Below are 72,089 nucleotides of genomic sequence, written 5' to 3' on the forward strand. Positions count from 1 at the left end.
CAAAATGAGAATCGCTTTTGGTGGTAAATTTTTTGCTTGCAAGTATTGTCGAACGCCCGGTATAAAATCCTAAAGAACAAGACGTTAGAAAAATAGATAAACAAATTTTGGTTTGAATTACATACCTTTTTGAACCAGTCAGCAAATATTTCCTGGGACATCCATGCATTATGTTGTGCGTAGTAGTTAAAAGAAAGCGCGTTCATATTTATCCCCTTGAAATAATGTGGTTTTTTTTGCTGTACCAATCAATAATAAAGGAAGGCGATGGTCACCACTTGCATTTGAATCATTGCTGAGATTCGTTGCTTTTGTGTTTTAAATCCGGGTGCATATTTTTGAGACAGTGCAGCGAGTGTTTTCGAGTGAGTGCGAATGCTTTGTAGTTTAAACCAGTTTCATCCGCATTGAACACTTGATCGCGTGTCAAGCCATATTCATCGATCATACCTGGAAACTTCTTTTATATTCGTCAACGACTTCAATACTTGCGGCGCACTTGATGCGATTTTTGAACTTTTCCAACTAACCGCTGCTTCCTTTGAATGAAGGATCGCCATTTAATTTCATGTTGAAAAACAACGCTTTTTCGGCAACAATTGGTCCAGACAAAGGAGCACTTTCTCTTCTTTTTGAACGAACCAAAAATACAGAGCCGTGTCGAGTGATTCATTTGTGGCTTTTTTCATTGTCTTACGATGTTTCACCCGGCCATCTAACGATTCTATTTGCGAAGCATACTTTTCAATTCCTTCAGCATTTTTCTTTAAATCATTGATTGTTGTTCTCGGAACATCATACTTTTGCTCAATGCGACAGCAGAAACACCTTTCGTTAGTTCTGCAATAATTTCTATTTTTTTTTTTTTTCAATTGACACAACACGTTTTCTTTTTGATTCTCGAGATCTGGAAGGCTCCATTTTTCAAAACTTAATTTATCAAACGACTAAGTAACATAATCAATGTTCGAATTTGAATCAAACTGAATTATGGTGACACACAGATATTGACTGTTATAATTATTGTACTGTGCGTTTTTATTTTCGGCATGCGATTATAAAAATAGAACTCTAAAAGCACGATATCATTTATCATTACCTATTTAAATTGAAATTTAATCCAGAGCCCTGAATAAGAACAAAAATTATTTTCATAAAAAAATGCGGTGGTGGCATAATTGCAAGTGTATGTTGGCTGTATGGACCCTGACGGTTAACAGAGGTGACGGTTAATAGAGAGACGGATAATCGAGGTTCTACTGTATTACTAATATACATATTCTCTCTAGAAACGACTTAAAAAGCTCCAATTCCAGCAAATTTTACCTTAGCTGTTTTGTTTCTTGTAAATATATTTCGTTAAATTCGCATTTTTTGCGTTTGTTGATTAAAATGTCTTAGTTGGTTTTCTTCGAAACATCGTCTCAGATTCTATAATGCATAATGTATTCCATTATCCTCATTACCATTAATAAAACAACATTTAAAATACATAAAATTACATGCGTTATATTTGAACTCATTCGTAGAATATTTAATAAATATTTGTTAAAAAAATCACTTCGAAGATAAAGCGATTTTAAAAATTAATTCCTCCAAGTCACCACCATATCTGCAAAATGTCGATCTCCTGTTTTTCGTTCTTCAATTTTTGTTTGACGAAATCGCAATCTGAAAAGCGAATATTCCCCAAGACACCGATAATTCAAGTGTTCCATCCACGACGGTTGGCACAAAACAGGTGTGAAACAATAGTTTCGCTAGTGCTCAGTATTTGAGTAGAGGTGGGAGATTCAAATCAAATTTTATTTTGACAAATCCGGATCACTACAACTGTTACGTTAAGTTATTACTGTTAACAATCATAGACACAGACAACATACAAGATATACTGACTGCTGCAATAATTCGCATTCCTCAAGTGCGATAGAGAAAACTGACGTAAAGCAGTCCCTGCATTTCTGTCTAATAGACCGTATTCTTATCGACCACGTAACCTTGTCGCACTGGGGGAACAGGCTGGTATTGCAACGATCAGTCTTCATTCATCTTCTTCTTCTTCAGCCTTAAGTAATCCAACTTTGGACATAGGCCTCCCCCAAATCAATACAGTGTCTTCTATTTTGCGCCACTTGCTTCCAGTTGTATCCTACGATCTTCTTAACGTCATCAGCCCATCTCATTTGTGGTCTCTCATTTGTGGACTATCAGTATTATATGTCTATGTCAACAACTGTTAATAATAATAACAAAAATAAATGTAAATGTGTTTACATCAAAATCAAACTATGATGAAGAAGATACTAAAAAATTATTTGATGATATTCAGTTATTTAGATAGAGTATTAGAGCAAAAAAACAAGATTTGAATATCGTCATGGGAGATTTTAATGCAGATTTGCAAAGGCAGCAGGAGGATATCCTAGTAAAACATTGTCTAAGATCAAAACTTGGACTTGTATACTTGGGCAGTGGAAACAGAAACCTCAAATTTTTAAGTAAAATGTTATTAAAAAGCGTTTATTCGAAAAACAGCACTTGTCCAAAAATTAAATTAAAATTTTGATTTTGTCGAAGCATTAAAATTTTGATAAATCAAGGAAAACTGCCCAGTTTTAATTTATTTTAAATCTTACTTTTACTAAAATATTCATTGGAAGCAATGTGAATATCAAAATAAATGTACTGGTTGATTTTATATTTTTTTCCATAGCTAATGTTAAAGTGTTTCTATAACAATTGTTTTGAGTAGATAAAGTATCACTTTAACCGCAAGGGTAGATAAAGTGACACTTTAACAGCAAAAGTAGATAAAATGTTTTAAACTTTTTTTTATTCAATAAAATTTACAAATTCAAACACATTAAGGATTAAAAACAAATGAAATTTTACAATTAACATTATTAGAAATATCTATTTTTGAGCAGCACAACTTGTACTCGTTTGCTTAAACACTTGATTCGAGGTACTGGATTGATTTTCTGGTCCCCCAAGTATACACTTGGATACAACAATCTTATTGCTTATTGACTCTTCAATGTAAGATTCTGCAACAGATGACGATTTCCATCAACCTAAACGTTTAACTTTTACTAGATCAGCTCCAGAATTTGCGAAGATAGTAGCTGAAGAACGACGGAAATAATGCCCCGTGTACATTTCTGAATTTGCAAGTTTCAAAAAATCTGCAATCTTCTTGGAGATATTATATATGTTGTTAATCCCCACCGGTTGAGTAGTGCACTTTTGCTGTCGGTAATTTACAAAACACTTACTGTGAGGTACGTTTTTGGGGCGCAAGGCAATATACTTGTTCAAATCTCTTTAACATAAAAGTATTTATTTACAAAGTAAGGTAATTTACAGGAAAGTCAGTTTGTCAATTCTCTTTATATCAGTTCTCCGAATGTTTAGTGGAATTAAAAATCTATTCTTTGTTCAAAAAATAAAACCTTTCTCTCAGAGACTACCTGACCGTTAAGTCGTACATTGTATTAAATGAATTCTAGGAGTTGCTAAACCGGTGATTTAAAGGGACTTTGTGGTCCCTGACTTGATGTTTGGCGACGATTCAGTAACACAAAAATATATTCAAGTATCGGCCTTCAGTCGTAACGGTTCGATAATATAGAGTTTCTCTCTCTGACTCTCACTCAAGAATAGTAAAAGGGCAGTCACGTCTCAGCCTTGAGTCATAGCGGTTCGATGATATAAAAAATTTTCTCTCTTTGATTTTCACGCGGAAATAGTGATCTGTTCGCGATCAACGACATAGCAAGAAGCATTTATGGTCGGCTTTTGATGATAATTATTATATAAAATCGCATTTGTTAGAATAGTTGTGATCAATAAAATTGACTGGTAGCAGATTCAATACTTTCTTTATTACCGGAAATCATCCTTACTTCGACCGAGATTATTTGGAATCGACGTCTTAATACGAAACCAACAAAACGCTTGGTTCCCTTTCTTATGTTTGGACGAAACATCACATCTCCACACATAATTTGGTACCCCTGGTGGGACAGCAAACGTCCTCTACAACACTACAGAAGCAAGGATTTCCAGTTAAAGATTTCTGACTCCATCACCCACATCGAGATTTACGAAGACGCTGCTCCAAACCCGTGAGTCGTCTTCAAAACGACCCTCTCCAACAGGTAACACCGTTTACAACAACGGTGGACTTATAAACTTTATTTATTTTCGCGTTACTCAGTGACTCTAACTCGATACAATTTCTATAAACAATTCTCACAGTGTTTATTTGTATTTTATATATTATCACTCACTATAATTTTTATACGCGTTCTCGTTTTAAGTAATACTTTCTTACTTACTATAATTTACGCATAATATGCAATTTTGAATGTGTTTATCAAAGTCGTATCCTACTATATTTATGACTAATTAAAAATTACTTATCGCATTCTTTTTTTTTTACACATTTATATAACTTTGAATTTGAATTTTTACACATTTTTTATAGTATAGTACAATTTCAATTTTCAGCTACGATCTTTTTTCTTTTTAATAACAAACATATCTTTCTATCTCTACACTGTACACTGGTGTTGTCTCAGTTTTGTTTTCGTTTTATTATCACATATTTTAATTTATACTAATTGACATGGATCTATTGAAAAGAGAGCGTGGCACATGCAAGTCTACAATCACTAGAATTTTAAATTGGATCAATAACTCCCTTGATATTCAAACTAACACCTTTGAATTAGATCACCGAAAAGCACATTTAGTTAATACCTTTAATAATTACAATGATATTTGCAATAAAATAGAATCTATTGATGCGGTCGACTTGCATACCGAAAATAGGGAAGAAATCGAGGATAAATACTTCTCTGCTATGTCACGAATTGACGGAAAATTATCTCAATTAACGCTCAGTAACTCATCTTCTTCCCCATCACATTCTCAATCACAGGAACCCGCTAGTAATTCAAATGTAAGGTTACCACCCATTTCCGTCCCCAATTTCAATGGTGAATACAGTAAATGGCTCTCTTTTTACCAATTATTTTCTTCTCTAGTAAAGGATAACAATAGTATCACAAAAGCACAAAAATTAATATATTTAAAATCTTCTCTTAAAGGTGAACCCTTAACTTTAATTGACTCACTTGAAGTTACTCACGAAAATTTTGATCTCGCAATAACTATTTTAGAAAAAAAATATGATAATAATCTCGCGATAATAAATTCGCATATTAACGCTATAATAGATTTCCCTACACTTTCAAAGAGCAATTATCATTCATTAAATGAATTCGTAAATGATTTGAAAAGACATATTGACTCCTTAAAAATTCTGCATGTTCCGATCGAATCGTGGGATTATCTCTTAATAAATATTATAATTAGGAAACTTGATTTTGCCACTAAACGGTATTATGGCGAAAGAAGGGATCGCGACAACACTCCCTCGATTGTCGAACTTTTTGAAATATTGAATGAACGGTGCAACATTCTCGCAGACCTAACATATACCTCTGACTCAAAAAGAGAAAAATCACACGGCAAATATAATGCTACCTCTCTCCACCTCAACGCCTCTGCTACACTCCCATCTCGCGTTTATATTAAATGTAATTACTGCAATGATTCAGCTCACAAAATATATACATGCAGAAAATTTTCCTCTCTGCCACACTCTGAAAAATATAACTTTCTTAAGGCTAATCACATGTGTTCTAACTGTTTGGGTACAAAACACACCCATGCTGATTGTCCTTCACGAACTTGCTCAATCTGTTCCAAAAAACACCACACTCTACTGCATCAAAACTCCTATGCGCAAAATACCAATTATTCTGGCTCTTCCCATTCTCCGCATTCCGAAAATTATCGTTCTAACATAAATGGAAATCATTCACGATTTAACCATTCAACACAAAACCCTTCGTATGATAATAGAACTAAACATAACTCTTTTCGTCAACCAAATGATGCCAGTCCAACAACCTCACAAAACACCAATTCTCCTAGTCTCTCATATCAACATAAAAATACCACGCACTCCACGGAACCGCTTCGGACTAATAATGTCCAACCTTCTACTTCTAACAATTTTCCAGACAATGGAAACGACTCCAGCGTTGCTTTGAGTGCTACAAATAAGTCCTTTACATACTCTTCAGTTCTCTTATCCACTGTTCAAGTTAATTTGATCGACAAATCAGGAAGGCCCTTACTAATTAAGGCAGTCCTAGACTCTGGAAGCCAAAAAACGTTCTGTTCTCAAGAGTTGCTGAGTAAAATCAATTGCAAAATTTATCACAGGGAATTACAAATTTCTGGCATTTCACAAGGCTCTTTCACCTCGAACTTAATGGCAAATATTAATGTTCATTCTCCTAATTTAAAATCTCAGCATCTTCACTTGAATTGTGCAGTTATCCCAAAAATAACTTGTCAGTTACCTCAATTTCATATTCAACCCAATAAGCTCAATATACCCAAGGGTTTCACTCTTGCTGACAAGCATTTTTATCAAAAATCAAATATTGACCTTTTGATAGGAGCAGATTATTATTATGACATTCTTCAACCAGGTCTCGTAAAGTTAGGACATAATCTCCCTACTCATTTCAATACAATTTTTGGCTGGGCAATCGCTGGCAATGTTCCAAACTACGCTCAGTCTAAAAATAATGTCTCTCTATTTGTGCAAACTCAAAATACCCACTCTTCAGACTCAAACCTTGAAGCCCTTGTTTCTAAATTTTGGGAAACTGAAGATTGCCCCGGCGAAAAAATATTGTCCCCCGATGACCAATTAGCCGAATCAAATTTCATTAATCACCTCAAAATTCTCGAAAATGGTCGATTTCAAGTAAATCTACCTCAAAAATCTCCATCTGAGCACCTCAAGCTTGGTGAATCATTCCAAATTGCAAAAAAACGTTTCGAATCACTTGAAAAGAGATTTAAAAATGACTCCAATTTATATAATGCATACAAACATTTTATAGATCAATACATCTCCCTAAATCACGGTAAATATGTTCCTCTTACATACCACAACTCGCTAGATGAAAACAAATATTTTCTACCCCATCACTGCGTATTAAAGGATTCAGCAACCACCAAATTGCGGGTAGTGTTCGACGGAAGTGCAAAAACCACTTCTGGAGACTCTTTAAACCAGATACTTCTTACCGGCTTTCAAACACAGCCAGATCTCTTTGATATCCTCTGTCGGTTTCGGCAATTTAAATTTGTTTTCATCGCCGACATCGAAAAGATGTATCGGCAAATTAATGTCAATCCCAATCAAACTTTTTTACAAAACATCCTTTGGAGAGATAGCCCACACGAACCCTTAAAGTGTATTGAGCTAACGTCTGTAACCTATGGCGTAACGTGCTCCAGTTTTCTAGCCACTCGCTGTTTTAAAGAGATAGCTACTTTAAATACCACAAAATACCCCCTTGGTTCTGATGCACTGTTAAATCAGACATATGTCGATGATATTTTATACGGAACCAACACTCTAGCCGAATTAGAAGCTGCAGATCATGAATTAAATTCCATCTTAAACGGTCACAGTATCACTCTTCACAAATGGGTTTCTAACTCGGCTGAATTTTCTGCCAAATATATTCGGTCATCTCAGTCTAATTATGAAATAACCTCAAACAACTTAAATACCAATAAGGTCTTAGGTCTCTCGTGGCACCCCTTAGATGACTATTTTACGATTTCAATTCCAAGTCCTCCCGCTGCTGATAATAGCTTCACAAAAAGAAACGCCCTCTCAGCACTCGCCAAAATATTTGACCCCATAGGTCTCTTGGGATCATTCACTGTCACTGGAAAGGTATTTATTCAAAAACTTTGGCTCAATAAATTAAATTGGGACGATCCACTCCCTGAAACTCTTGCTAAAGAATGGAAAAGATTTATTAACGATCTCACTCTCCTGGAGTCTCTTAAAGTACCCCGTAATCTTTTTAACAGCAGGCAAATCTCTAAAATTGAAATACACGGATTTGCCGATGCCTCAAGTAAGGCTCAGGCCGCTGTTTTATATTTTCGCACAATTTACGCTGATGATACTATCAGTTGTACTCTAATCGCATCCAAATCTCGTCTAGCTCCCTTAAAAACGGTATCCATTCCTAGATTGGAGCTATCAGCCATGTTACTACTGTCAAGGTTAACTAAAAAAATAAATTCCACCTTTGCAAATCGCTTGCACTTCTCCTCCATTAATTTGTGGACAGATTCACAAATCGCGTTATGTTGGATAAACTCTTCTGCCTCGCGCTGGAACACTTATGTAGCAAATAGAGTAACTCAAATTCAAGACCTAACATCAAATTTTTCTTGGAGACACGTTCGTTCTCATGAAAATGCAGCAGATTGTCTATCTCGCGGCTTGACCGCTACTGAATTTCTAAATTCCCGGATGTGGTGGAACGGCCCTGAATTTCTACTTAAAACGGACTTAAACCTAACGACATTTAACCCGAACTCTACCCTAGTATTATTACCGGACGAAAAGGTATCATCCCTTATAATCAGTTCAAAAATCTCAACGCAAGATGAATTTATCAATAATCTATTTTCAAGGTTTTCCTCTTACTCTAAATTATTACGCACCACTGCCTACATATACAGGTTCTCGTTTAATGCAAGAAACTCATCTGATAAAAAACTTGGTATTTTATCTCCGGACGAATTGCGATCCGCCTCTATATCAATATTTAAGGCTATACAATTCCTAAAATTCTCTAAAGAAATCTTGGAAATAAAAACCCAAGGAATTACATCAAATAAGTCCTTAATTACCCTGAACCCTTTTTTGAATGCAGACGGACTTCTCTGCGTCGGTGGACGCCTAAAAAACGCTAATATCCCCTATGAACAAAAACATCCAATATTGTTACCATCTAACTCTCACATTATCAATTTATTACTAACTCATGAACATTGTCGTCTAGGCCACGCCGGACCGCAAACGGCATTGTCCAACGTCAGACTTAGTTATTGGCCTTTAAACGGACTTCGAACACTAAAAAAAATTGTAAATAATTGTCACGTATGTTTTAGATTTCGCGCTAAACCTATGGAACAAATCATGGGAAATTTACCTAAGGTTAGAATTACTCCTTCTCGCCCTTTTCAAAATGTGGGCTGCGATTTCGGTGGGCCATTTCTTATTAAATCCTCTAAGTTAAGAAAGGCTCCAATGCAAAAACGTTACATATCTATTTTCGTCTGTCTAGCCACAAAGGCCGTTCACATAGAATTATTGTCATCACTCTCTACTGATTCATTTTTATTATGTCTAAAAAGATTCATTGCCCGAAGAGGTCTTCCCTCTCTCATATATAGTGACAACGCAACCAATTTCGCTGGTTCAAAAAATGAACTTAAGGATTTGCGCGATTTTTTTAAATCCCCTAGTTTTTCAAATGACATGCAAAATTTCGCTGCACAAAATTTCATAGAATGGAAGTTTATTCCACCTCATAGTCCCCATTGGGGAGGTATATGGGAAGCAGCAATTAAAAGTGCCAAATATCACATTCGTCGAATGATAGGGAATGCTTATTTAGTGTTTGAAGAATTCAGTACAATTCTCTCGCAGATCGAGGCAATTTTAAACTCACGCCCTATTTGCCCCTTGTCGAATGATCCCTCTGATCTACAATGCCTTACACCCGGACACTTTCTAATAGGCAGTAGCCTTACCTCTTACCCTGAAAAAACATTACTACACTTACCAATTAATAGGCTTAACTTCCTTCAAAGATGTTCACAGATTCAACAGTCGTTTTGGAAACGATGGTCTGTTGAATATCTTAGCCAACTGCATAGTCGACCAAAGTGGTCCAAAGAAAGTCAAAATATTAAGATAAATGATTTAGTCTTATTAAGAACTGATAACTGTCCCCCTCTAAAATGGCCTACCGCGAGAGTCCTGGAACTTTTTCCGGGGTCAGATAATCATGTCCGCGCAGTTAAAATTAGAACTGCTACGGGAGAGACTGTTCGACCAATAACTAAATTATATCTCTTACCACAATTTGATTAGGTATATTTTCTTTCGCGTTTTTCTTTCTATTACGCTTTCAATATTATTTACCCATTTTTTACATAGGTACATATCTATTATAACTATCCGCAATTCGCGCGGGCGAGCTTATGTTCAAATCTCTTTAACATAAAAGTATTTATTTACAAAGTAAGGTAATTTACAGGAAAGTCAGTTTGTCAATTCTCTTTATATCAGTTCTCCGAATGTTTAGTGGAATTAAAAATCTATTCTTTGTTCAAAAAATAAAACCTTTCTCTCAGAGACTACCTGACCGTTAAGTCGTACATTGTATTAAATGAATTCTAGGAGTTGCTAAACCGGTGATTTAAAGGGACTTTGTGGTCCCTGACTTGATGTTTGGCGACGATTCAGTAACACAAAAATATATTCAAGTATCGGCCTTCAGTCGTAACGGTTCGATAATATAGAGTTTCTCTCTCTGACTCTCACTCAAGAATAGTAAAAGGGCAGTCACGTCTCAGCCTTGAGTCGTAGCGGTTCGATGATATAAAAATTTTTCTCTCTTTGATTTTCACGCGGAAATAGTGTAATTAGAATCTTAAACGGGATATATTCACATCTGTTCGCGATCAACGACATAGCAAGAAGCATTTATGGTCTACTTTCGATGATAATTATTATATAAAATCGCATTTGTTAGAATAGTTGTGATCAATAAAATTGACTGGTAGCAGATTCAATACTTTCTTTATTACCGGAAATCATCCTTACTTCGACCGAGATTATTTGGAATCGACGTCTTAATACGAAACCAACAAAACGCTTGGTTCCCTTTCTTATGTTTGGACGAAACATCACATCTCCACACAATACTTTCTCAGAATTTCCAAGAAACTCAGTCCACTTTTCTTGTCAGTAATACAAAACGACCTTTCCTGCTTGGTTTTAGTATCGGATAATGAAACGATTATCACCGATTTTCTGTCGTCCACGTTAAACACTTCTAACTTGTACAATTCATCGGACCTAGTCGCTCCATGCACACCAAAAATAGCAATAACCTTCATCAACAAATAGACGTCATCAGGAGCTTCTGTTAGAAATTTAATAATGTCATCTGACTCCAGGATTTTGGACTTTTTAGCTTTGTATCCTCCACTCAGGTTTTTTAGTGAGGTGGTTAACTTGCTGAATTTAGAAATGTCACAATTTTGATTCACCAACAACGTACGCTTCAGCATCGAATAATACGACCATAATGACGATGGCATCGCTTTCTTCGACTTTTCAGAAAAATACGCCAGAATTATTTTTCACTCACGCCATTGATATTCTTAATGCTTTTCCACTTTTTAAAAGACTGGTATTCTTTCTCATACATCATCCTAGATTTTTGTGTCAACAATAAACTTTCTGCTTCCATCGCTGCATTTTCTACATCTGATGGCAGGTTTTCCTTTTCTTGTGTCAATTCTTCTCCGTCCATTTCGTATTTATTCACTTTGTACACAAAACGCAACAATATTCTCCGCAAAAACTAAAACGTAACATTTGTTTGACATTTGTTGACAGAGTAATTCATATCCCCAGCAACGGAGTAACACAATTGCGATTTTTGTGCTACAATTTTCTTTGAAATTCTATTTTTCACCTGAACTTGAAGTCTTGCTATAGAAAAAAATGTTGTATTGCACACGACGATAAAATCGCATTATCTTCTCGAGCATAATTAGCGTCTCGACTGACGTCTCGACGCTAAAAAACGCTCTCGAAGATAAAATACAATTTTATCATCTTGTAAAATAAATAACTATTATTGATATTTTAAACAAAAATCGGTAGAAACTTAGAAAAATATATTAGAAAATGAACGTATATAATATCCTAATAGAAATAACAAAAATTTCTATGATGTCTATTCGTCACCACTCCTCTTATCATCATTAAATAGTTGTATGGTTGGAGTATGGTCCTTAGTTTCCCCGGATTCTGGTCCTAGATTAAGATACAATTTTTTATTAAGAGGATTCTTAAGAAATTTAGTTAACTCGATAGCGAATCTTTGGTTGACTTACTTTATTTTTCACTTTATTTGGTATCAGAGTTATTTGTTTTGGTGTTGTTTTCCCAGTAATGATGTGGAACGTCCATGGGTCGTGATAAGTTTGACGTATTAAAACTTGTCCAGGATACTTCTCAGATATTCGGTACATTCTTGCTGGTTTCAATGAAATTTTTGGTTTTGAATTCTTTAAAAATAAATCCTTAAAACTTTCGTCCATAAGAAACCAGTCAGTTTCTTTTCCAGCATTAACCACTTTAAATGGAGGAGGTTTAGATCTTGACTGTCGAATAATATCATCTCATTCTTCTGGAACATCAACAACTACTTTTTTTGCACGAGAAATAAGACTAAAGCCACTATCGTAAGGTAGGTATGAATGTCCTCGTATTGGGTATACGTGCGTTATCTCTGATGCTAATTTCAGTACATGCACCAGGATATATGAAAACCGGTTAAAGGTGTAGTTTTTGTTCTGACTCGGGCAACCAACAGAGAAAACCATATTTCATCCATTTTACCGAGTATATAATCTGTTAGATAAGGAAATATCATGGAAGTTACTTCATTTTTATCACGTTTAGCCTTTCCTTCGCGATAGGTATACATATGAACATCATTGCCTTCAATATCGTGTACACCAAATACATAGTACCAATGTTGCTTCGCGACAATCGCCTTATAAAGAATGTGTTCTGGGAAAGGCCAGACGGAAGAAGGTCTGTAGGGCGGCCTAGAAAAAGGTGAAAAGATGCAGTCAAAGAAGATTTACAGAAAATGGGAGTGCGACAATGGGAATTACTGGCACAGGACCGGCAAACATAGAAGGCAATAGTAAACGAGGCAAAGACTCGCGAAGAGTTGTAGTGCCATTGATGATGATGAAGATTTTGCATAAAGTCAAATGCTATTGAAGATACATTATTACTAAGCTGACATTTATGTTTAATTTATCGTTTTATGTCATAGAATGCCCTTTCTTTAGCGTGATGAAGGTTTCTCACTTAAAGCAGTTCCTTTTTTGTTTATTCATCGATATTCGGTAGTTTGAGTTGGGTTTCAGTTTCCTCACATAATGTACAAGTATCACATCTGGGGTAGGAAAAAGAGATGTTAAATCGACTTTAAATTATATTATAATAAACAAAGTAAGAAACCTTGGACTGCGGATGAAGTTCTTTAAAGGCTCTGTACATATTTTTTACATTTAACTCTGATGGTAGATAAATTTTCTTTTTGTCCAGTCTCTGTGTTTAATGTATATAACTTTGGCGGCGTTTGAATAAAGAAATGTAAGCTATTATGTTTTCTATATCAGCAGGGTGTGTTTTCTTAGGCCTATTTGTATATTTTTGGAGAACATCCACTCATTGCTATGCCATTTCTAATTCGACGGATCTGCATTTCAGTAACACCGAAAATACTACGAAGAGCTTCGACACAAGTACGTCTTTTCCCGGTAGTCGAATTTAATACATAAAGAAAGCTACATGTAGTGGCTCTTATTGATGTCGATGTTGTTCGTATCTTCACTTCCACTATCATTAGCAGTACTGGGGTTAGGTAAAGCTGCTTGTAAAATACGACTGCGTCGTCTCTGGCCAAAAATAACGCTAATGAGGCTTGATAATTATGAATCCTGCTCATCTTTGGTCTTCATATTATTAAACATATTCAGTAAGTCAGAACGTTGTTCCTGTGTTATTACATAGAAGCATCGGTAACGTTTACACCTACAACCAAGATTGCAGTCATAAGCATTGAGAAAACAACTTGTCATTATCGAAAAACTTACCTACAGTCACAGTTATTCGGGCTTTATCACCTTTATGCATTTTGTGAGCAACTCACATGTATTTTTGCTTGCTTTATGATTTTTCTTCGTTAAACTTTTCTTTTCCGTTTTCGTGTTTGATCTGTAGTTCAAATTTCCCAAATGCTATTATCTATAATATTAGAGGTATTGTGTTGAACAGTTTCCGCTATGTTAAACTATTTTTCTAATACAAAAGTAACAAACATCATCTGTTATTAACAAAGAAAGCACACAACTGATAAATTTATAGACAAAATCATTTACGCTTAGCGATAATCGTTGACTAAGATGGGACAAGTGTTGCTTTTACAACAAACCCCATGGACATCTGTTGTTTTTCTAAAACTATCCGAAATTTTTATGTAGTTTACTCCGGATTTTTACACAAGTGAATGTGTGAAATCAATAAAGAAACTACTATTTTATGCGAACAACATATAAAGTCAAATTTGCAAAAAACGGACATGTTTTGTTTTTCAACTACATGCTTCAATTGTTATTGGAATCAATAAATTATGGCTTAATCCCATACAAACATAGTATTTAACTTATTGAAGTCATATGTTTTTGATGTTGACCAAGGTGTACCACAGGGGTCAATATTGGGACATTTGATATTTTCTATACGTCAATCATTTATTAAATTTTATAGCTACAGATAAATGGGTGTTATATGCTGACAACACAACTACTACATATAAAATTATTAAGTACACAAACCTTCTGTATTAAACTAGCTATTTTATAGAAGAAAACTTCACATGGAATCCCCCATATCAAAATAAATTGACTTATGGAGGATCTCCATAAAATAAAAAATAAATAGATGACAGACGACATCTTGAAATTAATGAAACAACGTCGACTGATAAAATTGAATGAAACAGAATATAGACACCTGCAGAGAAGAATAAAAAAGGAGATCAAATTAGCCAAAGAAAAATGGATGAGAGAAAGGTGCGACGAAATGGAGGATGTAATATCTAAACACGACTTATTTAATATGCACAAAAACTAAAACAAATAAGTAATATATTTAAAAAAACGAGTTCCCCCTGTACTCGTTGACAATAATAAAAAAAATATTGTAAATGGGCACGAAATAAGAAAAGAATGGTAGCTGTATATATCAGAGTTGTTTGAAGATCCAGAAGGACCAGTTATTTAAAAAGGCACTTGAGAGATAACCATATGGAATAAAAATCAACGGGGAACTACTCAATGTGATTAGATATGCAGGCGATACAGTGATTCTTTCATATCATATTGAAGGTCTCCAAAGTCTACAAAGCTTCAATTAAACGAAGTCCAAGTTGCGAAAGTCCACAAAATGACTTATTTGGAAACTGTGATAACAGACCAACTAGATCCAGACATACAAATAAAACGTAGAATAGCAATGACTAAAACCTGTTCTTTTTCTGGTTCCTATCCGTTTCGGATGTTGGAAATCATATTGGCAATCATGACCTTGCTCGCTGCGGCTCGAAACAGCTCCGTTGAGGTTTTCTCAAACCATGTTCTTAAATTCCGCAACCATGATATTCTCCTTCTACCGGGTCCTCGCTTACCTTTGACTTTACCTTGCAATATAGACTGCAGCAGGGAGTAACGGTGCTGATTTCTCATAACGTGTCCCAGATATTGCAATTTTATGCGAAGAAAACAAGTTTCTGATATGGCACGCGAAGAAGAAGAAGATGGAGGATCTCAGAACATCCAACAGGAGCACATAAATATGAAACTTCTAAGATATGAAACCATTCTTAAGAATAGTACATATTGTCATCAAGTGCCCTAGTCTATCGACCAATAGCACGCACTTGATGCGCATCGCCCCACCCACCTCGACTTGGAAATTATGTATAAATATTTGCACAATTTTCAAGTCGGGATTATAATAAGCGACGGTAAAAGAGGGGAGTTGCCTCCTGTATGTCAATGTATTCGTCAGGGAGCTCGTTGCTGGCGAGTTCCAGCAGAATAGCGGGTAGGAATGGGAGTTTGGGTTTAGGTCGTCTTCTGAATACATTGCCGAGGGACGAGCAGGTAGTTTTGAGAATGCTTTGGGCTCTGAGGTTTTGGCCCCGGATGGTGCGAATTGTATAACTCCTGCTCAGAGAGGAAAGCCTCTCATTGATGGGCTGGATGTTCGACAGGCGATGAATGAGTGCCGAAGGATAGTCGCGTCGTTTTCTGTTAAGTTTACGTAAGATTCTCCTTTCCAGTGTGATTAGTCTATTGTTGAGATGTTTGGGCATCACAGCACAGATGCAAGATCTGTACTCGATGACCGGTCTGATGAATGTTTTGTAAGTATGGATAAGTGTACGTGAGTGAGTGCGGCCGAATCTGCCAGTAAGAGCGTTGAGAAGTCCGAGCCGGCTCCTAACCTTATTACAGGTTCTTTCAGTGTCGTCACTCCAGCGTAGTGTTTGCGTAAACAGCACGCCGAGATATTCGACCTGGTTTCGGAGACGGAGTCGTTCTCCCAATAGACTCAAATTGTGCCTTTCGGTGATGATAGGTGTAATGTATTGGCTGCGGTACGGGTGTCTGAAAAGGATCATCTGTGTTTTGTTAGAGTTAGGTGTCACTCTCCATATCTGGCACCATTGTTCAACAAGGAGCAGATGATTACGAGCGAACCTAAGTATAGAGTCGACGTGTGGTGTAGTTGTAAGGAGTGCAGTATCGTCTGCGTATAGTAAGGTAGTTGTATTTGTATATCTGGGATTAGGGAAGTCGCTGTTGTATATTGTGTAAAGTATTGGTGCCAACACGGAACCCTGAGGGACTCCCGCAGTGGGAGTGAAGGATGTAGAGTATCGATCACGCTCCTTGACTGTGATCCGCCGTTGAGAGACATAAGAGTGGATGAGTCTGACGAATGGAGTAGGTAGCCCGATGCTCACGAGTTTCTTGACCAGTCCCACTGCCAGACTTGGTCAAAGGCTTTTTGAACATCGGGGAAGATGCCTAGTGACAAACTGCCCTCACGCGTCGCGACATTCATTCAAAAATTAAATAGATTTTGTTAATTAATAAACATATCATCATCATCATATAACGGGGGTCCTACGGCGATTGCCGCTTCCCGCATTTCAGCCTCCATCTTTTCCTATCTCTCCAATCTCCCTCTTCTAAGCCTCTAGATTGCATTGTTTTTGTAATTTGTCTTCTCCAGGAATTTGGTGGTCTTCCCCTTTTCCTTCTTTCTGGCGGAACATACATTAAGGCTTTCTTTGGCCACCGCTCCTCCTCCATTCTCATCACGTGACCATACCATTCTAATTGCCTTCCTTGTATTCTATCTGAAAGAGTATCTCTAATTCCTGTACGGTTTCGTATTTCCTCATTCCTGATTCTTTCCATTCTCGATACTCGACATGACCTTCTAAGATAATCCATTTCCACAACGTCTACTTTATCTCGTTCATTCTTTGTCATCGTCCAACATTCGGCACCATATGTGGTAATTGGTTCTACAATTGCTCTGTATACGCGAAGTTTGGTATGCATCTTTATTTTATTAGACCACAGTAATGAATTCAGTATTCGGATGCATTTTTTCCCTTGGGTTATTCGGTTTTGTACATCTATCTTAACTCTGCCATCTGCTGATATGATGCTTCCTAGATATTTATACTGGTTGCAGCCTTTTATGACTGCGTTTTCAAGCCTTAGATCTGTGGTATTTCCTCCAATTTTTAAATATTCTGTTTTGCTTATGTTTACAGTAAGCCCCCATTTGGCATATTCCTCAAATAATTTTCGATTCATATAATTTATATCTTCCTCATCGGTTGCAACCACCACCTGATCATCTGCAAACAACAATGTATACAGAGTTTCTTGTCCCACTTCGATGCCCATAAATCTACATTTATTTCTCCAATTCCTCAATGCTTCTTGGACGTATATTTTAAAGAGTGTCGGTGACAAACAGCATCCTTGCTTTAGGCCTTTAGTGACTTTAAATTCATTTGAGGTTCTGGTTCCAATTTTTACACAACTAACTGCATTTTCGTACAATTTATATATCGCTCGGATATACGTCGAATCCAATCCGGACCTTTTGAGGACCTCAAACATTTTCTTTAACGGGACACTATCATATGCTTTCTCAAGGTCTATAAATACCAAATGGGTCTCTCTACTTCTTTCGACACGCTTTTCAATTATTTGTCGTAGGATAAATATATTATCAAGGCAGGATCTCCCGGTACGAAAGCCGCTTTGTTCTTCAATATCTTGCATCTGTCTTTCAACCCTCTTCTTTAATATTCTGCCGTACAACCGGCCCACAGAGCTCGTCACACTAATACCTCTATAATTGGAACAGTCTCTTTTATTCCCTCTTTTATATATGGAGCTTATATAAGATTTATTCCAATCTCTAGGAATTTCCTGGTCTCCACACATACATTTATTGAAAAGGTCTACTATTAATTCTAAAAGTGCAGTCGGCCCATATTTAACCAGCTCTATGGGAATGTCTCCAGGCCCTGCGGCTTTTCCGTTTTTAACCTCTTTTAAGGTTTCCGTCAATTCAGATAATGTTATTATAGGGATTTCCTGTCTTTCGTCTCTGTTGTCTATTAATTCCCTTATCTTTTCCCATCTGTACTCTACTCTATCCTCTTTCAGCAGTTTCGTATAATATTCTTCCCATTCATTTAACTTTATGAGAGAAATGTTGTCTTCATTTTTCTCATTTTTCCTAATTAATAAACATATAATTTTCATATATTTACTAATTTTGTTTTAAACCAAAAAAAAATTCTGAAAGGAACCGTTCACTTCTATCCCTTTCACCCCCGATTGTCCAGGACTAGTAAAGCAGCTCAACCACCAGCAAACACCACAACATCAGTGGACACATCAAAAATCCCAGTGCCACACCCATTACAAAGGAAACACGTCCTGAAGAGGCACAAGCCTAAAACAGGACAGCGGATACACCCAATACACAAAAAATCAACGCTACAATGAATCCAAGTCGGGATCAGATCATTTCGATCAGTCTACGAACCACGGCCTTACTTAGAGCATCGTACGCTCTAGGAGGTCGCTGGTCGGGGCTCTGCCTCAGCTGCTAGTCCTAGACTCTGTAGTTAGTCTTTGCTACAAATAAAACTGTGTTTTATTTCAACAATATTGGCAACTTATTTTCTCATGTAAGAAATTTTACAAGTCTTTTTCAAGACTTGTCCGAAATCAACCTCACATCCGAAAATCCGAAGCTGAATTGGATAAGTGCCTAGGGTGTGTCGTATACTACACACGATAACCCTAGTGCAGAGCGTAAAGCGAAATAGACGATTTTAGAAGTCTATTTCAGCTAAGACGACAATATGTTAAATTAATGTTTCTATAAATATTTGGAAGTTGAAAGTATTTAATCGTATAAATACTTAATTGACTAGTCAACTACCCTCAAAGATTCGACACTCTTTGCGCTAAAAAAATCCCACCGCCCATCTCTACTTACTGTTTCTCTCAAATGCATTTCTTGTCACACATGTCCGATGCTTATTATCGTCGCGATCATCGTTTACCGGTGTTTCCCTGGAAAAGTGCCAGCTTTCGGGATGCATTCCTTGTTTTACTGCTCGGACACGTTCGATGATAAACGTTTTATCTCTGTTGAAAGCTGCGTTATTACTCTGGGGATAAAATCCTAAGAAAAGTGAAGGCTAAAATCAGCAGAAAAAATTTCGTTATGGATGATTACATTTTTTATTTTAACCAATAGGTAGCGCTCAGAAAAAGGTTACAAGAGAAGATACAAATATAATTATAAAAATTTTAATTTGTAGCAAAATAGATAAAGTACTTATATTTCATATAAAAAAGGGAGAACACATTAGAAACACAATAAAAACTACTAGCATCGTGTAATTCTTAAGAAAAAGTAGAAATATACAATGGAGTTAGAGACCTTAGGTTACTTTTTAGCTTTTTATGCTGCCTTATAACATACCAATATCTACATAGAAGGGTTGTTGCACACAAACATAGTGTACAAATTAACAAATTAAATACTACAGCCTGAGCTAAATATTCTTTAGAAAGTAGCCATTCTTTTGATTTGGAAAATGTACAGATTTTGGAAAAAGAATAGAATTACAACAAAAGATTTATATTGGAGATGATTCACACAAAAAACGATGAAAAATGCATTAATAATAAGACCGATATAAAAGATCCCTCCAATATATATCACAACTTAATAAAATAAGTTGATCGTAAATGCACCGTTGGCAGATATTTTAAATACGACCCTGAATCAGTCGTAGTTTCAAGTGTCTGCAATATGTAAACTTTACAATACACAAAAATGTTACTGACAGAAACAAAACATTTAAGAAAACTGTCAAGTGAAATCATATCTAAGGTTGGGTTTCGGAAACTTGACTACTACACAACACAAGGTATAGAACATTGCAATACGATGTGCCCTCCAAGTATGGCCTGGCAGGACCCTGGGCTACCTATCTTTCGACATACGCCCATAGTGAAACCTCTGCCTCTACGAGTCAGACACCAAAGTGAAGGTGCCACGCAACGTATATAATACACGCCGCGCGGGGGCCTCACCCTCCCCGTAGTACCTGTGTTGCGAGAGTACCTCACCTACACGTTATTCCCACACCACGGGCGGATAGGTTCGGCAGGCGGAGGAATTTCCACCTCGCACGTAGACAGGTCGCCGCCGAGGATCTCTCATCTACCACTCTTGGATCTCCCGGTGGGTACGTGCCGGGGCACCCACACCACGCCTGACACAAGGTCAGGAGAGGTATGTACGGGCCCAGCTCGTTCAACCTCACCAGGCTCTTTTGGAATGAGAGTAGAGTGGTCCCACGAGAGTCTCGTATCGGATACTAGGAGTGTAGACCGGTGACCGTGTCGCCGAAGCGACCGTGTGCGTTTCTACAAACCCGACACCTCAAGCGACGGCTCTCCACCTCCCAATTCCTACCCATTAGTCGCCTCTTACGACAGGCAGGGTTTTCCGACCCCGGCCGTATTCTTATCTCCGCGAGCCGGACGGAGAAGGTATAGAACAGTACTAAGGTTCTAAAATCTGACAGGCAGATCATGGAAGATGCCTTCTTCACCTTTGCTGGACGAGACGTCTGATTAGGGGTTGAGCCAATGCGTTGGGTTGATTTTCTATGCGTTCGATATACTTCTGCGAGAAGTAGGATATTTATTATTTGACAGGGTTGTAGTCTCGCAACTTTGTATAAATATTTATTAAATAGTTAAGCGAAATTATTTCAATATTGTACCGCCAACTCTAACTGCGAGTAGTACGTATCGCATAAGCAGAGATCATCACTCGTTTCAAGGATTAAACGACATTACCGTTCTAAGATATAGTGATGAGTGTCTTACCACCCGGCAAAATAGCGGAAAGGATAGAAGACAGATTAAGTTGTGAGATAGTATGAGATAAAGCTAGTTCTTGACGTGGCTATTTCACTTCAGTCATAATTATACGGATGACCTCGAAAGATTTTAAATTATTAATTTTTAAGTTTATTTAATAATAAAAATAACTTAACTGAAATATTTGATTAAACTAAAGGTAGGTATGTTCCATCCTAAAACAATTATTGTGTGTGGAATTGGCGTAATAGTTAGAGACGTGGTCTAGTGACAAGAAGATTGGAGGTTCAATTCACACCAAGGATAAAATTTTTGTTTTAGTCAATCAAAAAATAATAGAAAATATGATACATATTAGGTAAACAGTTTTCGAAAAACTCATTACTTACAATTTATTCTTATTCCAATGTTAAAAAATAGAAATACAAAATAATTCAATTTCAGTTTTACAGTCTTCAGTTGTGATTGCAAAATAATCCGGTTAAGACTGTTTAATGCCAAATCCATCACTAAATTCTCAGTGTTAATATCAATTCCTCTGTACAAGTAATGATTTTCAAAACAATTAACAACATTGTAATGGATGCGCGCGAACAGCTGCCTGCTTTACAGCTAACCAAATCATCGAGCCATCAAAAATAATAACATACCGAGAAGTGTTTTTGCACGGTAAACAGAAACTTTTTATTGAAAAAACAATTCGTGAAAATGGTTTTAACGGTCAAGGAAAAAGTGCAAATTGTTGTCTGGCATGTGAATGGATTATCAGACAACATGATTAGACAACAATTTGTAAATATGTTTCCAAATAGGCCGGCTCCAGCACGATCAACAATTCAGTCTATTACACGTAATTTTTTTACTTATGGATCCGTGTTCACTCCGAGAGGAGTTCGTAGACGAAGGGAGGTAAATCCAGATTTGGAACTAAGGGACACTTTGATTTGTGCAAGTATTGAGCAAAATCCTACCCAATCAACATCTCGTCTCGGAGAACAATATGGAATTTCAAGATTTAGAGTAGGTAAAATTTTGAAAAGACATGGATACCGTCCCTATAAACTTCATAAATCCAACGAACAATTCCCTGGGGATCAATATAGACGTTTAGAATTTTGTCAAACTGCAATGGAAATGTCACATCAAGATGAACATTTTTTAGAGAACTTCACCGATGAATGTACGTTTTCATTGCAGGGCCGTTACAATTCAATGAATGCTCGGTATTGGTCTCGAGGAAATCCTCGTCAGATTTATGTCGCTCGTACCCAGAGTCCTCGAAAAGTAAATGTTTGGGGAGGCATAATAGGGAATCATGTCATTGGTCCATTTTTTATAGACGGTATGTTGACTGGGCGGAAATACTTGGAACTTCTGCAAAATCAAATTGTCCCAGCCCTTCGTAATTTACCAATACCTTTCGATTCCATATGGTTTCAACACGATGGTTGTCCCGCACATAATTCTCGCATCGTCAGTGAATATCTCAGTGCGACTTTTCCTAATCGATTGATTAGTGGCCACGGAGATATTTTTTGGCCTGCAAGATCCCCTGATCTTGCACCTTGTGATTTTTTTATGTGGGGATATATCAAGTCCAAGCTATATGGAATTGAAGACGATAGGCCTAATTCTCTCCAACAATTAAGAGAAAAGATCTCTGATTCGATGAGAGGTATTAGTCCAGAAACATTAGCTAATGTTAGACGAAACTTTTATAATAGATTGGGTTATTGTTCTGCTGCTAATGGAGGCTTATTCGAACATTTATTGTAAATACATTTCATTAGAATAATTTTTTTTTATTTTTATAGAATTTCTACCTATTTAAATATTTTTGGAAGTACATTTATTTAGAACGTTCTTTTATGTTTGAAGAATTATTACTTTATTTTCGAAAATACGACATTGTTTTTTCAATAAGATTTTCATGTTTTACTATAAACACTTCTAATAAAAACTGAAATAAATGTCTAGTGATTTAAAGCAAAACGATATAATATCTGCATAATTTCAAATTTTTAAAAAAGTAAAACCTTCATGTGGGATTTGAACCCTGAGCGCCTGCATGAGAACATCGTGACTTGAACTCTGATCCATCAAACTTTTATATTTCTTCAGTGACAGTTTGGGATATTTTTCTGCTGCTAATGAAGGCTTATTTGAACATATTGTAAATACGTTTATTTACAATATTTTTTTTATTTTTGTAGAATTTTTACTTATTTAAACATTCTTTAAACGTTCTTTTAATTTTGAAGAATTTTTACTTTATTTTCGAAAGTACGGCGATACTTTTTTTTCAATAAAATATTTGTGTTTAACTTTAAACACTTCTAATACTAGTAACGACTGACATAAACGTTTAACGATTCAAAGCAAAACGATCTCTAAAACCACATGTGGGTTTTGAACTCTAATCGTCTGCGACGTCTTTGTCGAATTCTTACCACTAATCCACGAAGGATAGTGATTATTCCATGACAAGAGTGTATGAAACTCCTCACATCATAATAGAAATTATTCTTGGTTAATAATTTAAAACTTTAGATTAAATAATTACTATTAATTAAATTATTTTATTCACATTTTTGCTTTATTGTGGTCAATCAGTTTTTACTTTATGTGAAATTAAAAAATGGAAATACGTCACACATACGTTACACATAATAATTATGACCGAGGTGATTTAGCTCGAAGCTAACGTCTAAAGGTGTGAGACTATCGATTTATAATGTTAATTATAGGTTTCTACCGATTATTTCCCACCTCTACTACTTTCATCTCTTTTTATTTCACAACGTATTATATTTTCTATCTTTTGCGTTATTTTGCCGGTTCTTAAGGCACTCATCACTGTATATTATGTATTAGTTGCCTATATCTCGAATCTATTCTACAATTATTAATAGCATGTTCTATGACCCACATCTCGATACTATCAAACGCCTTTTCATAGTCGACGAAAGCAAGAAATACGGGTAGTTGGTATTCATTTGCCTTCTCTATCAATGTTCTTATTGTCAGTAGATGGTCTGATGTACTATATCCTTTGCGGAAGCCAGCCTGTTCAACCGGTTTGTAATTGTCCATTTTGTAGGTTAACCCGTTGTTAATAATTCTCATAAACAGTTTGTATACTTGACTGGGCAACGATATAGGTCTATAATTCTGTAGATCACATTTGTCCCCTTTTTTGTGTAGGAGTATTACTAGATTCTCGTTCCAGTATTTAGGAATCTTGCTATTATGGAGACATCTATTAAATAGCTCTGTTAGTACAGGGATTGTCAATAAACGTATCTTTCTATCTGTCTATATATATATATATATATATATATATATATATATATATATATATATATATATATATATATATATATATATATATATATATATGTGTGTGTGTGTGTGTGTGTGTGTGTGTGTGTCAGTTGTCATTTTTTGGTTTAATACGCGAGGAAATAATTTTCCGTTTGTGAATTATTTAACGACAAAAATACAGCCGAGCAATAGTTAGCAGTATATCATTAACCCCAGAGAAAATACACGATTCCGTCAACAATATCTTTCATCCAGATCAATGGCGTTATTGTTTGATATTAATCTATCCGCATTCCTTCGAAATATCGCGGAAATACTTAACCAGCAAACTCGACTGTCATTTGCATAAAATCATATCAAAATGTCCTGTAGACGTGGAATTAAGTCGAAGAAATGGGTTTCGGTCGCGACATTGGCGTGGAGTAAGCGAACTACATTTGCAAATGCAAATTATTCCAAAGGAAATGCTCTTCAAACATTAAGTGGAAGAGGCTTTACCTTACGAGTCGATTTGATGAGATAAGTGCCATGTATATCTAACAAAATAAGTAAATATGTATACAGAATGTACATAAACTTTCCGGTTAAACTAAAACTAAGTTTATCTTGGAAAATGGGAAAAATGTATCGATCTTATAAAATATAATGTAATTTTACAGCTACTTTGTTTTTCTAAACTAATGATTTAATTGCCATGAATTTTGTTAAATTAAAATCGTTTCTGCGGGAGGTATATGTAGGTATACGAAGTGTAAAGCTTTATATGTAGAGAAGTTTTTTAATGGCTTTGAACTGCTTGATCCATTCAGACACGATAAATGATAAATACTGTTTGCTAAAATATTAAATATAGGGATATTATAGGGATATTGCGTACATTATACGCACTATGCGTACTTATACACTTATGCACACACATAAGTACATATGCATTAATAATACATATTGTATTAAATAATACACAAAAAAATTCAAAAAAAGAAAGTGGAAACATGAAATTGAACAGTAGTTATACTCTTCATTCAGGGCTCTAACCAACTTACATTGATATACAAATAAGGAATTAGACAAACAATACTAAATGCTAATATTAAATACTATACTAAAATCACAATCAAGATAGAAGCACTATCACTAGCACTAGAAATAAACAAACCAAGACACGTTAAATATTACAAGAAGCAGCTCTCTTAAATAGTGATTTACAATGTATATACATTGTATAAATCCTAAGTCATGATTTACAAAGTTTATACCTTGTAAATATTTATTCAGAAGTGTTCCTCGTATCATTTTGTTCGGTTTGTTTATTTCTAGTGCATCTTGATTGTGATTTTAGTATAATACTGTACTCGTAACAATAATATGTGAGGAACAGATTTAATGGACCAAAACATATCTACATATAGAATTGGAATCCGTTCAAAGAAGTGGTGGTGGTGTATCTTCACATGGCTTATTGATGCAAGTATTAGTAACAGCTGGATACTCTACAAGCAACACTACCCCAAGATTTCGCAATTAGATTTCAGGAGATGTATTGCTCTGTCATATCTTAGAAAATATACAAATGCTACAAAGCATGGAGGAAGACCAAGTTCTTCGAAATTTAGTGTCTCGCTTAATAGAATCTCAGACAATCTAAGGTACGATGGAAACAATCACCTTTTAATATTTAGACCTAACAACAAAAGACGTAGCTGTGCAGGAGAGGGATGTAGCAGTAGTACTCGAACAATATGTAACAAATGTGATGTCGGCATGTGTATTGACTGCAATTATTATACTTTTCATATGAAGACATTCTAGTTATAATATAAATTTCATTGCGTTTCTTAAGAATTTATTTTATTTTAGTTACGATACCGTAATGAGCTAGCGTTACATTTATGTAACACATATTTTCTTGTTAGTTAATAAGTTTTTGGGTTGAAAAATTGTTAATTTATCTATTATTATACATTTTTTATAATTTATTTAATAAATTACAAAAAAATAACTCGGGACGTGATGGGTTAAAATATGCTCTTATTTAGTTACATATCCTTTAATTGCTTTATTATATCTAAATTCTGTCTTCTTGTCTTCTTCAAATTCAGACGGTAAAGCTGGCAAAAAAACTAGTAAACATTGATAAGAACTGGTTCTCGTAAGCAGACAGGGCCGCACTCAGTCTTGCGGGTGATACCTGTTAAGGTCGCGGCATATTATCGTGCACGTATAGTTTCCGGCACGTAGCGTTTCCACTCCAGCAATTGGGCTGCGCGTTCACATTTTCATACATAGAACGTTTCAGTTTGGTTCGGTGAAGATATGATCTCGCTTTTCTCGACAAAAATTATGTGCAATTGCTCTTCTACTTAACGATGAAGAATGAAAAACTGTGTTAAAAAGAAGGTTTGAAGTACATCCAATGCTAAGAGAAAGGAAGAAGGAATATGATTACTGGACTTTATACAGAGAATTAATTGATGACGATGAAAAATATTATGGATATTTTAGATTGAATAGGATTCAGTTTAAATATGTTTTAAATTTAATTTCACCTTCATTTAAAAAACAAAATACCACATTTAACGAAAAAGTATTTTTAAAAAGAAGAGGTAGCACTTCCGCACAAAAGTCCTAATTGTTTATCACTTCCGTGATTAATTGTCACAAAGCAATAAAAACACATGCATAAATGACAAAATAGCCTCGAAAATTATTTTTTTAAATACTCTGTATCAAAATCAAACAAATACCTAAATAAACAACGGGGGGGAAACGACGGACATCTAATTCACATTATCCTTACAAACCGGTTACGACTCGTTACGTAGCCGTCGGCATCAGTAAAATATTGTTTTCGAATATACTGAACGGAAACGTTAGATGTCTGAAACGATACCTTCCGGACAGTTTGAGTTGTTCATATTTAAAATCATTTAAATTATATTTTTCGGAAACTAAACGCTATGTGCTGGAAACGCAACGTGCACGATAATATGCCACGACCTTAAAATGGATTCTACGAAACAAGCATGGATATAACTAATACACGACAACTTAATCCCGAACAATCTCAACACAAAAGAACTGTACCAAAAAGCTACTCAGCAGTCACCAATCAATGTAAATTTCCTTCCAAAGAATAAGCAGTAGTGTTTAGTGCAATCGAAAATACTTCACTTCAAGACTACTTAATCCCTCTTGGTTTTAACAAAAATATCCTAGATGAGTTTTTAGATAACCATGACCAAATTACTATCCGACGAGAATTTTTAAAGGCTATACGGCTTGTAACATCTACTAAAATAATCGTTATGTCAAATGTATGCCTGACAATTTGACATATTATCCTTAAAAAAGAAATAACTAAAAATCGGTCTACATCTTGTATCTCCTACATTTCTAAAAATCTTCTGTAAATGTAAGAAACCATGATACGTGACAGCAGCCTGCACATCTACTTGCAATGCAACAAACTTCACTAAGTTCCATAACTTCTAATGCTACAACTATAGCTGATTTGGTTGCACAAACTGCAACATCAGCGTTTCCTTCGCGAACTTTTACCTTGTCAGTGTGACTAGTCAAGCTGCAATGGCTCTATCTAACTAAGCACCATCTCCATCATTATACCAAAGTACCCTTTCACAACCTGCTGAGTCAAAATTACTCAACGTAAATACAGAAGTAACCGAAAACAGAGAAACACATTCAAAACGTTCTATATTTCTCCAGAAACTGACACTTCACTTCAAGAAAGCCCATTTGTAACACCAAAATCCACAAGAACTCTAAAAAAGCCAAAGATAAACCAAACTTGAAGAAACGCTTTCGGATTTAACCATTTCTTCATGATAGAACCGGCAAAAACCTTCATCAATGTTGCACTGAACAGTGATCAATTAGCCCTCCTACTAGACAACACTGCCGGCTGATCTACTTCTTTAACTAAGAATTTCACTTCTGATTTTCTAGTTTTCACTCAAATGTTAAAACAAATATCTCCCTATTGAAAATAAAGATCAATAAAAGTAAGACGGGATTCATCAATCAGATGAAGATTTAGAAAATTGTAAAAAATATCTCATCTTATATTGGACAGACGCATCAGTATTTACTTTAAGAAATTATTGCACATAAAAACAGTCCAACAGTCCCTCTCTCCACCTCCTCATTGCACTTGATACTAACAAGAAGTTTGATTATTAATTTTTATGTTGAAACAAAATATTAACAGGTTATTTCATCTAAAAATTAAAACTAGATGAATTTTGACATAAAGTACCAAGTCTATAAAATTTTATTGTGCGTCTATGCATAGGGACGCTCCCGACATAGAAAACAACTGGTTGAGATAGAATCTTACCCTCAACTACATTTTCCTTTTTGCTCTGCCCGTTTTCAAACGATAATTATAACCATTGGCTTTCCTGCCCCTTTAAATCGACTATTAAAATTCGGAAATCCATGAATTGTTATTTTCATGAATTTCCATTAGTTAGATTTCGGTTTCGACAATTATTTATGGAGTTCTTTGTTACCCTTCATCCTGTGTTCGTCCCAAATGGTGGCGTTCGTCCGTTGAGTTCTAAAACTTCAATCGGTTGTCGTATAAATTTATGTGTCGTCCTCTACGTTTGGAAAATGACAGAAGCTAATTTGAACGATAATTTTACAATAAACAATATCAAAAAGGTTATTTCATATATACAAATAATAAATACAACACTTGCAGATGATGGACGAGCAAAGAAAATTAAAGGTAGAAATTTCAAGTGCTAAGTGCATAACAATGTACCTACTATGGGAAACAAAATGAACAAAAGAATCATTATTTTAAAAATTTTAAAATTTTAAAGAATAAAAAATTTGTAATTTTTTCTAGTTGTTTTATTGTTTAAAGCTTCAATATTATATCTAACGTGTGTTGTAGGCCTAAAAATCAGTTTACCTTTGAACCTATAGTGACTGCTTAGTGGGTTATGGTTATCCAATATTTGCTTCAGGGTAAACAGATACTCTTTTAATGCTATTTTGGAATCCTTTCTTTGTTAGGACATAATCTATTTGGATTCTAATTTTTGTATTGTTCTCGCAAAAAGCCGAGGATTGCTGAAATATTTTAAGGTAAAATTTTGAGGTTATAGTGACCAATAGTTGTAGCGCTTGTTTCCAAGATTTTGGTACTGATGAAAAGCATATAATAGCATGCGACAGTTGTCGTTCAAGGATACACATTGCAGAAAAATGCTCTGGCTTGTCCACATCCGAGATACGGGAAATTATTTTGCAGAAACGTCTACTTATCTACTTTGGCGCTACCTCCCGAGATGCATTTAAGGACGTTCCTATGTTTGTGCGAAGATTTGATCGCCAAGCTGAATGAAAAAAATCAGCAGTCTCAACTGCCAATTCAGTTTTTTATGAAGTCAACAACGTATAGATAGAGCTCAAAATGATTTATAAAATTCCTGAATATAACTCTAATGTATTAGCCGGTCGCATTAGCTATGACAAATCTCAGGTGTGCGAGGTCTTTCGTTTATTTGGCTTATAACAAGAGGAATCCTCCATATCACATGTTATACGAGTTGGCAAAGTGTCCAGTTACAATCAAGCTAGACCAGTCAAAGTTATATGTAATGCTAACACGGAAATTAGCTCGTAAGTCTAGTAATAATCTTCAAAATACTGTTTATAGAATTTCTAAGGATCAAACTAAGATGAAACAAGAAGCTTACAAGGCAGCTAAAAAGGAACTAGAGGAAAGAAAATCTGCTGGCGATGAAAATCTATGCATTAGATACCCCAGTGGTGTTCCTACAGTTTGTGAAGTTAAACTACAAAAAACCTAGTATCCTTTCCACTAACAGTTTTTTATCAAAATGTTGGAGGCATTCTTATAAAGATTTTTGAGATCCTGTCAAAAATGAATGATAACATAACTGATTGTGAAATTAAATGTGATGGTTTTAGTATCTACGGATGTAATAGATCCCAGAGAACCAATGCAAAGTTGAGTGGCGGTAGTGTACTAGTGTTTGTTAACAACAAGTTAAAATCACAAACCATTAGTATTCGTGAAGATCGAGTTGAGCAAATACATATCTTATGTCAACTTATTGAAGTCAAGTTTGTGGTCAGTGGTGTTTACATACCTCCACAATCACCTAGCGAAGTATACAACTGGCATTGTCAAACTGTGGAAAATGTGGTTCTGCAATACTCAGCATAGAATATCTATGTTTTCGGTGATTACAGTATTTTCAATGCATCATGGGAGAATGATAAGTTTGGTGTAATGATGCATTGTCCTGCAGGTGATCCAGCTGTGAATATTGCCCAAGCCTTTGGTTTTTTAAAATTGTATAAACATAATAATATTCCCAATAATCGTAATGTCTTTTTGGATTTAGTTTTTTCTAATGTTCTTCTTCTTCAAGTGCCCTGTCCGTTGCGAACGTTGGCTATTAACATGGCAATTCTGATCTTATTTGTGGCGCTTCTGAATAGTTCGACCGATGTGAGCCCGAACCACTTCCTCAGATTTTGGAGCCACGAGTGTCTTCTCCTGCCTGGCCCTCGCTTACTGTCTATTTTTCCCTGGACAATCAATTGCAGTAGACGGTACTTATCGTGTCTCAATATGTGGCCTAGATATTCAAGCTTTCTTTGTTTAATTGTATTCCCGATTTCTTTTTCCTTTCCGATTCTTTGGATTACCTCTGTGTTGGTGACATGTTCGGTCCAGGATATACGAAGAATGCGTCGGTACACCCACATTTCGAATGCTTCTAGTTTTCTCGTGAGCGTCTCCGTCAGCGTCCAGGCCTCCACACCATACAGTAAGATCGGAAAATGTAGCATTTAACTAGACAGTTTTAGGGGAAGAGACAAATCCCTGCTTATGAGGAGCTTTTTCATATTGCTAAATGCTGCTCTAGCTCGTTATATTCTGGCCTTAATTTCTGTGGCCTGTTCCCATTTTGCATTTAGGTTGGTGCCAAGGTACACATAAGATTCTACATGGATTCTACATAGATTTCTAATGTTAGGGAGCTAAATGTCTTAAAAGCAAGTAATCCCCATGTAGATCCTAGCATACATTATGTGGGTTATGAATATTGCTTAAACCTTGATGTGAACGAAATAAATAGAAATAAGTTTATGATGAGTTGTTTTATGGTTTTCGGAATGGCTATTACATTACGCTTAACAACTTTCTTGTTTCCATAGACTAGCAGTTATGTATGGTTAATGATATTGATGTTGCTACAAAATTATTCTATGAAGTTCTCTCTATAGGAATTACTTACTTTGTACCATTGAAGAAATATAGAACTTCAACTTTTCCCAAGTGGTTTTCTGCTGATCTTAGAAGACTTACTCTGGAGAAAAAATATGCTCACTATATTTATGTTAGTAATCGTTCTGATGATGACTATATTAGATTTCTCCACCTAAGAGCTGAATGTAAACAACTGTCTGAAATTTGCTTCAGCAACTATACTAAAGGTATAGATACTGGCCTAAGAAATGATTCCAAATCATTTTGGAAGTACATCAATGATAAGCGACATAGTCATAACCTACCTAATTTCTTATTTTATCAAGTCCAATCTCCAAAAAATGGTCAAGACATAGCTAATTTATTTAGAAACTTCTTCCAAACTGTGTATTCACCACAGCCAACAACCTTTTCGTACCTATCCATCCATTAAATAGCAACTGTGGTACAAATACTTGTCCTTCTAAAATTAGCATGACTGATATTTTCAATGGCATAAATGGACTGTCCAATAAGTTTACTGCTGGTCCAGATAGAGTGCCTAATATTTTATTAAAAAAGTTTGTATGTACCCTTATAATGCCATTTGTTATATTGTTTAATAGATCTCTGGAAACCTCTATGTTTCCTTCTTCATGGAAAGACAGTTATCTTGTTCCAATATTTAGAAATTGTCAGAAAGACAATATTGAAAATTATCGTAGCATAGGTATACAATCTGCAATCCCTAAGCTCTTAAAATGTCTTATAGCAAAGCAACTTTCTTGGTTATGTAAAGGCTTCATATCTCAATCACAACATGGTTTTCATAGAAAAAATCCACTGCAACAAACTTGGTTTGCTATCAATCTGATATATTATCTAATATGGAAGGCCGTAAACAGGTAGATGCAATATACACAGATTTTTCCAAAGCGTTTGATCATGTAGATCACCAAATACTTTTGGGCAAATTAGTTAATGTAGGCTTTCATGTCAGGTTTGTTGAATGGATTAAAAACTCTACATCTGGGCGAAGTCAATGAGTCAAGATTGGTTGCCATCTGTCTGACAGTATCTCAGTAACATCTGGAGTTCCTCAAGGAAGCCACACTTTCCACTTCTTTTTAGTATCTTTGTTAACGACATCACCTGCATTTTCCTAAATAGCAAATGTCTAATGTTGGAAGATAACTTGAGATTTTGGAAAGTTATAGACAGCTCAAAAGATCAAGCCTTACTACAAGATGACTTAGACTGACTGGTGCAAACAAGCTGCACTTAAATGTAAAAAAATGTTGTTTTATAAGTTGTTCTCGTAAAGTCAATAGAACTGGAACAAGCTCTACTATCAATAATCAGCCACTGAATTATATTTCTTCTATTCGGGATTTGGATGTTATTTTTGATGAGAAGCTTACTTTCTGTGAGCACATAAACGCTATTTCAATTAAGGCATCTAAATTTTTGGTTTCGTTACTAAGAATTGCAAGTATTTTTCCATTGATTCAACAAGATTAGTATATTGTTGCTTAGTTAGAACTATTTTGGAATACTGTTCAGTTATTTAGTCACCCTATTTTCAGAAAAATATTGATACTATAGAAAGAGTCCAGAATAAATTTTTGAGATATTGTGCTTACCATGTCCACACTACTATTGAAAATCATGATAATTCCCGTATCGAACAACAATTATCTTTACCCTTAAGGTCGTGGCATATTATCGTACACGTTGCGTTTCCAGCACATAGCGTTTAGTTTCCGAAAAATATAATTTAAATGGTTTTAAATATGAACAACGCACACTCTCCGGAACATAGCGTTTCAGACACTTAACGTTTCCGTTCAGTATATTCGAAAACAATATTTTACTGATGCCGACGGCTACGTAACGAGTCGTAACCTGTTGGTACGGATAATGTGAATTAGATGTCCGTCGTTTTCCCCCTGTTGTTTATTTAGGTATTTGTTTAATTTTGGTACAGAGTATTTAAAAAAATAATTTTCGAGGCTATTTTGTCATTTATGCATGTGTTTTTATTGCTTTGTGACAATTAATCACGGAAGTGATAAACAATTAGGACTTTTGTACGGAAGTGATACCTCTTCTTTTTAAAAATACTTTTTGGTTTGATCTGTATGGCTTCGTTAAATGTAGTATTTTGTTATAATTGATGGATTCGACCGTTACTTGATGGAAATTCATTTTATGTAACAATAAAACTCTGAAAACTTTGTTTTCAAAACTTCCACAAAATTTATTTTAAATTCTTATCACTACATTTTAATAATGAATTATATACAAATAACAGTGCAGGACTTATAATGGGCAATCCTCTAAGCCCATTGCTATCAGATATTTTTATGGATCATCTAGAGACAAAGATCTCAAAACATCCCATATTCAAACAGTTTTTATATTGGTGGAGATACGTAGACGACGTACTGGTATGTTGCACAGGAACTAACAGGCAACTCGACCAATTTTTATCGTATATTAATTCTCTTCATCCATCAATCCATAAATTTTGTAGATTTAAAAATTACCAGACTTAAAAACAAACATGACTTCTCCATATTTCATAAATCTACCCATACTGACACGACTATTCACAATTCATCATCCCATCCCACACAACATAAACTGGCAGCCTATCATAGTATGTTACATAGATTAACAGCAATTCCTATGTCAAAATACAATTTTGAGTCAGAATTAAATATCATTAAGCAAATAGCAGTAAACAATGGATACAACGAACAAACAATTAATAAAATGTTAAATCAAAAACTATACAAGAAAGCCCTGAACTTAGTATTTCCACCACCAGAGAAAAAACCCAGTACCTTCTGCTCGATTACATATACAGGCAAAATATCAACAAAAATAGCCAAACACATAAAAAAGAAAGGAATAACACCAGCTTTCAGAACAAATAACAACCTAGGCAAATATATTAAAAACAACAAGAGCCAACATAAAAAACACTTACACAGTGGTGTGTACAAACTTAAATGTGACGACTGCCCAAAAACTTACATTGGTCAAACAGGTAGAAATTTTAATAAACGAATAGCAGAACATAAAAGGGCTTTCAATAATAGAAAAACAGATTCTACATACGCACTTCACCTTCTAGATCATAATCATTCTTTTAATGACGAATTTAAAATTCTACAAATTCAAAATAAAGGCCTTAAGCTACCTTTGTTAGAATCTATGGTAATCAACAAATTAAAAAACACAGATATAATTCTGAATGACCAGCTTGAGACAAACAGTTCTCCCCTTCTCAACCTATTTCATTAGAGACTATAAAGTGTAAACCCATGCCAAAAACAGATCACTTGAGAAAGGCAATCAGCCGAAACCGCTGTAGTGATAAGAATTTAAAATAAATTTTGTGGAAGTTTTGAAAACAAAGTTTTCAGAGTTTTATTGTTACATAGTATTTTGTTTTTTAACTGAAGGTGAAATTAAATTTAAAACATATTTAAACTGAATCCTATTCATTCTAAAGTATCCATAATATTTTTCATTAAAATTTCAAATTAATTCTCTGTATAAACTCCAGTATTCACATTCTTTCTTCCTTTCTCTTAGCATTGGATGTACTTCAAACCTTCTTTTTAACACAGTTTTTCATTCTTCATCGTTAAGTAGAAGAGCAATTGCACATAATTTTTGTCGAGAAAAGCGAGATCATATGTTCACCGAGCCAAACTGAAACGTTCTATTTCTGAAAATGTGAATGCGCAGCCCAATTGCTGGAGTGGAAACGCTACGTGCCGGAAACTATACGTGCACGATAATATGCCGCAACCTTTTTACTCAAGAACCGTCGTGATATGTCAGGAGCTATATTTATATATAAGATCATACATAGATTTATTGATTGTTCAAATCTGTTAAGCCAGATTAACTTTAATGTTCCCCATCAAGCTCTACGTTACCACAATGTTTTCAATGTTCCTTTCCACAGAAGAACCGATGGTATTCACAACCCATTGAATAGATACATGAGACTATTAAATGCTCTCGATTTTGATATTTTCAGTATAACTTTAACTCAGTTTTAAAAAGATCTCTTGCTTTGTGATAGGTATATTGGGATTGTTGAATTTTGGCCTTGTTAAATTTTGTTTGTTTTTTTTTGTATGTAAGAACTTTTTAATATTGATTTTATACTATAAGTAATTGCAAGTTTTGAATCCTAACTGGGATATTGTATATTGTAATTTATACTGTTAATGGGGTTATCCTATATATTAAATAAATAAATAAAAAATCGTCTGGGAGTTATAATTCAAAATGTTATATCCGACCTTTCGATTTTTAACTAGGTCGCTCTTAAAATACGAATTTTACAATGCCGCAAGAAATACTCTCAGAACCATAACCATACCTTTAATAACTAAGTTATTAAACTAAACAGTTTTAAAACCTCAAAGAATTTAATAAGCCGAGTAGTTGTCCTTTTATTATTAACAGAACAAGAGAAAACGCTCATAAAAGCCATAAATTTTAAAATGACTGTTCTTTCATTTTATTTGAAAAAGTCCAATATTTACATCAAACACAATATTGCGGCGGTTTATTGGCAGAGCAAAGAACAAGAGAATATTTCTTTGTTTTATAGTTATAATTTGTAAGATAGGTACGGTATTTTTGTGGTATTCCTTAAAAGGATGAACGAAATATTTAGTTATAGAATAGAATAGAATATTTTTTATTAATCCAATGAGATCACAATGTGATATACGACAAGCCATATAGTTACATAAAGCATAATCAACAAGTTTATAGGACAATTACATAAAACATAATCAATAAAATATAGATTAATATACAAAAAGATATGCAATATAGAGCGTGTCTGAACCTCATCGTTTTTTTTTTAATTTAATTTACAAAATTGCTTCAACCACTAGGGGTTATTAGCATGGTACAATAAATTACATAAATGTTAATATGTTACACTATATTTTGTAAAGTAGTCTTGCCTTTTGTAAAAAGTTTATAGTGTTGTCATTATTGAAGCCGTTTAAGCACTCTTTGGATGAAGTGGGTAATCCAGCTTGAAGTCGTTCTATGGTGTACAAAGGGCAGTACACTAGCACATAGTCCACTGAAGTTACATAATCACAATTGTAGCACATGGGAATTGTTCGTTACTTAGAAGGTAATCGTGTGTTAACTTCGTATGGCCTATACGTAATCTAGAGATGCATACTTGGTCTCGTCGCTTGAATGGGAGTTTGTATACAGCTACCTTTTGCTTAATGTTTTTCATGGATGTCTCTGAATTGTTCCAGTGTGGTTGCCATTCCTCGCTTATTTTGTTTCTAAAATATTGCTTCAGGTCGCTATAAATGCATTTAGTGAATAATGTTGATTGTGGATTTTCTGCTGCTTTCCTGACCAACTGGTCAGCTTTTTCGTTTCCAGTTATACCACAGTGTGACGGAACCCAAAGGAATTTAACAAATCGGTCGTTTTCTTGACATCTCATTAGTTCTGACTTTATAAGCAATAGAATGGGATGGTTTGTGTATAAGTGTTTCATAAAGCTGAGAGTACTTACAGAGTCAGTTATTATCAAAGAGTTTTTTATGTTTTTATTATTTACAAATGTTATTGCTTATAGCAAGAAGTTCTGCGGAAAATATGGTTAATCGTAGGGAAAGTGAGAAGAAGTAGTCTTGGTGTAGAGTTGTAAAAGAAGCTCCTACCCCATTGTCAGATTTAGACGCGTCTGTAAAAATGAGGAAGTTATGAGAGCAGTTTAATTTCTCTGCTGCTTTCTTTTTAAATATACTACGTGGTGTGTCATATTTGTTATTGATAGTAAGACTTGTATCACAAATAGGCAGGTGTATTCTCCAAGGAGGTTGATGATTAAGGTTAGTTACATTGTATGTCTCAGGAAAATGTATGTTTAAACTATTTTGTAATTTTTGGATCCGGATATAAAACGGGGGACTTAATCTTTGTGAGGTGTTAAATGTCGATGTAAATCTGTCAGCTAACGTGTTTTTAAATGTCGGTATATGTGGATTGGCTGACAATTTAGCAGCATACACAAGGCTGAGGTAGTTTCTTCTTAGTTGAAGGGAAGGTTTACCTGATTCATAATATAAACTTTCAATTGGGCTAGTATGATGAGATCCCAGTGCTATTCTTATTGCTGTATTGTGTATTGGGTCTAGTAATTTAAGTATTGATGCTTTGGCTGAATTATAAGCAACTGCGCCATAATCTAGTTTAGAACGAATTAAAGTTCTGTAGACAGTTATGAGTGTTTGGAAATCAGCTCCCCATTGCTTGTGAGATATGCTTTTCAATAAATTTAGACCATTTTGAGTTGTTTGTCAAAGATGAAAAATATGATCTTTCCAGATTAGCCTCTGATCTAGTTTCATTCCTAGGAAGGTAGTTGATTCAACATAAGTAATAGGTAACGAGTATAAGGTGAGATTAGGTGGTAGTATAATGTTTTTTGGGCTCTTGCTAAAGAAAATTGCTTTTGTTTTGTTTGGAGATATCTGTAGACCACATCTGTCTGACCAATTTTCTAGTTGATTGATAGCGGCTTGTATATATCTGGTAAGTGTTAGAACATTTTTCCCTCGAGAAAATATGACGAGATCATCAGCATATAAGCGTGCTTTTACTAATGAACTAAAGGATTTAGAGATATCATTAATCGCAATAAGGAACAATACTACGCTTAGTGTAGATCCTTGTGGGATACCATTAATTTGTGTTGTTGGCTCTGAACAAACATTATCTACACGAACTTTAAACTCACGAAATATTAAAAAAAATTTTTATAAACTTAAGGGTGTTACCTTTGATTGACCATCTGGATAAGTTTTGTAATATGTCGGATCTCCAAATTGTATCATACGCATGGTTTATGTCAAAGAAAACTGCTAAACACTCTTGATTGCATCCAAATGCTTCGTGAATTTCGGATTCTATATCAACTAGATTATCTAAAGTAGACCTTGATTTCCTGAAACCACTTTGAATAGGGGTAAGAAGTTGTTTGTCTTCTAGATACCACAGTAGTCTATTGCTTACTATTTTTTCCAGAATTTTACATATAGAACATGTTAGCGAGATCGTTCGATAAGACTCCGGGTCTGATTTTCTACTTCCCTGCTTAAGAACTAGAATAATAATTGACTGGCGCCAACTATCAGGAAACACATTTTTTGTCCAGATAAAATTGTAAATTTTTAGAAGGTATTGTTTACCTTCTTCGGGTAATGATTTTAAAAAGGCAACTGGAATATTATCAGTTCAGGACTGGTATCTTTTGTACTATTTAATGAATATAGTAACTCGTCCATTGAGAGTTCGACGTTAAGAGGAGAATTAGTATGATCTTCTAAATCTATACAAGTGTTCTCTAAATTTCTGAATTTTTGAATAATATTGTAATTTCTCATATTAAGTGGCAAACAATTGTAAAATTTAGATCCTGTAAAATCAGGCGTATTTACACACGCTTATCAACCTCCCGTGTCTTGTCGGGTAATTGTGAAAGTCAGAGTTGAGGGTAAAATTTTGAAATTTAGTTTTGACGTAAAAATACACTTATAAATATATAAATCATGGGAAGTCAATAGTCTGTGTTCAATAAAATATTTACGAAATGATTGTCTATTATCAATATTGAATATTAATATAAGAATTCTCTTTTGAGTTATAAAAACTCTAGAAAGAGTACCTAGAGTTTCCCCACAAGACAACATTATAGGCCATATATGAAAGAACTTTGATCAGATAAAAGGCATATATCGAGCACAGTTTAATTAAATCTTGCCCAAGTACTTTCGATCCCTAGATCATCTTCAGGGGCATCTGAAATAAGCCAAGAAACGTTTTTTTTTATAACCAAAGAAATTGATTAACTTCGATAAAAACTCGAAGTTTATGGTTGAAAAAAGGTTTTTATGTGATTAACGTTTATAGACTTACTTCGTCAATTGTGGCCTATCCGGCAAGAACAAGATGTCATAAACATATAAATGTACATTACACTACAATACAAATGGACAAACAAACACTTTAAAATAATTTAAGGAAGATATTTATCTTAACTATACTTAAATTTTGTCTGGATCAGGACTTCTTTCAATTCAATCAAAAAATATATAAACAACCAACAGGTTTAGCAATGGGATCTCCACTATCACCTTTTCTGGCTGACATTTTCTTAGACAGCTTAGAACAGAAGTTTGTTAACAACAACAACAAAATAGTTTTTTGGTCAAGGTATGTTGATGATTGTATAGCTCTCATACAGGGAACCCAAGATGATGCTTTACAGATTCTGGATGATCTTAATAACCTCCATCCCAACATCTCTTTTACTCTGGAACCAGAATCTGATAAAAAGTTGAACTTCTTGGATATGACTATTTCCCGTAATAAAGATTCTTTAGAGTACAATATTTACAGAAAACCTACCCAAACAGATCATGTTATACATGATACATCTAATCATCCAACCCAACATAAAATGGCTGCTTTCAACAGTTACATTCATAGGTTACTCAAATTTCCACTTTCTAATGATAATTTTAATTCAGAACTCAATACTCTTAAACAAATTGCTTTCAATAATGGTTATGATCCTAACATTATCTATAAGCTTCTAAATAGAGCTAAACTAAAAATTGCAGAAAAGCTTGCATATTCATCACAATGTTTTCTTCAACCTACTGCTTCAAATAACACCAGATATTTCTCCTTCACCTACATTAGCAGCATTTCCAATAAAATACTAAACTTTTTACTTCTAGAATCGATAACATCAAAATTTCCTTCAAGTCACACAACACCTTAGGTTCCTTCTTAATCAACACCAAAGATAGGATGAACACACTTGACAAAAGTGGTATTTACAAATTAAAATGTGATGATTGTGATGCCTCTTATGTAGGTAGAACCATTAGAAAGTTATCCACTAGAGTTTCAGAACATTTGAAAAGACCAAACTCTTTAAGTTTTGGTCAACACTTATTATCCAGTAAACACAATTTTAACATCAACACTGGTTCATCTATCTTACATGACATTAGTAGAAAGAAAAACTATATGGAGTTGGATTTATTGGAAGATTTGGAAATTACAAGGGAAACAAATGAAAACTCTCACTGTCTTAATACTCAAATTAATTTAAATTGTACTAAATTTAAACCTATTTTTAAAAACTTTATTACAGCTTCACCTCGTAGGGGACCCAGCTCGACTGTTTCGACTTCCTGCACTGAGCACATCCATAGTAATTTTATAGTTATACCATTGACTGTGGGTTCAACTGAACTACTTGGATTACACCCCATTTATATACTTTGCTTTCCATTTTGATTTTCAATTATTAGTATTTTAATTACATAGTCAGATCTCTTCCTTTCTACATTACAGATAGTGCTTGGTAGACCATTTTATTGTAGTCAACCACCCACTGTCTAACATATTGTTTAGTCCGCTTCTTGCATTCTTACTTTTCGTCTATTTCAGTTGCTCTCTAACTAACACCTTAATTATTACAGACATGTTTGAGTGTGAGATCTGGATTATTCAATCTACTTAAAAAAAAAATATTCTATATAATTTTATATTTCATCAGTGACCTCCTATAGTAGTGTCAGTTGGACTTTTGGTCAATACTTAGTTTCATAGAATTGTAAATAGGTGCAGATCACATATCTATGATTGTGACTGCTCATCCAAGTTGTCATTTGTCACATGTCACCCCAACAATTCCGTTAGATCAGGAGCCATTCTGTCTCCGGCTTCTTCAAGTAATGTAGCCTTCCTTAAATTATTTTAAAGTGTTTGTTTGTCCATTTGTATTGTAGTGTAATGTACATTTATATGTTTATGACACCTTGTTCTTGCCGGATAGGCCACAATTGACGAAGTAAGTCAATAAACGTTAATCACATAAAAACCTTTTTTCAACCATAAACTTCGAGTTTTTATCGAAGTTAATCAATTTCTTTGGTTATAAAAAAAAAACGTTTCTTGGCTTATTTCAGATGCCCCTGAAGATGATCTAGGAATCGAAAGTACTTGGGCAAGATTTAATTAAACTGTGCTCGATATATGCCTTTTATCTGATCAAAGTTCATTTATTCGAGCATTCAACCTTATATTTATATATGAAAGAACCAATGCATAGTACACACTTATTAATTGATTGGTATTAAATGGAGTTTTCAACTGAAGGATCGCATAGTAGCCCTTATTCATTGTTTTGCAGACTTTAGTAACATTTTCATTCCATGTCATATTACTTTCAAGAATGCTACCAAGAAATAATGTTGTATCACTAAAAAGTATTTCCTCAGAACTAACTGTGATCTTATAATCATGGGACGGCTTACAGCGAGAGTAGAACTGCATAAAAATAGTTTTCTTTGCATTTACCATTAAAGAGTTTTTTTTTACACCAGGTTGTAAATTCCGTAAATACAGCAGTAAGATAGTAGCAACAGAGATGGAATACCTGCGAAGATGCTGCAGAGTAACAAGAATGAATAGAAGAAGTAATGACGAAATAAAGCAAAGAACATCAATACAAACAGACATACTAACATATATAGAACAAAAAAGATTAAAGTGGTATGGACATGTAAGAAGAACTAGCGACAGCAGATGGATAAAGAGAATAACCCCATACTTAAGTATTTCCATGTTTTCTGTGTCTGCTCTCATAACATGTGCAAAGTATTTTAATTGTTGAAAATGCACTTTGCTGGATAGCCGTTTGCCATCCAGTTTAGATCATTTATTTATTCATTATTTTATTTAGCAGGGCAATTTATGAAGCAATAAAACAATTTCTTCTCTTCTACTCCTTGAATTTGTTGTAGTGCCGATGAGCGCATATGTTTGTTTTTGTATGCATCATATCTAATATCCCATAAACATTGTTGATCTCTATTTAAATGGAAATAAGCCACAATTAAAGGTTAAGGTAAGTTTATCGACGTTTCAATTTCCACTTCCAAAATCGAGAACGATTTTCAACAGTCACAACGTCACGCACAAAAACATACAGGTTTAATTACAATTATGGGTGGTTTATTTCTACGTAATATAAAATATACTAAGTGACATAGAAATCCGAACACCCAGTTTAAAGGATTTTATTTCAATAAAATTTGGTGTAATTTATTTATCTTACTGAAAAAAACAAGTGATAAAGTTTTTAGCCTTATCAGTTGGAGATTCCGGTTTTTATACTTTTTGTTTTTAAATTCACTAACAATCTAAAAATGAATATTTCAGCCGCAGTAAAGATCCAAATTTGGCGGATTGTGGTTCTTGACATTCTTTACGATTGGTTACGATGCCTAGAATATTAAGACCTGTACGATTTCGTCAACCTAGTGAGTTTGATAGGGACCGTATAATGGAACTTCGGGTAGCTGGACTTTCTTTTCGGGAAGTTGCAGTTAGAGTGCAAAGAAGTGTAGAAACCGTGGTTAGGTGTTATCAGCATGGCTTCAAGAAGGCCGTTCGCAAAGAACACGGGGCACTGGATGCCGCCGTAGAACAACAGACCGTGAATATCGTCGCCTGAGATTATTGGCCTTAAGAGACCGTTTCTCCACTACCAGCTCCATTGCAACTGAATGGTTTGCAGAACACGGAAGACCTATTGGCATGCGAAGTGTTTAATGACGAATGAGAAGTTTTGGCCTGTTTTCATACCGACCACACTGGGTCCTCCCTTTAACTCCAGAACACCGCCGTAATCGCCTTCAGTGGTGCAGAGAACGGTCAGTCTGGAATCAGGAATGGAACAGTATTGTCTTAAGTGACGAGTCTCGATTTTGTGTAGGCATGCACGATGGTCGAGCGAGAGTTAGAAGGCGACGTGGTGAAAGGAGAAATCCACAGTTTTTTGTTGAAAGACATGTTCATCACACTGTTGGAGTTAGAGTTTGGGGTGCTATAGCTTATGGTTCCAGGTCACCTTTAATCTTCATCAGAGGTAACATGAACGCGTAGCGTTATATCCAAGAAGTTCTAGAACCCCAACTTTTACCGTATCTTGACACCCTGGCAAATCCAACAAAATATTGCCCGACCACATGTTGCAAGAGTCACAATAGACTTCTTTCCACATAGTGATATCACATTGTTAGCATGGCCATCAAGATCTCCCGACTTATCCCCAATTGAGCGTGTGTGGGATATGATGGGTAGGAGATTGCTCAATTTGCAACGTCCTCCTCAGACTCTACAAGCACTTCGAGAGGAGATGGTGGTTGCCTGAAATGAGATACCACAAGAGGATATTGACCACCTGATCAGAATCATGCCTAGGCGCGTTGGAGAATGCGTAACACATCGGGGTGCATCCACACATTACTAAAGCTAAAAAGGCTTTAAAGCAATGCAATCATTTTGAAATTTTAATCATTTACTTATTATGCTTCATTAAGTACTTATACAAAAATTTATTAACATAAAATCATTTAAACTGGGTGTTCGGATTTCTATGTCACTTAGTATATTTAGTAATCAGCACAAATTGTAACAATATTTCAATTATAATAGATGCGATGTCACTGAAATATATGTACGAAATTATTAATAAATAAAAAAATAAAAAATACTTTGTAAGCGTTTGATTTATATATTTTTATTTTAACAGCAATATATAGGCTTGTCAAAAACCGAGTCTATCACAAAATCCACAAAGGTAAAACAAACGATACACATTTATTATTCGCGTTTTATTTGTGGCGCCATCAGCTGGTCGGGTTTTATATGAAACGAGGTAGACATCGAATAAATTGAGTCCCCTACGTAACCATCATCAGACAGCTGTGGGGGAGATAACTTTTCGGATATTTTTATTTATATAATATCTTTTGGTCCAAATTATGATGACATCTGGCGCTAGGGACATTTGTCATTTTTTATATCTAATAGTGTGGCATTAATTTTGTTCACACAATCTTTATCGATCCGTGTAATAAATACACGGTGATAAAAAGTAATCTGGGAGATATAAAAGTGTAATAGAATATTATTTCGGTTACACATAATTGATTTTTTATATTCAGTTCTGTTTTATGTTGAATGGAAATTATATTATATATGTACAAGATGGCCACGTTGTTCTTGTTAGAAAAGTTAGAAAATATATTATTATTACCTATAAGAGTATAAAAAATTGACACAGCAAATGGGAAAATAAAACAATCAGTATATACAGGGTGCTTCAAAAAGGTATGTCATACATTAAATCACGTATTCGGGGACAAAAATAAATTGATTGAATCCAACTTACCTTAGTACAAAAGTGTACACAAAAAAAGTTACAGCCCTTTGAAGTTACAAAATAAAAATTGTTTTTTGCATCTTCTTGCAATTTTCTAAACTCCTTCAGATTTTGGAATAAAAATGGACACGTCACTTTCTTGTTCTAAAAGCATTTTTCATACAAAAGAAACAACAATATCTAAGCGCCCAGAAAAATTTTAAGGGGGGTGTGCAGCCGTAAATCCACCCAAACTTTTGAGTACGTTCAAATCAAATGAATTTTGTGGCATCATTAGTTTAACACATTATTTTTAAAACTTTTTTGCCTCTTATCACCTTTTCGAAAAACTAGTTTTTTCCTAGTTGGCCATAAAATTACAATTAGTTTCTACGGATACAATAATTACAAACAGTTCCATCAATAAAAGTCAATAATTTGAAGCTATCATTTATTGTGAGAATAAGATTAATATTAAAAATTTTAATATTACAATGACCTACACATTTCAGGAAATGGCAGATATGCATTTAACTTTGGGTAAGTTGGATCAGATTAAATTATGATTTCAATAAACTATCGGGAATATCGTAGGTGAATGTGAAGGAAATAGTGCAGCAGCCGCAAAGGCGTTATGCAGTTAAATACCCCAATCGAAATACACCCGATAGACGATTATTTCTGACCATTGATCGTCGTTTACGGGAAACGGGTACATTCCAACCGCAAGTTGCTGGCAATAGTGGTCGTCCAATAATGGATGCAATTGATGAAGACATTTTAGAAATCATTGAAGAAGTCCCTGGAACAAGTACAGGGGTAATAGCTGCTTAACTAAATATTCCTCACGTAAGGGTTTGGAGGCGTTTGAAGGATCAGCTGCTTAAACCCTATCACCTAATACACCTAATAACGGTTCAAGAGTTATTGGTTGAAGATTATCCCAAAAAGGATTGGATTTTGCGATTGGTTGTCAACACTCGAAATGTTAATTTTATTAAAAATATTTTGTTTACCGACGAGGCTACCTTCAGTAGAAATGGAATAACAGACCATCATAACGAGCAGATTTGGGCCGACGAAAATCCTCACGCCAAAAAGACGACTCATCACCAAGGAACTTTCAAAGTTAATGTTTGGACAGGAATTGTGGATAACAATCTAATAGGCCCAGTATTTCTTCCCAACAATTTAAATGGTGATATTTATTTGCAGTTCTTGGCAAACGATTTACAAGAGTATTTGGAAGAAGTGAATATTGCAATAAGGCAAAATATGTGGTTTCTACAAGATGGCGCTCCACCGCATTACAGTAATGAAGTCCGGGAATACCTTTGCAAGCAATCCCTGGTCGGTGGATTGGAAGGGGTCGTGACGCACCTATTTCTTGGCCACCCAGAAGTCCAGGTCTTAACCCCATGGACTTTTGCTTTTGGGGGTTTATGAAAGAGAAAGTGAATTCTGTAACAATAGAGTACGAACAACAAGATTTTAGCGCATTCGGTTTTTCGTATTAAAACGATACCGAATGTGTATTGAAGAAAATAGGGGTCATTTTGAACATTTATTATAATATAATATTTATGGAGGTTATAGACATTTTTTGTACTTGTTAAATCGTTTAAGCCATTTATTTAGTTGCACGTAATTTTTTAAGGTTATTGAAAAGGGCCGTAACTCAATAAAAACAGTTTTTTGAAAAAAGTGATAAGAGGTAAAAAAAATTTAGAAATAATGTGTTAAAATAATGATGCCTCAAAATTAATTCGATTTGAACATACTCAAAAGTTTGGGGGGATTTAAGGCTGCACACCCCCTTAAAATTTTTCTGTGCGCTTAGATTTTGTTGTTTCTTTTGTATTAAAAATGCTTTCAGAACAAGAAAGTAACGTGACCATTTTTATTATAAAATGTCATGTAGTTTAGGAGATAATTCAAAAAAACAATTTTTATTTTGTAATTATTTTTGTGTACACTTTTGTACTAAGGTTAGTAGGATTCAATAAATTAACTTTTGTCCCCGGAATGCGTGACTTAATTTATGCCACACCTTTTTGAAACACCCTGTATCTTTGGGAAAGTTGAGACTAAATTTTGGACAATAAATTTTGTATACAGATTATAACAAAGCCTATGATTTGGATGGTAGAGAAAGCTTATACTTCTTTTTTTCGTCTGGTTTTCGTCTTTCTATTGGGGATTTTGGTCTTCCTATTGGGGAACCGTCTCTTGCCAGGTTTACTACTCTATTTGTAGTTATTCGGCTTATTTCGTCATTCCATTCTACTCTTCTATTTCTTACCCAGTTCTTGATGTTCTCCACCTTACATCGACGTCATATATCTGTACTTCTAGCTCTCTCCCATAGTGTCTTGCCATCAATTTTTCTGTAAAAGGAAAGACAGTAATAAGATTTAATTTCACGTACAGTGCGTCTGTATATCCGCTTATACGTATTTCATCCTAAAAGGGATCTTCGGAGCAGTTATTTACAAACGCTCTGAACGTGAAAACAATCTTTCCTTTCGTAGTAAAAGCAACACTAAAATTTATTTATTTTAGTGTTGCTTCTGGTTTGTACGTCTTATAATAACCATTCTTTTAAAAATTCTTTGTTAATTGCAATATTGCTTATCGTCTACTTCTTGGGAGGTACGCCATTTTTGATACGCTCGTTGATTTATCCGTTTCTGTTGTTCCATAATATGCTCTTATTTGTTCGTTAGTGAAAAACCATCCAAAATAAACATCTTTTTCACAGAAAGTTAATCAAACAGATTGATTTTAGAAAAACGCATTACAAGCTTACTTTAAATAGTTGTGTAAATCAAATTTTTTCTAAGGAAGTCAAATTTTTCGAAAAAACTTATGTAGTAAACAAGGAATAATCAATCTCAATTTGTGAACTAGTTCTAGAACTTTTCACCTTGCGTTCACATAATTTTAACAAGGACAGCCACCGTAATATTTTATAAAGAAAGCAGCTTAGCAACATTGAAACACTGAATAAAAGACTCCAATATGTTACACAGGAAGAAAGAGAGCATTAATATAAAGAAAAAGAAAAAAAATGATGGCTACCATCATCATTATGAGATCGCCCTTCTTGCTCACTGTCCAGCGTAAGATCCTGATCCGTCTTTTGTCAAGCTAAATCTAATCACTGCTCGTCTAGACCGACATAAGACTGACTGAAGTAGAACGGAAAAGGACAGACCCAGATTCGCACTTGGCGATTTCTAACTCTTAGAAAAACATTCACTTTTATTTCTGTATTCTTATTTATTTATTAATCCACTTTTTCTAAATGTAGTATTTCAATCTAGTTACTACTATTTTTGAATGGGTGTTTTCATACTTTTATGTACGTGGATGTTCGATAAGTAATCATCTTTACTATCGTGTAATACATTCTTCTAGACGTAAAGAGCGCTTGGATGCTGTATACGGTGACTCTTGTCCTTCGAAGTAACCGTCAAAAATTGGTTGGTTTATTGAGTTTTAACTGGTCGCATGTCGGTTTTAGATGAAGGTTGCACCATGCCTCGGTGCCCCAAAAATGGCTACCATGGAGGATAATGTGATCAAAATCGACGATCTCATATTGGCAGGCTGCCGACTGAAGATACGCGAGATACCTGTGACAGTAAGCATCTCAAAAGACCGCGTATGTCATATCTAGCATGTAATTTTGGGCATGAAAAAACTGTTTGCACGATAAGTGTTGTGTTTGCTTACTCCGGACAACAAGTACAGAAGTGAGACCACAGAGCAGTGTTTGACACTATTTAAACGTAATCCAAATCCACGTCGTTTCGTAACTGTCCACGAAACATGGATCCACTGTTACACACCAGAGACAAAGGAACAGTCGAAATAGTGGACGGAACACGGAGAACGGCTGAAAAGGTGATAGCCACCATTATTTAGGACTCACAAGGAGTGATCTACATCGATAGGAGCAATACGATCATAGGGCTCTACTACGCCAAATTATTGGGCCGATTCGGGCTAAATTGCAGAAAAAACGGCCACATTTGACGAAGAAAAAGATGCTTTTGGCGAAATTGGTTGAATTGGACTACGAACTGTTGCCCCATCCTCTGTATTCTCCAGATTTGGCACCGTACGACTTCTTCCTCGAACTAAAAGGAGACTGTGTTGAGAAATAAAACGCCACTTTTCCAACATTTTCGTTTTTCTTTTGTAGGCTAAGTACTTATCAAACCACCCTAGTACATGATGTTTTAAATAAAACTTTTATTAGGTTTACCATTAGAATAGCAGGTTTAATATCCTTACGCCAGAACTGCCATGTGGCAAATAGAAACTCGTTTATAGATACCCGTGTTAAGATGACCGTGATTTCAAAATAAAATTTGTTCACTGTAGTCTTTTTATGTACACTCAAATTAAAAAAAGACGCAACGGAGAAAATTTTGGTTTGAAAAGTATTTCAATTTTTTTTATTTTTGGCCCTATTTTGATGATTTTTATAGCACACTGTGTATAAATTTATAAAATTTAATTTAGTATAGTCAATTTTTTGATAAAATTTTATATTTGATTTATTGCACGGGTTTAATTAAAACGTGATTTTATTATCCTAACTTTGAAACATTCTGTGGAATAATTCCGTTTGCGAATTTTCGTAAAACCATATTTTTTGAGTGCAACCATGTCTCCTAAGCATTATGTTTTTTTTTTGTTTTATGTCAAAATATGCATTGGTTCATTTTTTAGAGCCAAATGAATTTGCCACCCACAACTTACAACGAGATGGCTTTGGTGACTTATCATTATGTAATATTGACACTTACATTTTGTTTACCTATGATTGACATGGTTCTTAGTGTCGAAGCTTGTGCGAAAGCCGTTGCTCTGGTTGAAGATGGACGAAATTATGAATATGTGGCTAGAGTACTACATACTCATCGCTCTACCATCCAAAGGGTAGTGGAACGTTTTATACGAATTGGAACAAACAAGCGTAAAGAGAGAAGTGGTAGGAAGCGCAAAATTACCGCCTTAGATGATCATTTTATACGAGTCAACGCTTTGCGGGATCGTCATTTAACAGCGGTGCAAACAAGAAATCAGCTTCAAGAAGTTCGAGGCAATAATGTAAGTGTATTTACAGTTCGGCGAAGATTACATAATTTGTTTGGTTTGCAAAGTTGCAGACCAGCAACTGGGCCCAAATGACTTCTACGGCACACAGTGGTTAGACTACAATTTCCAGGGAACATTTACATTGGAATTTGGGACAATGGAGTAATGTTATTCTTACGAATTAGTAGAGATACTGTCTTCACTCATCAGATGGGAGAAAACGAGTATTTATTGAGGGTTTGTTGACTGCATACCAGTATATTGAGGAAATTTTAGCGAATCACGTAGTACCCTTTTCTCAATATATCGGCGATGATTTTCTATTAATGCAAGATAATGCGCGACCCAACTTTGCAATGTGTGTCACGCAATATTTAGAGCAAGGTGGTATTAATAAAATGAACTGGTCAGCGTGTTCGCCAGATCTGAACCCATAAGAGCATATTTGGGACATGCTTGGTAGAAATATTAGAGGTCGCGAAGTCGCACCAGTCTCAATTAACGAACTTCGCTTGGCTCTAGAAGAGGAATGGGCCATGAGCCGACGTGTACAGGCAGTTATGGAGGCTAGGGGAGGCAATACAAAGTATTAAGTTATTTTTTAGTAGTTTTTCTTTATTATTTGCGTACTAAGGTTAAAATACATTTAAGTTGTTTTTTCATGTTTTGTTATTGTTATCATTGTTCATTAAAACCAAGATCATGTCGTTGCTTTTAATCATTATTTATATACGACATTCCTTCGATATCAGTCATCAGAGTCCCCATCGTCGTATTACAAATTAATACAAAAGATAATGGTAATAATAGGAAAAGTCGTAAATTGTGGGTGGCAAAGTCATTTCGCTCCTAAAAATGAACCAATCCATATTTTCACATAAAACGAAAAACATAATACTTAGAAGACATGGTTGCAATCGAAGAAAAGCCGCTAACGGAATTATTCCACATAATGTTTCAAAGTTAGGATAAAAAACCACCTTTCGATTAACCCCTTAAAATAACTCAAATACAAAATTCTATTAAAAAACTCACTATACTAAATTAAAATTTATGAATTTTTACACAGTTTAATAAAAAAATCATCAAAATAGAGCTAAAAATAAAAAAACTGAAATACTTTAAATTTGACCAAAAATTTCTCCGTTGCGTTTTTTTGCATCTGAGTGTATCTTTTTTTATGTGCCTTGTCCAGTCTAACTGACGTTGACAATCATGCTGGTCTATTTTACTTAATCTTGCGCAACTTTAAAGAGTAGGTCAAAACTGTGGATAGCTGTCCAATCGCGAATGTTCTTCATCCATGCTTGCTATTACTAACTTCTCTTCGTCCTAGGTTATCCTTTATTATTAGTAAGACACGATCTTGATTACCTCAAAAAATGCGATTTGGATAGAAAATTTTTCGACATTTTGTAGTTGTTAACACTTTAGGGTTCTCCTTTCTTTCTTTTTTAATGGCTTTACCACCCGGGGTGGGTCTTCGTCGCATCCACTGTAGTCCAAATCGTTATTCTTTGTCTTTATGGACCATGTCCTTTTAGAACGTTGGTTACCATCATAGCTATCTTAATTTTAGTCATTGCCACCCCAAATAGCATACTTGTATCAACACCATACCAATCTCGCAAGTTCTTTAACCATGAAGACTTTCTTCGTCCAGGACTGCGTTTGCTTGCTATTTTCTCTTGCATAATATTTTGTAGCAATCTATATTTGGGACCTCTCATTACATGTACGAAGTAGTCCAGCTTTCTTTTCTTGATGCTTTTTATAATCTCAGTAGTCTTGCTGAGACGTTCTAGTATTGTGGAGTTTCGCATTTTCTCCACCCAACAAACTTTTAAAATTCTTCTATATTTTCACACATTTCGAGTGCCTCAAGGCGATTTTGATCATTTTAGGTCTTTGTTACGTAATACCTTGGACATCCTTCTAAAAGCGGCTCTGGCTTGCTCAATTCTGGATCTAATTTGGTCTTAACATCCCCAAAGGGTTGTTAAGACCAAATAGTGTTATGCCTTGGTACTACTTCATTTTCATTTCGCCCATGATATTTAGCCCCTTTAGTACAGTACAAGATCGTTGACAAAATATAACACTATACCAACCTCTGTGTTAACTTCACATTGATGTTATCATTGCAGAAGGAAAATTTCATTTTGTCAAAGAATAAACGAGCCAACCAAATTCTACGTGTAATTTTCTTATCGTGATTTACTTGCTCGCTCACAGAACTTTCCAAATATTTAAAAAGGTCTACTATTTCAGTATATGGATTTGGACTAAAGATCATAAACTATGTCTTATTCATATTTATATTCAGATCATGGACTAAAGATCATAAACTTATATTCATTTTTCGCTGATATAAAGTTCAGCATATGCCCGAGGCCTTGCAGATTATTGCATAAAATTACAATGCCATTGCATACCTGATATTATTGTACCCGTTTACCTTTTTTTATAACAGCACATATCGCTGGCACAAAAGACGGCAAATTCCCAACACTCGAATACAGTCCAGCATCTTCTTACGAAACCAAGACTGTACAGTTGGTTAGCTCACTTATACAGATTTGAGTTTTACTCTACAAATCTTTCCTACTTCCTGTTTCTCCTTAAAGATACGAGTGCCCGTAATTTCTAGCAACTCTCTAAATTTAAGAATGTGTGTCTGTTGTGTGATATCCTTCACCACACTTTTGTTACCACAAGTATTTTAATCAGGGTTTTCGTATTGGAAGATCGTGTACAAATGCAATATTCGTTAAAAAGCAAATTACTGAGAAATCACTAGAGTATAATAGACCAGCATTTCTTTGTCTGATTGACCAAAAGAAAGTGTTTGACAGAGTAAGACTCAAATATGTAATCCATCTTTTGTATAATAAAAAAAATACCCCTAAATATTATAAAAACTATCGAAAACATCTACCAAAACAACAAAATGGAAGTCAGAATAGATGGACAACTTACAGAACCTATAAAAATAGGCAGCGAAATTAGACAAGGGGATTCATTGAGCCCCATGGTCTTAAATTTGATCATAGATGAAATTATCAAAAGCGTTAACAAAGGAAGAGGATAGAGAATGGGAAACAAATAAAAATACTCTGTTACGCAGACGATGCAATATTGCTGGTCAAAGATGAAGATAGTCTCCAAAGACTGGTCCACAGATTTAACATAAGAGCAAAAGAATTTAATATGACAATCTCATCTCAGAAAACTAAAACAATAGTAGTCAGCAAAGAACCAACCAGATGTAAAATAGAAATTGATGGCATCAATATTGGACAAATAATTAATAAGGAAATAAAATACCTGGGAATTACACTGTCTAGCTATGGAGACCTGGACGAAGAAGTGAGAGATCAAGTACAAAAATCAAATATACTGGCAGGATATCTTAATAACACTATATGGCGAAACAGACACATTAACACTGAGATGAAGTCAAGAATTTATAAAGCCAGTTTAAGACCAATAATGACATATGCCTCAGAAACAAGACCCGACACAGCCACAACGCAAAGGCTACTAGAAACGGCAGAGATAAGAAGAATTAGAAGAAATACGCTGAGAGATCGAAAGAGAAGCGAAGACATTAGAAGAAAATGTTACGTACAGTAAATAAATGGACACGAAATAGAAAAAAGAATGGAATAACCAACCATATAAGTAAAATGGAGAAAACCCGTGTCGTCAAAATAGCTAGAAGGCAGAAATCGGCAGAAGAAGTATCGGACGACCGCGCAGAAGATGGAGTGACAACCTTCCATATAGAGGTATTAATCCGATGAACAAGCAGAATTGCTTATAAAGAAGAAGAAGAAAAAGACGAAGATTGTCTATATCATGGTTTAAAACTAATTCTACTAACTTTTGTATTTAGTTTATTATGTCGTATTCGATTTGATATTCTGCTTTGGTGCTATATATGTTTGATAATGCCCTATAACTAGATTGCGATTGTATACAGTTAATGTGTGAAGCAAAATATATTATTGCCGTAACAGTCAAGTAAAAATTGGTGTCAATACATGAGAAAATTCCAGGCCCGTTCCTGCTCGGAGTAAAACAAGACTGCCAGTAAGAGAGTATAAAGGAAAAGGACCGCAATGGAGTGCCGCAAGCAAGCAAGCAGTGCCTGTACGTCCTTTGCCTTTGCGGAAGGACGATTATTAAGGGAGAATTTCCTTTTCAAGGGATTAAGTATCGCGTACAAGGTTGCCTCCCGGCCGGCCCACGATTTATTCTTGTTTCCTACCCTGCTTTGGTTCGGACGTATTTCATGCCGGACCTTTAAGTCAAATCGCCCTTTGGATTCTATGCTGGTCCTTTGATAATCCACCGCAAATACTAAAAACCTTAATTCACTAGCATGCTTGCTAAATTACATCAGGATAATATGTTTTAATTAAATATCCTCCCCTACAATAATTGTTTATTACAATTGTAATAAAAATACGAGTACTTTAACCCTTCATAAGACATGGTATATAAGGAGAATTAATTTGTTTGTTTATATACTTTTGGGATCTAAAGAAGGCAAATAAAACATATTTTTCTTGAAATAAAAAATAATTTGAAAAAGTAATAAAAAATGTGATAGTGTGATAGGAACTATTTTCCTGTTGTTCCTTAAAAAATGTTTGTAGGTGGGAAATTAATTACCCTTGTAGTTAATGAAACAATTTATTTAATAAAAAATACAAAAATGAATATATGGGTGACAAAACTAATTTAGGTCTCAACTGCAGCAGTGTGAAATGATATAAAATATTTTGTTGGGCATAAAGCTATTTGAAAATAACTACAGGAAATGTTAGTCGTTTTCTTTTTAGCAAAATCTGCATTTTGTATAATTTTTTTAAACATCTGGTAATTGGGGTCCTACATTTCTCAGCCGAATTTCGTCTGGAAGACCAAAGTTTCCCGTTTTTTATTTTTAAATATTACAGGTCGAGATGCCTTTACTGTGAAGTCACCTTTACTATGAGAGCTCTTCCACGGCGTAGCCTAAAAGCCTTATGGGAACTATTTATTTGATCATGAATATACAAGAATATACTATTTATTTGATCATGTACATAATATATGCATTAATCACACTTGCATCTAAAAGAAAGAAGAAGAATCTCATCCTCGATTTTCTAGACTTCCTACTTATGGGATATGATGCCTTAAAGTGGTCAAAGTGATCAACCCCTCCCATGTTTAGTGTATAATCTGCAATAACAATAACTTTTGAGCACATTTTATCTTTCTTCGTGCCATCTCTTTGGGTACGTTTTATCATGGTTACTTCATGTGGTAGATTAGCAGTTGTATGACTTCTGTGGTCTTCAACCACTTTACTCCTGTTATAGGACTACTCCTCAAAAAATAGAATTAATTTCTTCGAAGTTTTTCATTTGTGGTTGGCTTTTTCCTCATGAAATCGAGTAAACCTTTGTGATTAGGTCCGACTGTACCTACAGCATACAGCTGTTTGGCATATCATTCTTCCAACAGTTTGCAAAATTTATAAAAAAGTTATTAAAAACAACCAAAGATTTGTGTGGTATCTATCTATCTATCTATCTATCTAATTAGCCTTTTTCGGTCCATCTTTGGACATAGGCCTCCCCAATCCTTTTCCATTCTTCTCTGTCTGTCGCTATAGTCATCCACCTAGAACCCACGTGCTTCTTGATATCATCTGCCCATCTCATTTGGGGCCTTCCTCAGTTTCTTTTATATTCCCACGGTTTCCAACTTATAAGAATTTTGTTCCATCGGTCTTCTTTTTGTCTTATACTGTGTCCTGAAAATCTTCATTTCAATTTTGCAACTTATTGTCTAACATCCCTTACTTTTGTTTTCTCTCTTATCCACTCGTTTCTCTTTTTATCCATTAATCTTATGTTCAACATTTGTCTTTCCATTGCTCTTTGGGTTTTTATGATTTTGTCCATGTTTGCTTTTGTAAATGTCCTTGTATCCCAAGCCATTATTTTCAACGCCTTCAGTTTTTCCAGTGTAGATAATAATCCTTTTGTTGTGAAAAGAGTGAGCGAGGGTGTATGCGACGAGGATGGATGTAAATATAGATGAGAATGAGAGAGAAAGAACAATAGTAGAGTGGAAGAGAGAATGGGCGAATAATAGCGGAAAGGCAAGGTGGACGAAGGAGCTTATTCCCGATCTGAGGCCGTGGTGGGAATGTAAGTTCAGGAAACTAAACTACTTCCTGACGCAGTTTCTGACCGGACATGGTAGTTTTGACACCTTCACAAATAGAATAGGCAAATCTGCCTCGGCAGACTATACTATTTGTGGAGTACCGGACGCTCTCGCCCACATTTTTAATTGCCAGAGATGGTCAAATGAGAGAGGAGATTTCGAGAGGAAAATGGGTTTCGGACTGGATGAAAGAAACGTTGTAAAGATAATGTTGAGAGAAGAGAAAGAATGGAGAGAAGTTCACTGTATGATTTTCTTAGATAATGAAGAAAAAGGAACAGGTATGGTTATTTATAAATTTTTAGTTTTTTATTTTAGTTGTTCATTGAGTGGCAAGACCTTTATCCTACTCGGCCGAAAGATGCCACGGTGTCTTGTTCCGTGACGTAAGTATTCCTTATACTGGAATCTCGCAATACGGCAAAAAAAACATAAACTGGTACAGATACCCAGTAATAGCGTAATAGCATCACACTTTGCCCAACTTTCACAACCATGCTTAATTGGCTTCTTGGACATATACTGTTTGATAGAACTACGTCCTTTCAATTTCAATTTCAATTTCCTATTGATGAATACATTCATCAATAGGAAATCGACTGCCAAGATTTTCTTGTTCTCTGAAAATTTCATTTAGTCTATCTATAAATGGCCTTATATTATACAGTATGTCAAAGTTAGGTCAACCTCTCTTTGTAGCTGCCGAATTGTCATTTAGACAGATATTTTCTATTAATTTTTTAAACCTGATTATTGTAAAAGCTTTGTAGATAACGGGATTATTATAAAAAGAACCACTTGACCAATATAAATCGTTGTCTGGTAAAGGGTGCAGTACTATTAAAATAAAAACACCTAGCAATGCCCTTATTTCTTCTTGGCTAGCGTTTTGTAATTTTTGCTGTCATTTTGTACAGCATATATAAATTCGTTTGAGCAACAATTTGTTCTATTGGATCACAAGGGAAGAAATTCTCAAAATAAAATATTGGTTGGCTTTTATGGGTGAATTGAATATTTGTAAAACAGACTCAAATTTTGGTATTTCTGGAACATCTGTTTTAGAGATCCATTGTCCAGTAAAATTAGTTAGCGTAACCACTGAACTCTGTTCTACCAAGACACTTTGATTTTCTTGTGGGTTATTCTCAGATGTACTCTCAGTTGTTGAATTTACATCAACGGATGTAGAAGGCACAGCTTCATCAGCTTCACCAAGCAGTTGCCCAATTTTACTATAAATAACATCTCAATTGGACTTACCGCAAACAGAAGTAGATGGGGATGTTATAAAAATGTCATCATCATCATCAGAGTCGAGATCAACATCAGACCAATCTTCTTCTAAGGCAGCAAGGAGTTCACATTCTGGTAATCTCCTTCTTGAATTTATAATGCTAAGATATAAGAGAAATTTTAATGTTTCTGACGCATGACTTTCGCGTTTTTTTTTATGAAATTGGACAAGGGAAATAATTTTCCCAACAACTTCAAAGACAGAAACCACTTCTTCTTCTTGCTGCGGCTCTGAAAAGATTTGTGATTGTTGTGTTGAACTACGTACACAGATTTTTCAGCCAGGAAATTCTTCGCCTTAAAAAACCACTATCTTTTCATACATTTTTATAACTGATATAAGCGAGGATATCTGGAATGAATGGAAGATGTTGAATCTCCACGGTAATGCCAATAAGTCTGAAAGGTCACGAGATTACCAAAATTTAAGTACTCAAAATAAAACAATAATGGGCCAACTTATTAACCAATTAGCAGTTGTCAACAATATTCGTATAAAATATTGTCGTCCCAAATTTGCTCAAATATATTAGCTAACTTCTCTTTTTTTAAGATCATGTAGCGATACAGATGTGCAACTGTCATCATATATCATGCAAATATCAATTAGTTAACGCACAAAATAGGCCAGTTCGAGGATTATTTTCTCCCAATAATATCAGTTGACAATATTATTTGGAGAACTTCTATAGGTATCTTAGAAATTGATTATATTGTTTTGTACACAAGTAATATAATTTCTTTTGCCTTGGTATTTGAAACCTACACCAATCAAAAGAATTAGAAATATGTAATGGTTCTTAAAAATATATATGAATTGGCTATATTAGACGTTACCAAAAGTTACTGGTGCTAGAAAAAATCTTTCATATTTGTAGATAATATGTATATTAAGGGAGAGTTGCCGATTTTGTATCACTTAACATATTTCGAATTTTAATTTTTGTAACTTGGTATCATTGTTTTTACTATTAAAAAGTATGTTTTTCTGGTAGGTTGTAACTGGTAACATTTAGAAAACTAGTTGCCTTTATTGTACCATGGGTTTCCTTAATTGTACCCGAAGTAACCTATATAGAGGGATCAGTGTATAGTAAAATAAATTTTAGTGTGAATACCATTATTTATGTTTTGTTTAATACAATCAGAAACTATTTAGTTTGAACGAACATAATATTTTTATTTACATTCGCAGCAAGAAAAGTTTGGGTTCCAGGTTGGACTCCTGCACAAAGTTCGTGGCTCCATGAACGGCATTGGATCATGTCTTCAATTCTTTTTTCCTCGCAAATTGAACAGAACCACTTATCAACACACATCTCTCAGGTTGATTTGAGCTTGACGCGGCATTTAGAAGAATAAACACTGTAGGATTTTCGCAATTTCTTTTTAGATAAGTTTTTCTTGACAGCTTCTTTTTTCCATTTAAGACTAGTTTTATTTTTTGAGCACTTACAAGTTTCTAGGACTTTCGGTTTAACCTTCTATAATTTCATTTTTATTTGTTTTATCTGTTCCTGCGCTAACTGTAGCCGTTTAGCTAAGTTTAATTTATTTTTGTAGGGACTTCCCATCTAAATCATAACCTTTTGTGCTGTTCCCTTCTTGGATTTTGGATAAGGCTTGCTCTCGGGGAAATTTGAATCAATTGAAATATTAAGTTTTGGACTTGCTTCACGAGTTTTTTTATTATGCCTAGTGGGTGTAGTAGTCTTAACTAAACTACCTTTAGGACTAGGTAATTCAGACCATATTATTTCGTACTCTACATTAGCTCCTGTTGTAGACCTATGTGGTTCCTTATTTTTCTTATTAGACTCTTTATTTTCATCATCTTCCCGAGTTTCACTGCCTTCATGACCATTTAAATTTTCAGGCGTACAAAGTCATGATCTTTGAAGACCATGCCTTTGAAAGGCTTAAAGAATGATCTATCCAAAAACTGCACGCAATGAGTCGTATGCCCAGACAATTGTAGCATTATTACACCGGACTCTTTAGCACGTAAAATTGCTTCAATATTCTTAGAGTGCGTTGTATGCCTATCCAGTACCAAAAGAACTTTTCTTTCTACTGTTGAGTTTACTTCTTCTTTTTTCTTCTTCACTGGCTCTACAACTCGGGGTGAGTCTTCGCCGCATCCACTATCTCCCTCCAACCTCTACGATCTTGCACTTCTATTTCCCATTGCTGTACCCCAATTCTAGATAAATCGGCTTCAAATCATCCTTTCATCTTTTTGTGGGTTGGCCTACTAATCTTCTACCATCTGATCGTACCACGTGACCTGCACATCTTATTCGGTTTGCCTTGATATGTCTAATTATGTTTTCAGTTCCATACAGAGTCAGCAATTCAGCATTGCGGCGTCTTCTCCAATCCCCTGTGAATTCATCTCTTTGAGGGCCAAATATTATTCTGAGAACCTTTATTTCAAATATTAGAAGCTTATTGATTTCCCGCTGGTTGAGAATCCATGTTTCACTGCCATATGTAATAATTGGGCGAATAATCGACTTGTACAGTGTTAATTTAGATTTTCTCTTTAGCAGTTACGATCATAATAATATTGAAAGGAAGTATAATGCTCTATTTCCCGCAGCTATCCTTGCTGAGACTTTTTTTTCTATGGGATTGTCCGCTGTGATTATCGCCCTCAGGTATTTAAACTCCTTTACTACTTTGAAGTTGTGATCATTAATACTGATGTTCTGCCTAACTCTTGGTCTTGGATTTTTGGTTACTACCATGTATTTCGCCTTTTCTTCATTTATTCGGAGACAAAAGACTACCTGTTTCCTCCTCGAGCTGTGAAAACACCTCTTTCACGTCTCTTGTAGAATGCGTGACTGCATCTATATTATCAGCAAAGGCCAGCAACAGTTTTGATCCTTGATCCAGCAAATCCTCCTGTCAGCTCAGACGATATTTTATTTATTGCATATTCTAAAGCAAAATTTAACAGCAACGGTGACAAGGGGTCCCCCTGCCTAAGTCCTAAATTTATACCAAATGTTCTGCTTCCTATCTTTACTTGCGCATATGAGTCTGTCATGCACATTTACGTTAATTCAACTAATTTTCTTGGTATTCCCATTTCTAACAGGGTTGGGTTTACAGAATCAATAAAATGCTAAAGCAATTTTACAAAGAGATCACTGGTCATGTAGCCTGATTCTGATATCTCAACCATACTCCAACTCCAACCAAATAGAAGAAGGGAAAATAGAAGGCAGACACGGCCCGTGTAGACGACAAATGACCTAGCTGCGCAACATCAAAGATTGGACAGGATTAGACTTTCAAACTTTAATAAGGAAAGCCCAAAATAGGTAAGACTTTGCGGAGGTCATCGCCAACCTCCGCTAAGAAGACGGCGCCTAAAGAAGAAGAACCATACTCCCTGATAAAGTACCAACTCTCAAATAATTGTTTATTTGCATACGCTGAAATATAAGCATAGGTGGAACGTAAATTCCTGAAGCACTCGCACAGCAAACAACTGTCGTGTTGACTTCACGTTCTCTACTGGAAACTGACCCAACTTACCTTTTATCTTTTTGTGCAAGAACCTTTTGGCATTTGTTCTGCACAAACATATCGCCAACGATAAATATGCAAGTTGCATCTGTTTGGGAAAGTATGTAGTATTTATTTTTATATTTTATATTTTTTTCTTTCTATCTTTTACTGTACTATAATATGATTAAATTCAATGGTATATCCTAACTTATTTGCTTGAAAATATATTGTTTCCTGTTATTCAGTAAAATCTCATTGTTAAGCTGGCTTAAACACATTTAGTCTGTTCATAGAATTTTACTTTCTCTTTTGTTATTTTTGTGTTGCAAACACAGAAACTGTTGTACAGTATCATATTTCTGTGACCATGTAGTTAGAATTATTGCCATTCAATATTGACGCACTTGTCCCATAGACCACCTTAAACACGCAGAGGGTTTCTGACCATCTCAAGATGACACTTCCTAACGAGACAGCGTATTGAAAATATCCAGTTTATCGGTTAAATCCTCTGTTGAGCATCGGCGCCAGACGTCCCTTAACTTCGTGACGAGCAGCCACCAATTCTACTGCTTGCTACAATTAACACACTAGCATTTTAAAAAGTAAGTCTATGTTGATGAATGATGAATAGACATGTCGTGGAATGCAAATTTTAGATTCCCCATGTCTTCTTTAAGATCTTTATCATCGTCTGGTCATGTCTTGCAATTTTTAGAAGGCTCCAGATTAAAGCAGAAATCTGAATTTGTTTCGAAACTATCTTACCGATTTTTCTATCAGATGTCGCTATTGCGTCCATAACGAAGTCATGTTATTGTTACTTCTAATAAGACAGAGAATTTTATTTTTCACGTTAAGAACGGCTATGAATAACTATTCTGATGAGCTTTATTAAAGCGAAATACGTATCAATAGATACATAGACGCTTTGAACGTGAAATAAAATCTTTTCTGTCTTTTTCATTTTCTTCGGATCTACTCTGTATGAGTACGAGAAACAAATTCGTTAGGATTTCTGCCTAGATGAATAGACATGTCGTGGAATGCAAATTTTAGATTCCCCATGTCTTCTTTAAGATCTTTATCATCGTCTGGTCATGTCTTGCAATTTTTAGAAGGCTCCAGATTATAGCAGAAATCTGAATTTGTTTCGAAACTATCTTACCGATTTTTCTATCAGATGTCGCTATTGCGTCCATAACGAAGTCATGTTATTGTTACTTCTAATAAGACAGAGAATTTTATTTTTCACGTTAAGAACGGCTATGAATAACTATTCTGATGAGCTTTATTAAAGCGAAATACGTATCAATAGATACATAGACGCTTTGAACGTGAAATAAAATCTTTTCTGTCTTTTTCATAAGTCTATGTTCTTTGTATAGATAACAGTAATGAATTAAAGCCAATTAATTATTGTAATTCATTCACAATTAATATTTGCTATTTTCGCTACTTTTATTTACAATCAAAATATTGCGTTTTCTCTCCATTATTATTTCTAAATTCATTTAACCAGCGACCTCTAAGTGTTACACAAAACAGCATCAATATTATTCTCATCAACAATTTTTTCCAGAAAGTCGAAAAAGACGTAAACATTCCTTGTATTGAATCATTTTGAGCGCATTATGGACGTTGCTTGAGGTTCTTGAGCAACGTGCTTGAGATTTAAATACATATTTATATATAGAATACATATATAGAAAACCTCCTACTGTTCAACTTTTTTTAGCAGTGTTACGAATATCGATAACAACCAATCTGTTAAATAGTTCCCGTTAAATAAATAAGGTTGAAAAAGTCAACTAAAATTTTATTGCCATATTCATCAATGAGTTTAAGAAGCTCTACTGGTAGCTCATCAGTGCTACACTCTTGCGAAAATTCAGTGAGCCCGTTTCTAGAGAAGGGTCTGAAGTCATGGGTGGTCGATCATCACGAAAAAGGTATTTTATGTATTCTGACCAGCGGATTAGCTGTTGTTTGACATTTGAAATCAGTAAACACTTCCTGTCTTTAATGACAGCTGTTTGCCTGTAAGCTCTTGATACAGTCATCTCTTTGACCTTTTTGTAAAGGTTAAAGCTGTCATACTTCCGCTCGTCTTCCAATCTCTCCACATTTCCTGCGAATCAAGTCTTTCTTGGCTATATTTTATATCCCTTTTGATCTTTTGTTTTATTTCCTTGTATTTAATTGGATCTTGCTTATTTAATCTTGTATCGTTCATAAAGTTTAAAATTTTGCCTGTCATCCAATTCTGTTTTGCTTGTCGCTCTGCCAATAAAATTTCTGCTGCTACTGTCACTATGACATTTTTACTATCGTATCATGCTTCGTATATTTTGGACTCATTTTGACAGATTGGCAGGAGCTGAATGTTTTTATTTATTTTCTGCTGAGCTTCTTGCCAAATATCCGAATTCTTTAGTTTTCTCATATCTAACAAGTATTTCCTGTTTGGTCTTTAAGTTTTTTAGAGACAATTTGATACTGCACACCACCAGGTAATGGTCAGAGTTGACACAAGCTCCTAGGTAAGTTTTTACAGACTTAACGGAGTTTGTATATCTGTCACTAATTAGAATAAAATTATTTGTTTTAGGAGCATGTTATCCTTATTATCTGCTAGAGACTTCCATGTCAGCAGACTACGTTTTGGTAGTTTAAAAAAGGTGTTTGTGATAATAAGTTTTTTCTCTATTTCACGACATCCCATTACTTCTCTTTCACCAACTTTAGCGTTGAAATGGCCTATCACTAGGTTAATTTACTGGCTTTTTGTAGTTCTAATAGCGGTACCTAGTTCCCTATAAAAATTCTCAATCCATCCACATCAAATTAAATATTTAGCATTCGTTTTCACTCAAGTAATTACAATTACCATTTTCATATAACTAGATTTATTAGAATTGCAAATAATCTACATTTTTTTTATTATTTTATAATCCCATTTGAGTATCGCTGAATTATCAGCAACCAATAACTCAATGAACAGGACTACTACATCGCAAACGATAATTTCCGACCTCAAATGATAAACTGTTTCATTAATTCAATTAGTAATCATTAATAACCGTTTTGTTAATAATAAATAACATTAATAAACTATAAAAAACGAATAAAAAGAAGTGCAAAGTGTATGTTGTTTCGTGATACCGATGTTACGAAATGTTTTCTAGTGCTATCAAACTTTAAGCAGTAATCGAGTAATTTAAAATGCTATTAATAGCAACACACTTCAAAAATAACTACAGAATAATACTACATATTTAAAACCATACATAACAAATCTTACAATGTGTTTTTTACCTTGCTGCTCAAATATTGATATTAGAACGCATAAAAGCTCTAGAAAAACTAGAAAAAAAATAAAGCAATCTCAATATTATGTCTGAAATGGCTATAAGGGTCTTTTGAAAAACATTGATCGATTGCACATAGCTCAAAGCTATCAGAAGCTTCTATATACTCGATAAAAGATTAGTTTAGGTTTAATCCATAAATGACACTTTAAGAAATAGTCTAGTCGAAATATGTACAAAAACATCTTAAATTGATTGTATTTAGTCAAATCTTGGGGCTTTGTAAAAATCTAAAGATATATACAGGGCTGGCGATGACGGGACTGCAAGGGATGCACTGTAGCAGGGTGTCCCTGTTTGGGGGGCACCAAAATGAGCTTTTTTTTCTGCTAGTCAGATAATTGTTGTTGGTAAATGTCATTTGTTCAGAGTAAATTATTTTGATGTGACAGTGTAGTGTAATGTTGCATTTTTTAAAAGTAATCATTACTTTTTTTGATTGAAATGCCTCGTCACAATCATTTTACTAATGAAGAAATGCGAGATATGATTTGCGTATACGCACAAGAAAATTTTTGCGGTCGCTCGGCAGCCAGAAGGTATGGAATGTTATACGCAAACAGAAGGCAACCAAATCACAAAACTTTTGCAAGATTATATCGTAGTTTAGGTGAAACTATGTCATTTCACACTAAAAATCGGGGTGGTCGACCGAAACAAATCACACCTAATCAAGAAGATAAACTTTTGGTTCGAGTAGATGAAAATCCTGAAATAAGTTCACAACATCTATCAGCAGCAACAGGAGTAAGTCAGTCGTCTATTGTTAGAATTCTAAAAAAAGAGAACCTCCATCCTAACTCCTGTTCAAAATTTACTTCCAACAGATCTTCCACAACGGTTACAGTTTTGCTAACGTATTCTGAATAAACATCGCAATGACAGACACTTTATTCATAATATTATGTTCACCGACGAAGCAACTTTTACCAGACGAGGGGTTTTTAATTGGCGAAATAGTCATTATTGGGAAGAAGAAAACCCGCATGCTATTAAAGCTAGACATTTTCAGCATGAGTTTAAATTGAATATTTGGTGTGGCATTATAGGCGACCAACTACTAGGGCCTTATGTTCATCCTCCATATTTAAATGGAGATTCTTATTTATTCTTTTTGGAAAATACTCTTAGTGATATTTTAGATGATCTGTCACTGGATGTAAGAAGAAAAATGTGGTTTATGCAGGATGGAGCGCCACCTCATTTTTCATTAGCTGTTAGAAATCATCTTAATGACGTATTTCCTCAACGATGGATTGGCAGAGGCAGTGATTTTCAATGGCCACTAAGAAGTCCTGAGTACAACCTAGATTTTTATTTTTGGGGACATATGAAGTCCTTAGTTTATGCCAATGAAATTAATACACGAGACGAACTTTGGAGATACATTCAAAATGCAGCTAATCTTATAAGGGGACAGAATAATATTTTTTTAACGTCCGAAAATCCTTTATAAAAATAATTAGAAAAGGCATAGAAATCGGAAGAGACCATGTAGAACATTTAGTTTGAGTTTTTGTAAGTTCTTTTAAGTTAAAGTGTGTTTAGTTTTGATTTATCGTCAAAACGGAAACCTTACGTTAGTTGCAACTTTGTTTATTAGTTTGGTATTTGATAGTGGAATTGTAAATAAAATACTATTTCTTGTATAAGATTATGCCTCTGTGCCAATTTTGATAGCAATTTATAAATATACAGGGAAACTATTAGCAAAAAACGAAAAACAAAAATTAACTTTAACACCCTGTATCTTTTTTCTCAGCAACATTTTATTAAGGCATATTTGGCCCAATAGCCATATTTTGGTCCAAATAACCTGTCCTTAGTCTATGTCCCAATAGTTATGACTCACCCTGTATAAAAAAATAATTAGGATAGTAATAAATTAGTGTCAGTAGCGAAAGTGGCCATGTTTAGATCTTATTCTAGGGTATATCGCAGCGGTTAGTTAAGTAGAATATTGGACCAAGGAAGATTTCCTGTGTTACCTATGTTTTTATTCCCTTTGATAATGAAAATTATTTTTTTTATTTGACTGAATGTTTTGTTAGTTGGATATGATTAATATCAACAAATAATTTCGAATATACCCTAGTTCAACTTGCCAGGCTTTGTCAAATGCTTGTTAGATATCAGTAACAATGACTGAACATCTTAATTTCTCTTCATACGCTTTTCCAATAAGCCAAAGTAACATTGTTGCAAATTTGGTGGTTTGAAAATGTATTTTCAATACGCATATTTATAATTCTCACAGACGATGGCACATGATGAGCTGTTTGAAGTATCACCCTGCATTATTTAAAACATTTTAACACAAATTACTTTTTCCGTAAAATATTGTTTTCGTTGTGAAGTAAAACATTAAATAATAAAATTAAAAATTATTCACTCATTGACTACACTCTATGACATCATTGACCAACATTACAAAATTTCGGAGTTTTTGTAATTAGTTAATTTTGTTTGCAAACATAACACTAATTAGTAATATCATCAAGGCAGAAATACCGTCAAATGCAAATATTGTTGTTGTAATTCGGTGATAAAAAACACATAAAACTTAAATCTTGATAAGCTGTCGCACTTTTGACATATTTCGCAATAATTTAATATAAATATATAACAATAAACACAATAGTGGAAAATATTTTATGATATAAGAAATTTTTCGAACGGTTGGAGTATTTTGAGCAGTGTGACCATATTTTGACAAAATGACAAAATGAAATACTTAGGGAGTCTGGATTACGGAAGATCTGAATCCGAAATCAGAAATTCGCTCAAGAATAGAGCAATCAAGAGCAGCTTTTTTGAAAATGAGGAAATTTCTGAGTAACCAAAGACTCAATCTGCAAATCTGATATCGGATGGTAAAATGTTATATCCACCCTATTCTTCTTTATGGTGTCGAAACCTGGACTGTTAATGTTGCCTTAATGAGAAAACTCGAAGCTTTTGAGATGTGGCTTTTTAGGAGAATTTTGAAGATACCATGGACCGATCATATTACGAACGAAATGGTGTTGCACAGACTAGAAAGAGACAGAGAACTTTTGACCACCATTAAAAGGCGAAAGACAGCATATTTGTGGCACATACTTAGAAATGATAAGTACGAGTTGTTGCAGCTGATTGTGAATGGTAAAATCGAAGGAAAAAGGGGTCCTGGTAGACGACAAATATCCTGGCTGAAAAACATTCCCTACTGGACCGGATTAAACACACAGACGCTCTTAAGAAAAGCAGAATATAGAGACGAATTTGCAATGGTTATAGCCAACCTTCATTAGTGGAGAGGGCACTAGAAGAAGAAGAGTAGAGAAAAAATATTTAGTAGATTCTAGTAGTTTTTGCAGACAGATACATTTATCAGTCTCTCTTGACTTCAGTCAAGCGCCCACGACGTAACTGTTTTAAAATAATGGTTGAAAAGTAGTGGAAAATTAGTCTCAGGTAGTTAATTCCTCGTGGGCGAATCCCCGGCCGTAGTTTTAAAACAGTTGCGCTGTGGGCGCTCGACCTTAGAGTACCAACTGTTAACCCGGTATCTTGTTTTGTTGTTCTCAGAGATCATCTTTATAAGCACCTAGGTCAGTTTACTATATATATATATATATATATATATATATATATATATATATATATATATATATATATATATCTATTATGTAACAATGGTAACCGTACGCAACAAGTCGTGTTAGTTATTTAGAACTGATAGCGACATCTAACATTCAATAGAGATATTTGAAAAAAAAATTTAAGTACATAGGATATACTCGGTTCGCTATTCCAAGTCCGAACTGTCTAGTGAATTTAGTAATTATTTTTTTGCGAAGTTAGTTACTTTTTGACAGACTAAAAGTGGCTGGAAATTACTATACAACCAAGCATACGTACTCATAGCCAATATTAATAGTAAACAAACTAAATAGTAAATAAAATAGAAATTTGCGAATTACCCACAATCAATATTTATTTATCTGCACCATATAATAAATAGTTCTGTTAAATTATAACAACTAAAATATATTTTTTAAATATATACTACCCAAAATTTGATGGGTTTAGTATACACTTCCACTATTTAGAATAATTCTTCTTTTTTTTAAGAAAGAACTCTGCAATAGTTAGGATACTTAAAGTATTAATACTGAGAAGTAGGAATTGTTGTGTTGTAAGTTTCCGACAATGAATCTGTCAAAATATGCCCGAGCTAAGCGAATGTAGTATACCAGTAGAGCTCTACGTGTACGTGGGTGTGCCATAATTTTGATTGTCAAACGTTTGTTAGGAGAATTCTGAGGTAGCTTTTTACTACTTATATAAAAAAAAACGGGTGTGGCAGTCCAGTGGGACTGCCGGTGGAAGTTACACTTCTATACACGCATTCGCCGTTGCAAATTTATTTGGGAGTCAATCTGCACAATCATTACATATGTAATTCTATAGGTAAGACATGGCAGAAAGAGAAACAGAATTAATAACAACTTACTAACAATGAAGGATTAAATCAATATTTTGATGAAAATGTATATTTTTATTTTTATATATGTATGAAAGGAGTTGAATGCAAAATTTTTTTACACATACTCTGCAGTAAAATTCATTGTTTATTTTGTTATTAGTATAATAATACAATACAAATTAAACTGCAATATTCATAAATATTTAAAAATGACAATAATATACATAAAAAAATACACTACAATACAGTGCAACATAATTCCATAATATAATAATACAATATAAATTAAAATGCAATATCCATAAGTATTTAAAAATGACAATAATGTAATAATATTAATAAAAAAGTCCTCCCCGACTGGGAATCGAACCCCGGTCTCCCGCGTGACAGGCGGGGATACTGACTACTACACTACTGAGGACATGACACAGATATATTTCAAAATTGACAGTTCTGGATCATACAGTGATTTATTGAGATTATTATTTTGAAATACAAAAGAATAATATAATTATGAACATTTAATAAATAATACAAAACATATCACATAAATAATAATATTAATAAATATTTTATTATATGTATATTATGTATATATATATATATATATATATATATATATATATATATCTTTATATAATATATATAGTATTCAATTATATATACAAAAGGAACATTTTTATATTCGAGAGAGGAAGAGAGAGAAAATATATCTTCTGTCTCTCTCTTACTCATTATCTTACATATGTAATGGTTTCACAGATTCACTCCCATACAAATTTCCAACGTGGAGCGCGCGTATAGAAGTATAACTTCAAAAAAGGTTGTTTTTGTGTAATTCTGTGTTATTTTTTGCTGTATACGGTAAGTAATAATATTATTTTGTTGAATAAAAATTGTCAGTTGAGTAATTGAGTTTTTTTTTGGAAAATTTAAATAAAACATCAACTACCTCAAAAAATTGGAAACATCAATATAAATAAAAATGCCGCAGACTCAGATGAAAATGATGAACGTGGATCTTGAACGAAGATATATGCAATAAACTGCATATGCTACGTTTAAGATGTGGCTGTATCCAATAATATTTAAGATCCCGTAGTCTGACCGAATTACGAATAAAGAGGTCCTCAGAAGAATAAAGGACACATTATGCGAAATAAATCAAGATATGCCTTCCTACAAACCATCCTGTAGAGAAAAATATTTGGAAGGCGAGGTCCAGGAAGAAGAACATCCTGGTTGAAGAACCTCAAAACATGGTTCAACACAATATCTTTGCAGCTTTTCCGCGTTCGTGCAAACACGTATAGGCACATCACAAAGAAAATTAACTAGGAACGTGCCATAGGACATACAACTAGGTCACACTCACACATACATACACAATTGTAACCTCGGAAACCTTTTTTGGATGGTGCCAGAAAGGTCACCAATGGAGACACTGCGGACGGCAGCCAGATGGTTGGTGGAGAGCGAGTCGTGGGTTCGAAACTAGCTTTTGGAACTAGGAATGGGTCCAACGGACGAAATAAGTAAAGATAGGATAGGAGATATTAGAAAAGATACAGAAATAAACAAAAAGATAGATGGGTTAAATTACCAAAGATAAGATAAGATAGGGAACAGGGCGCCACTTAATTTTTAGGGGTTTAAGGAGAAAAGATACCTTAGAAAAAAAAAAGAGATAAGGAAAGATATTTAGGTTCAGAGATCAAACCCAAGAAAAGATATCAACAGTTAATTATTAAATAAATTTGATTAACACATTATATAAACAAATAATAAATATATAAGGTATTACACTTACTAACCTACGAAACTTAATCAGCCTGATCTTTCTACTGGTCTAAGGTATAGTTATATTTAAAGGTAAAAAGCAAATATTCAGAGTTATGGTTATATCAGGGAACTTTGTTAGGAGTCGACAAATAAAATACATACAAGAAACAATAACAATATATTCAACAACAAAATTATGACGCTGCTGAATGCAACACAAGTAATAAAAATACACCAACAACTATGAAATGGTGGTATACATATAAAAATAAGCAGAAATATCATTCGAAAATACCTTTACAAATATATATAATACAATCATGCACAAATAAAGTTTTGGCGTATCTCGAGATACTACAGCAAAAAAAAAACGAATAAAAATTATAACAAACACCAAAGATAACAAAAATTAACCAAATCTAAATTTACAAAAATACAAAAAGGTTACTGAAATGAAAACATAAAAATTTAACCAAACCGCACTTGGTTAAATCGATTAGCTATCTCGCACTATTCTTTAATGATAAACTGAGCCTTAAATGTTCATGATTATTACTTATTGAAATTTCTTAGTAGCTGATGGAATTTGGTTCGTAACAAAATATTGACTGTTCTTTAAATTGAAAGCAAAATTCAGTAGTTACTCTCAACTACATTTGAAGACATGTATGAACTTTAGATACGTCAAGATAAGTGGAGATACTAAGATTATGTTAACTTACGGTAATTCCTGACGACTGCTGCATTAAGTCACTGAAGTTAATACTATACTTGTATTGAACACTGAACTTAATTAACATTAAAGGTGCTTTATGACTATATTTACTCTAATAATCTAAGATAAAAAAAAACTCAAATAAACAAGTGTATTCACACTTATAAAGAAAATGCACAAGGGAACGGTACGATAATAGAGATACAGTAACATCTAGTCCTTACGCAAGGACTGTCCCACCAGAAGTAAATCTTTCTGGCAAAAATTTACCCAACTACAAAAAAAGGAAGAAGGGATATCTCCCACTCAAAAATCATAGGTCAGTTGTATGTATTTCTGAGAAGGTAAAAAGTTCTAACTAACATCGAACATAACGGTACCTTTCTAGCTACAAACGT

General features: G+C 34.6%; 1 protein-coding gene across 1 annotated transcript; it reads left to right on the forward strand.

Annotated features, from left to right (window-relative positions):
• Nucleotides 1-4,630: 4,630 nt before the first annotated feature.
• On the forward strand, nucleotides 4,631-10,063 carry LOC140450494 (uncharacterized). Its single transcript, XM_072544141.1, has one exon. The coding sequence runs from the start codon at nucleotides 4,631-4,633 to the stop codon at nucleotides 10,061-10,063; it is 5,433 nt and encodes a 1,810-aa protein (XP_072400242.1).
• Nucleotides 10,064-72,089: the final 62,026 nt, after the last annotated feature.

The sequence above is a fragment of the Diabrotica undecimpunctata genome, chromosome 9, assembly GCF_040954645.1.
Source record: "Diabrotica undecimpunctata isolate CICGRU chromosome 9, icDiaUnde3, whole genome shotgun sequence".
Lineage (NCBI taxonomy): Eukaryota > Metazoa > Arthropoda > Insecta > Coleoptera > Chrysomelidae > Diabrotica > Diabrotica undecimpunctata.

Bases quoted from the DNA above. Each gene is read 5' to 3' on its own strand.
- LOC140450494 (XM_072544141.1), top strand. From the start codon at position 4,631: ATGGATCTATTGAAAAGAGAGCGTGGCACATGCAAGTCTACAATCACT.